Source organism: Crinia signifera, chromosome 12, assembly GCF_055691185.1.
Source record: "Crinia signifera chromosome 12, ASM5569118v1, whole genome shotgun sequence".
Lineage (NCBI taxonomy): Eukaryota > Metazoa > Chordata > Amphibia > Anura > Myobatrachidae > Crinia > Crinia signifera.
The window spans coordinates 51828590-51890854 of record NC_139228.1 but is presented as its reverse complement, the minus strand read 5'-3'; the positions used below and the strand labels follow the sequence as shown (position 1 = coordinate 51890854).

The window sequence follows — 62265 nt, the reverse complement described above, 5'->3', positions numbered from 1 at the left end:
TTTCACATTGGCAACCCAGGTTTAACCAGTGGTGGTTTTTACCACATTAGTGCTTCCCGATGCAGTCTGTGAGACTGCACTGGCTTCACTGTGACTGCCAGTTACTTCTTATTGGAAGTCCGACCTGCCAGTCACCAAAACCAGTCCCAGTTGGAAGTGTTCCCTCCCTCCAGGGCTGCCTTTTTGGCTTCTATGGTCCAGACTTATTTTGGCTTATATGGTCCTATAGAACTAGGAGTATGCGCATGCGCCGGTCCTGGGGCCTGTTATCAGGAGTCAAGACCATAATTTAACTTCTATGGGCTGCTGCCAAAACAGGAAGCTGGGAGCATGCACATGTGCAGTCCTGGTCCTGACCGGGTGGAGCAGCGGTGGTGAGAACTGGCCGGGAGGAGCAGCGGTGGTAGGGACTTCCCGGGAGGAGCAGGGGTGGCGGGGATTGGCCTGGAGGAGCAGCGGTGGCAGGGACTGACCTGGAGGAGCAGCGGTGGTGGGGACTGACCTGGAAGAGCAGCAGTGGTGGGGACTGTCCAGGAGGAGCAGCAGTGGTGGGGACTGGCTGGGAAGAGCAGCGGTGGTGGGGACTGCCTGGACGAGTGGTGGTGGGAACTGGCCGGGTTGGGGCAGTGGGTGTAGGAACTGGCCTGGAGGAGCAGCGGTGGCGGGGACTGGCCGGGTGGAGCATTGGTGGTGGGAACTAGCTGGGAGGAGCAGCGGTGGCGGGGACTTGCCAGGAGGAGCAGCGGTGATGGGGACTGGCCTGGAGGAGCAGAGTGGCAGGGACTGGCCTGGAGGAGCAGCGGTGGCAGGGACTGGCCTGGAGGAGCAGCAGCAGCCCCCCTCCTACTAAAAGGTAGCAGCAGACACTGAGTTTAACCCTTCTGTCAACCCGGGTTGAATTGCCCATATGGTCAACCCAAGTTATTCAGTTTGCTGCTTTCAAACTTCACCACGAAACAGGTTATAAGGGGCCCATTTATGAAGGATCGCATTTACAATGCAATCTGGGCGGAATATTACCACCCATGACTGCATTTTACAATGGGATACTATCACCGGAATGTATGATCTACCACATACAGGGACCGGGCTCCGAAAGGCACCCATCCCTGCTATGTGCTGGGCACCGGGGGGTTTGCGCATGTGCGGTTAGCACTGACCCCCTGCCGACCCCACTGACCACACTGCCAGTGCGTTATGTAGCCCATGGGCCATCTCAGAATGGCAGGCCAGGGATGCGAATCAGCTTCGCATCCCCCATAGTAACCTATGTGGGATGTGGCCGACGGCAGTGCAAGAGGGATCAGATTACTGTTGCGGTCCCTCCAGATACATTTCACTGATACCTAATATTTGTGGCTAACTAGGGATTTAGGCCCCCATTTATCATTGATCGCATTTACAATGCGATCTGGGCGGAATATTACCGCCCATTTCGCCCCCATGTATCATCTTCCAGGGTGCAGGGACAGGTGCAGGGACAGGGAAAGGAGCCCGTCCCTACGAAGCCCTGACCCGGAAGCCGGGAGGGGTCTGCGCATGTGCGGTTATGCGCTGCCCCCCCCCCGCTACCCCGCTGACCGCACTGCCGCTCGGGTAGTGCGATATGTAGCCATAGGCTACAACGGGCTATCGCCACATTAGAATGGCGATAGCCCAGGGCTGCGATGCCGGGCTGCCCGATGTTGATACATCGGGCAGCTTCGCAATCCCCCATAGAAACCTATGGGGGATGCGGCCGGCGGTGCTGCAGGTGGGGATCGCAGCAGGGATCGGAGATTCCTGCTGCGGTCCCCTTTAATTTATTTAGGTTATACTTAATATTTGCGGCTAAACCCCGAAAACATGTGTTTTCGGGGATTTAGCCGCAAATATTGCTTGATAAATGGGCCCCTTAGTCGCAAATATTGAATGATAAATGGGCCCCTAGATGCGGTGTGAAAGGGGAATTCATTAACTTCTTTACAGCACATTGGTGAAACGCCACCACCTTGTGGCCAAACAGGAATTACCAACAAACAAAAATACAATTGTGCTCATAAGTTTACATACCCTAGCAGAATTTGTGATTTTCTGGCCATTTGTCAGAGAATATGAATGATAACTCACAAACTTTTCTTTCACTCATGGTTAGTGGTTGGGTGAATTTATCATAAATTTTTTATCAGTAAGATTGGTTGACTCATTAAAATTTAGGAGCGCTGCAACTACCTCCCTTTTCTTTTTCCATAAGACTTGTGTTGTCCTGCTCCCAGAACTGGTTGGGGGAGTGGGCATCTCTTCAGTGCAGGATGGGAGGGAGTTTAAGGAAGGAACTGGGGGCTGCCAGATCACTAGGGGAATGCTGGGCATGCCCACGAAAAATGCTTAAAACGGGGGTCGCTAGGTCACGCTCAATATACCCGAGGTCACGCCCACTTGCCATTGACTCTGCCCCCTTTTTGAAGTGCCCGCAGCTTCTGCCCACCAGGTCCAGATTTCGATCTATAGAAAGCTGGGAGGTATGAGTATAGCTGATAATGGCAGAATATATGGGAGGTGAGCAGCAGGAGCACTGTTCGTTGCACCTAGTAATAAGTTAACTAGGCTAGCCAATGTCCGGGCATTTTTTGTGAGCAAGCTGGAATTAATACCCAGGGCTTATGGTGTGTACACACGTTGAGATTCCTTTGCTATTCAACTTAAGATCCGAGTGCTATGCAATCTTTGCTAACTCTGTACTATTTACATACAATTCATGCAATCTACATTCGATTTGCACTATATAGTCATTGCTTTCCTGTCTATCTGGGTTTCGATTTGTGCTGTCACGGGAGCGCGCATCGGGATCGCAAGGTAAAAAAACCTGTGAGATCTGCATACGATTTTGACTAAAGGCCCCCATACACTAGCCGATTTTGGTCAGATTTAGGCCAGATCAGTCGGATCTGGCCTAAATCGGACCAAAATCGGCTAGTTTTAATGTCCCCTCAGATCCGAAGCGCGGTCCCGTGCGCATCGGATCTGCGTCGGATGGTCGGACCTGCTGCACGTCCGACCACCCGACTTGGGACCTAGTGGGGCGGTGCGGCGGTGGAGGGAGCAGGGGGGGCTGGGGACGCTGCGAGGGACACAGGCGGCATAGAGCCGGGCGGAGGGAGCCGGGAGCTGTCAGCACTGAATAAAAAAAAAAAAGCCCATACAATGAATGGGCGGCCTGTGATTGGCTGAGCAATCAGCCAATCACAGGCTGCCCATTAATTGTATACAGTAGGCTTTTTTTTCTAGCACTGACAGCTCCCGGCTCCCTCTGCCCGGCTCTATGCCGCCTGTGTCCCCCGCAGCGTCTGTGTCCCCCGCAGCGTCTGTGTCCCCGCAGCGTCTGTGTCCCCGCAGCGTCCCCAGCCCCCCTGCTCCCACCAGCAGCCCCCCCCCCCCCTGCTCCCCGGGTTTTTTACATGTGATAAATCGAGACGATTTATCACATGTAAAAAATGGCACATCAAGTGCCAATCTAATCAAGCTCCCCGGGGAGCAGCCGGGGAAGCTCAGGGGGAAGTCGGGGGCGACTTGTCCTAAGGACAAGTCGCCCTAGTGTATGGGGGCCTTAATAGTCAAAATCTAATGGCTAATCTCACCGTGTGTACACAGCATTACCCAGAGCCAGCCAGCTAGCAGGGGAGCACCAGACTCTCCTACCCCCAGCAGCAGCAGGAACAACAACACCAGTGAGTTCTGCTGCTGGCACAGTGGGGGACATACCTGGCACAGTAGGGGACATACCTGGTACAGTGGGGGAAATGCCTGGCTCAGTGGGGGCATACCTGTTTCTGGCACAGTGGGGGCATATGTAGCACAGTGGGGGACATTCCTAGCACAGTGGGGGCATACCTGCTTCTGGCACAGTGGGGGCATATGTGGCACAGTGGGGGCATATGTACCATAGTGAGGGCATACCTGGCACAGTGGGGGACTTACCTGGCACAGTGTGGGCATACCTGTTTCTGGCACAGTGGTGGCATAACTGACACAGTGGGGACATATCTGTTTCTGGCACAGTGGGGGCATATCTGGCACCATGGGAGCATATGTGTATCTGGCACTATTTGGGCACATGTATATCTGGCACTGTACTATTGGGGGCATATGTGTATAACACCCCCATTTTCATTAGTCACCCCATGTGGCATGTGGCTACACCCATTTTTTGGTATGTGGCATAATGTGTCAGGGGCATTACACTGTGTGACATAATGTGTAAAGGGCATTATTTGGTTATTATTTTTTTATTATAGTAGCTCTTCGGGTGGTTTATTTTGCCGCGAATAGCTCACACCCCAAAAAAGGTTGGAGACCACTGCATTAGAACATGCAGGTCGTATAATCGATAGTATGATAAATGCTAAAAACACATACGATCTGCTAACGACCTCAAGCCATCCCGACTGGTTATACGTGCAGCATGTAAGATCATAGAAGCGACCTCGTGAACCACAGGACCCCACATCCCATTGCCATCTTACCGAAATACCTCACAATGTGCACAAGATCGATCACATGATCCATCGAAAACGTGCATTCGGGCCTAGAATTGTTCTGATTAATGGCCAGAATGTCTGTCTGGCCATGAACTGTGGCCTAGTAGGCCAGGAAAGCCTGAGAACTGTATAGTTATCATCATGAGCACTGGACGCTGACAGCTTGCCATGTAAGGAGCGGGAAGTGGCCCAGTGACCTTAGAGAAAGGACTGATTAGTGACATAGAATACCTACATAAAGTATGAAGTTCCTGTGTTTTCCTTCTTTTTTCCTTCCACCTGATGTCACATCAAGATCATACATACCTGAGCTATTCAATAATGAAAGCGGCATCCAAATGATCCTGCAGTTTTGTATGATGCGAGAAAGGCAGACAACAAAATGTACAACTTTATTATATATATAAATACTAGGTGATTCATCGCGCCCTACGGCATACTTGCCTACTTTTGAAAAGTAGTTTCAGGGAGATTATAGATTGCACCGTAAAGGCATCGCGCGGAGCACTCTTGAGGGGGTGTAGCACAATCTACCTAAGGGGTGTAGCACAATCTACCTAAGGGGTGTGTCTATCTCCACATATGGGCGTGTCTACTGTCACTCAGGGGTGTGTTCTGCAGTGGCAGGTAAAAACTAAAGTACAAAGCACAGTACTGGCTACACACTGATTTCTCAGCTACATTACACAGAAGGGCTACTCCCTGACATCACAGCTACATTACACAGCATGACATCACATAGCAGGGCTACACATTTACATAACACAGGAGGGCTACATACAGTACTGACATTACACAGCAGAGCATAATACTGACACATACATCATTATACACATAGAGTATATGTGACATATTATACATTTGACATACTTGAATCCGGCGCTGGTGGGAACTACAACTTTAAAGTATATATATTTTAAAGTTCTTAATTTTCTTTTTTAAATAGGGCACCTTGGGGGGTTTGAGGCCACCGCTGCCAACAAACAGCCTCTCCATGACATTCAGGGCCAGATGTACTAGCCTTCAAAAAAGTGATAAAATTAAAAGTGATAAAGTACCAGCCAATCAGCTCCTAACTGCTCTGCTACAGGTTTACATGCTTATAGTTGAAAAATGACAGTGAGCTGATTGGCTGGTACTTTATCTCATTGTGTTTTTATAATTTGTTTGAAGCTTAATACAGCTGTCCCGCAGTGTGTTAGCACATCTGCCAGTGACTGGGTTTCCTCTGCAGGTCCCATCCTTTTAGAATGAGAGAAAGGGACAAAGAGAGAGCAGTGAAAGAGAGAAAGTTTATGTGTGTGAGAGAATGTCAGGGGGGGGGGGGGGGGGGGAGGTAAATAGAGGAAATGCCAGGAGGAGAATGAGAGTGTCAGGGTGTGTGAGAGATAGAGAAAGAAAGTTGATGTAAGGAAAAGTGAGAGAATGACAGAAAGAGGGAGAAAGTGTCAAGGATAGGGTGAGAGAGAGTGCCCAGGATAGAGAGAGTTGCGGGAGATGAGCAATAGATGGGGTGAAAGAGAGAGAGTGTGTCACAGACAGGGTCTGAGAGAGAGAGGGTAGTGAGAAATGGGGAAACAAAGGGTGTCAGAGAGAGAGGGCATGAGAAAAAGAGGGTGACAGATGATGTCATGGATAGAGAGAGGGGCTGATTGAGAGGAAATAGAGAAATGGGGAGATAGAGGGTGTCAGAGAGAGGGCTTGAGAAAAAAGGGGGTGACAGATGATTTTATGTATAGAGAGAGGGGCTGTGAGAGAAAAGAAAGGGGGTGGGATAATGTCAGGGATTGAGAGAGGAGTGAGAGGTGTCACAGATAGAGAGTGGGTGAGAGAGAAGGTGTAACATATAGAGGGGTAAGAGAGAGAGAAGGGGTGAGAAAGAGAGGGTGTCATGGATAGAGAAATGGGGGAATTGAGAGAGAGAAAGGGACTAGAGAGAGGGTCTCAGGGATAGAGAGGGGGGGGGGTGAGAGTGAGAAGGGATATGGGGATAGAGAGGGGATGAAAAAGGGATGAGAGTAGGAGGCGAGAGAGAAAAGACAGAAAGGACTGAGAGAGGGTGTCAGGGATGGAGAGAGGGAAGATAAAAAAAGATGCCAGGGATAGAGAGAGAGAGAGAGGAAAGAGAAAGGGGGTGAGAGATGGTGTCGGGGATAGAGAGAGGCAGTAAGAAAGAGATGGTGTCTGGAAAAGAGAGGGGGGAGAGAGAATGGGTACAATATATAGAGAGAGGGTGTCATCAATAGAGAGAAGCACTGAGAGAAGGAGGTGAGAAAGACAGAAGGTGTCAGTGATAGTGGGAAGATAGAGAAGGGGTGAGAGAGAGGGTGTCAGAGAGAGAGAGAGAGGTATCAGAAAGCAGCTGCAGAAGAGAGCACTAACCAGGTATCATGCAGGTGACTGTGGGGGACCGGTCGATGTCAGATGTCAGCAGCCAGGTCTAGTTCATGCTGGATTCATGCCCTGGGAGAGGAGACAGCAATGAAGAATGTACATCTACAATACTCCAACCACAGGCTCTAACCTCAGTGCCTTTGGAAAAGGGGGATGTGAGGAGAGTGAGCAGGAGAGGGGTACATGAGTAGGGAGGTGGTCAGGGGTGCCATGGATGGGGGGGATGTGAGGAGAGTGAGCAGGAGAGGGGTACATGTGTGTGGTGGGGAGGTGGTCAGGGGTGCCATGGATGGGGGGATGTGAGGAGAAAGTGAGCAGGAGAGGGGTACATGTGTGTGTGGTGGGCGGGTGGTCAGGTGTGCCATGGATGGGGGGATGAGAGGAGAAAGTGAGCAGGAGAGGGGTATATGTGTGTGGTGGGGAGGTGGTCAGGTGTGCCATGGATGGGGGGATGTGAGGAGAAAGTGAGCAGGAGCGGGGTACATGTGTGTGGTGGGGAGGTGGTCAGGTGTGCCATGGATGGGGGGATGTGAGGAGAAAGTGAGCAGTAGAGGGGTATATGTGTGGGGTTGGGAGGTGGTCAGGTGTGCCATGGATGGGGGGATGTGAGGAGAAAGTGAGCAGGAGAGGGGTATATGTGTGGGGTTGGGAGGTGGTCAGGTGTGCCATGGATGGGGGGATGTGAGGAGAAAGTGAGCAGGAGCGGGGTACATGTGTGTGGTGGGGAGGTGGTTAGGTGTGCCATGGATGGGGGGATGTGAGGAGAAAGTGAGCAGGAGCGGGGTACATGTGTGTGGTGGGGAGGTGGTCAGGTGTGCCATGGATGGGGGGATGTGAGGAGAAAGTGAGCAGGAGAGGGGTATAAGTGTGGGGTTGGGAGGTGGTCAGGGGTGCCATGGATGGGGGGATGTGAGGAGAAAGTGAGCAGGAGAGGGGTATATGTGTGGGGTTGGGAGGTGGTCAGGTGTGCCATGGATGGGGGGATGTGAGGAGAAAGTGAGCAGGAGAGGGGTACATGTGTGTGGTGGGGAGGTGGTCAGGTGTGCCATGGATGGGGGGATGTGTGGAGAAAGTGAGCAGAAGAGGGGTATATGTGTGGGGTGGGGAGGTGGTCAGGTGTGCCATGGATGGGGGGATGTGAGGAGAGTGAGCAGAAGAGGGATACGTGTGAGGGAGGGGGGTCAGGGAAGCCTTGGATGGGGGAGGGGGATGTGAGCAAGAGAGGGCTGTCTGTAAGCATGGTGATCAACACACTACTTGGGGCGGGGTGACACACTGCTTGGGGCGGGGTGACACACTGCTTGGGGCGGGGTGACACACTGCTTGGGGCGGGGTGACACACTGCTTGGGGCGGGGTGACACACTGCTTGGGGCGAGGCCACATGCTGTGTTCTTCCCCCAGGACTACCAGCCATCCTTTCAAGCCTAATCCCTGTTTGGTCTAAACTTGAGCGTGCGCAATCACATTGTAAGAGGGGGCATCTTTGGGGAATACTGGTGCTGTGCTTCAAATTGCAAGGCGGGGGGGGGGGGACTTTGGCTAAAAGCAGGAGGGAAGGCAAGTCTGCCCCACATATTACACAACACCATAGTACATTATAATACACAGCACACAAAAGTAAATTATACAACCCCCCCCATATTGCACTGAGTACATTCACACACACACACACACACACACACACACACACACAACATAGTAGTTATACACAGCCCCCCCCCCCCCCATATTACACTCAATACACACAGCACAATAGTAAATTATACACAGACCCCCCCCCCCCATTATTACAACCAGTACACACAAAAACACACATTATACACAGATCCCATTCCCTCAGTACCCACAGCAGCACTCACCTGGCTGTGTTCTTCATCTCAGGCCAGGACTTGCAGGAAGTCAGCACACTGCATAGCACATGCAGAGGAGCTGTGAGAGCAGGGCTGAATCTGACACACGGAGCCTCAGTGTGGTGGGCGGGGCCAGCCTCAGTGAAGCCCCGGCAGCTGGCTCTCCTTCTCAGCTTCTCCCAATACACTTGGCATATATTCAATGCCGTGGGCGAGCGGTGACTGCGAGCAGGACTTTTTGCTCGCAGTCACCGCTCACCCTGTCAGTATTCAACTGACCCCCCCTCATTCGCAAATTCCCCCTCGCTCCGTTTTTTGAGGGAGGGGGAATTTGCGAATGTGCCTCCAAAAGCTGCGAGAGCCGAGGCTAATTACAGCGAGTTTGCTGCACTAGCCGCGGCTCTCGCAGTTTAGGGGAATCCTCGCAGTTCTGTGACTGCGAGGATTCCCCCGGAACGTTGCATAGTGCGAGCGGCCGGCGCGGGGGTTAAACTGCGAGGATCACTGGTTTTCTGTGATCCTCGCAGTTTAACCCCCTCGCCGGCCGCTCGCACCGGCATTGAATACTCAAAAACGGTTTAGTGTATAGAAACACAAAGTGGTCAGCGCAAAGAGATAGAGAAATATTACGTCCCTACCTTGACAAAGACCTCAGTGGAGGTTGAAACGCGTTGGAGGAAGCTGGGAGAGCGTGTGTGGACTGCAAGGTGGACATCCTGTATTACCATCCAGCCTTTGGGAGAAGGAAACCGGTACCTGCCTAAAAGACTGCTTGCCCTTTATACGAGTTTGAGAGCTGCCTAAAAACCAGTTCTCCATCTGAAAGGGTAATTGTCCACCTTTCTATCCCTACACTCACCTGGCTCAATCTTAAAAGAAAGTTTTATTCTACTTTATTGCATGGTTTATTGGAAAAAAATGTCTTGCTTATTAAAATTACTACACTATATTCGGTTCTACTTGTGCTTATATCCCTGTTTAACAACCACGGCTTGATACACCGGGGAAGTTGGCCCATATACAGGGAGAAGAGAGACAAAGACCCGAATACAGTCCTCAGGGAAAGTTTTTGATTATACCAAACCCTGGTTACGGAGGCGGAGAAGAGGAGACGCCACCTACACAGTAGGGACGTAATATTTCTCTATCTCTTTGCGCTGGTGGAGGGATCTGACCACTTTGTGTTTCTATACACTAAACCGTTTTTGCCTACTTATCCCGGGGTGTGGGGACACCTCAGGTTTTGATCCCTACCGCTAGCTGCAGTGCTACTACATTTGCGCAGATCTTGGGGAGATCTCAACTCACACTACTTTGCGGCATCGAATACTGCACAAAGTGTCGGTCTGCGCACACAGCAGCTCGGCCACCGCGGGGTTGTGCGCCGCAGACCACTGTACTGTGACTTCCCGTACAGGCCCCGCCCCCCGCCAATTCAGTATGCGCGCATGCGCAGTCCAAAATTTAATGGAGGATTATAAAAAAACGGGAGGAAGGAGGGGGATTGCGGGACAGCGGGAGGCAGATGCAAAAGTCGGGAGCCTCCCGCAAAATGCGGGAGGGTAGGCAAGTATGCCCTACGGGCACTCTTCACACCGTCATAAGGGGCTGCACCCCCTTAATTTGTGAATGTAGGTAGGGGTGCTTGGCGGGGCGGCGGCGGGGGGGGCGCCCAAAACGTTGCTACGCCACTGGGTGAAATGTGTTAAATAGAGAGCATATGATTTGGAAGGGTGTGTGTATTTTTTTGTTTAATTAAAAAGCGGTTACAGAGTAAGATGTACATTGATAGTGTGGATGGTACAGTGACATTTGTGGGGGGGGGGTGCGTGTTGCAATAGTATAGTAGGGTGTTTTTGAGTCAGCGGCTCCCCACTGGCGGAGGTCACGACACAGGAAAACAGGAGGCTGGGTAGTGATAGGGGTGTGTGGGCATAAGGGGGACTAAAGAGGAGGGTGGGAGACACTGTGCAGCTTCTGCCAGTGGGTGAGGGTCCAGCGTGGCAGCACAGGAGTACAGGACGGTGGCCCTGAGTCAGTGTCTCCTCCTACTGGGTGGGAGTTAGGGTGCATGAGAGCAGGAGGATGGGTGTTAAAGCATGGGCAACACAGGGTGAGCGGGTCCCCACTGGCGGAAGTTACGGGGCAGGAGAACAGGAGGCAGGGCAGTGATAGAGGTGTGTGGACATGAGGGGTAGTAAAGGGTTTTGGCTGTTGCAGAGTAGGTATGGGCATTGGTGCAGATGCCATCGATGGTTGGCATTGATAGCGATTTTGCACCCTGCCATCGATAGTAGTAACATATTACTTGAATAACCATCGATTGTTGTAGCTATCGATGGTCATCCATTATATGTGACTGAATAGGCCGTGGGTCAATCGTGGGTGTCCGGGGGGGGGGGGGGGGGGCTTTGCTGGCACAGGGGGGGGGGGTGCAGGAGTAATGGTGGATGGTGGCTGTGGAGTAATGGTGGATGGTGGGCGTGTACTGTAGCAGGGGGAGGTGATGTCAAGGCGGTAGTGGTGTGTAGAGCACTGGTCTTTTCTCTAGGGGGGGGCGGGTTTGTGTATCCCACTGGGCGGGAACGTTTAACACATAGAACACTGGTCTTTTCCCTAGGGGGGGGAGGGTTTGTGTATCCCGCTGGGCGGGAACGTTATATACACAGGGGATGAGTGACAGATCTGGCTAAATATATAAGAGATAAGAAATAATGTTGGTCTTGTTTGTTTTATCTCTGCACAACTTCATCAGGGATAACTCTAGCAGCAGATGGAAGCGAATCCTACTATTACAGACACCTATCTCACTAACCAATGGGGAAAGTATACTCTGTCCAGAAATACAGCAATAATGTTTAGGATATATCAAAAGCGCTGTCTGTGTCTGGTTTTCCTTCTTATCCCGTTCTCACAAGGGGTATATATGTGGAACAAAGAAAATAATTAAATGTGTAGGATTGTAAATTTCATCTGAATGACAATAAATGTGAAGCTGGGATAGTACATACCACACTCACAAGAAGTTTGTGTGTCAGAAGCTAAAGGCCCCCATACACTAGGGCGACTTGTCCTTAGGACATGTCGCCCCCGACTTCCCCCTGAGCTTCCCCGGCTGCTCCCCGGGGGAGCTTGATTAGATTGGCACTTGATGTGCCATTTTTTACATGTGATAAATCGTCTCGATTTATCACATGTAAAAAACCCGGGGAGCAGGGGGGGGCTACAGAGGTGGGAGCAGGGGGGCTGGGGACGCTGCGGGGGACACGTCTGTGTCCCCCGCTGCTGGGGACGCTGCGGGGGACAGCGTCTGTGCTGCGAGGCGGTAGAGGGAGCAGGGGGGGCTGGGGACGCTGCGGGGGACACGTCTGTGTCCCCCGCTGCTGGGGACGCTGCGGGGGACAGCGTCTGTGCTGCGAGGCGGTAGAGGGAGCAGGGGGGGCTGGGGACGCTGCGGGGGACACAGGCGGCATAGAGCCGGGCAGGGGGAGCCGGCCGGGAGCTGTCAGTAATGAATAAAAAAAAAAAGCCCATACAATGAATGGGCAGCCTGTGATTGGCTGCTGAGCGCTCTCTCAGCCAATTGCTGACTGGCTGAGAGAGCGCTCAGCCAATCACAGGCCGCCCATTCATTGTATGGGCTTTTTTTTTTTATTCATTACTGACAGCTCCCGGCCGGCTCCCCCTGCCCGGCTCTATGCCGCCTGTGTCCCCCGCAGCGTCCCCAGCCCCCCCTGCTCCCTCTACTGCCTCGCCGCACAGACGCTGTCCCCCGCAGCGTCCCCAGCAGCGGGGGACACAGACGTGTCCCCCGCAGCGTCCCCAGCCCCCCCTGCTCCCTCTACCGCCTCGCAGCACAGACGCTGTCCCCCGCAGCGTCCCCAGCAGCCCGGCTCTATGCCGCCTGTGTCCCCCGCAGCGTCCCCAGCCCACCCCCTCCCCACTTACAAATGTTTTGAAATTTACTTGTACTGTTGCGCATCCAGGTCATCGGTACCTCCGTGACCAAGACGCGAGTCTGGCGCCAGACTCAGCGTCATTAGAGCGAGGCGGCTGAACGAGGCAAGTGCAATCCTGCACACCTCTCATACCAGTTCACTGGGGGCATAGGAGACCGAGCAGTCTCCTAGACAGTCAGGCACGTTAGACGAAGCTGTCTGGGCTGGCTGCACACCTACCCAAGCCCACAATAGCCGATCCCTGTGATTTACGTTTACTGCATACTAAGCCCATTGGAGATATCAGTGTGTAGGAAAGATACAGTGTATACTAATTGAATCAAGCACTTATTTGTATCAAACCTTTAACAGACATCCAATTGTGCATCACAGGCTCTCCGGCTCATTTAAGAGCATTTATTCTGCTGTGTATGCCAAATAACAGTCAGGCACGTTAGACAAAGCTGTCTGGGCTGGCTGTACACCTACCCTAGCCCACAATAGCCGATCCCTGTGATTCACGTTTACTGCATACTAAGCCCATTGGAGATATCAGTGTTTAGGAAAGATACAGTGTATACTATTGAACCAAGCACCTATTTGTATCAAACCTTTAACAGACATCCAATTGTGCATCACAGGCTCTCCAGCTCATTTAAGAGCATTTATTCTCTTGTGGATGCCTAAAACACTTTGTATATTTTCACATTGGGTAGAGGGAAAGAGGGGTCACACTGAGTCAAGGGTAACATCTTCCCCTTTTTTATTAAATGTTGTCATTTCTTGTATGTGTGGTTTTATTTCGCTAAAATATTTTAAATAAATGAAATAAACGTTATATATTAAGAGTCTTACTTTATTCTTGGTGCACCAGCAACAGGCATTCTTTCTTTCTATTTCTTTTCCCCCTGCTCCCTCCACCGCCGCGCCGCCCCACTAGGTCCCAAGTCGGGTGGTCGGACGTGCAGCAGGTCCGACCACCCGACGCAGATCCGATGCGCACGGGACCGCGCATCGGATCTGAGGGGACATCAAAACTAGCCGATTTTGGTCCGATTTCGGCCAGATCCGACTGATCTGGCTGAAATCTGACCAAAATCGGCTAGTGTATGGGGGCCTTAAGGTATCTTTGTGGTGATGTTGATAGCCTTCACCAAAGTACACCAACGTGTCCACAGAACTTTTAGATGTACATTTCAACTCACTCAGAAATAGAGGATGTAACACATATAAAGGTTTCTTTATGGTAAGCTTACCAGCAACTCACAATTCATGGAGGATTTTAAAACACATCTGGGTTTATTTTGCTTGTACGATATTTTTGAGGCAACCAATGAATTTGGTTCTGAATACATTTTTCTAAAATACAACACAATTAGCAGCTCTCGGGAGGTTTTCTGGCAAAAGGGTCTAATTCCAAGATCTGAATAAATGGGATGCGGTCTACAGCATTATGGTTGACACCATTAGGTCGACATGGGAAAGGGTCGACATGGGGGAAAGGTCGACATGGTTCTAGGTCGAAAGGTCATTAGTTTGACAGGTCGTTAGTTCAACAGGTCAAAAGGTCGACATGGAGTTTTTGACTGTTTTTTAGCCAACATGTGCTGACAGGCGGTATTTCATGCCCTACCATCCACTAGGGCAGGGGTGGGCAACTATTTTGGCTGGGGGGCCGCTTATCAAAACCAGAAACTATTTGAGGGCCGCACACATAATATCTTGTATATACAATATAAAAAAAAAATATATATATATATATATATATATATATATTCCCAATATTCCCAATATTACAACATAGAAATGTTAGTAATGACTTGACTTATGGCAGCCTTTCCACTGAATTCCCTGAGGGAAGGGAATAAAACAACCAAGATACTACACAATAGTGGAGTGGCGCCTTTCACACAAATGTAAGATAGTCCTGATATAATATCCAATTTTCAGATCCAAAGAAGCAAGAAGGGAATTCTTCCAATATTCATTTATTATTCTTCAGTGGATAAGAGTATAAAACAACGAGTAGATAACATCCCAACGCGTTTCGTCTCACAGAGACTTCATCAGGGGAATATGTTGTATCAATCTACAAATGTACATGAAAAAGCTTTGTTTCAATAAAAAATAATTATTGAAATAAAATACACATTAATTATTATAAAAAAGGAAGATGAAAATAAATGAAATGAAAACAAGGAATAGAGAACAAGGTGGTGGACTGGAAGAGAACAGAAGAGTGGGTATAAAAATAGAAGTATAAAATAGGAACGGACTGTAAGAAGTACCTTCTATAGGTGAATTCTACTGCTTAACTGCGTAACTCCTATTAAAGTATATGATAACGATGGTTTTAAGAGATAATCTCCTTGATCCTAGGTATCAAAAAATGTAAATTAGTATTGCATGGGTCTTAATAGGCCTGGTATCTAATTTGTAGCTACATACCTGTTTAATTTAAGGATATAAACAGGTATGTAATACTGTGCGCGACAGGCACAGAAGGACATTAACGCGGCGTCGGCGGCATTAAAAAGTAAATGACAAGTGGCTATAGTCGGGCCGCTTGTCATATTAATATGTGTCAGAGTGGCGGGCCAGACCTAAGCGGCTCGCTGGCCGCCTGTTGCCCACCACTGCACTAGGGCGTGGGGGGAGAATAAAATAGTGTGCCTGACGCACCGCGAGTGCAGCGAGCACTGCGAGGGGATGCGGTGCACTTTAAACTGTGTCCATGTCGACTGTGTTGACATTCAGGTAAAAAAACAGTGAAAAACGTGATGCCAACCTTTTGACTGTCGACCTAGACAATGTCGAACTAACGACCTGTCGAACTAATGAACTTTTGACCTAGAACCATGTCGACATAGACCCATGTCGACCTTTCCCATGCCCACCGTATGGTGTCGACCTAATGACTGTCGACCATAATGCTGTAGACCAAATGATCCCAACCCGAATAAACACAGGTGGTTTCCATCTTCTGACTGATTAAAAAAGACAAACCCTTATTGGGAAGATAGTAAATAAATGAACAAACTCATATCTCTATTTCTAATAAGAGGATTTCTCAAGCTGGGTACACATATATACAATCGTCGGGCCGTTCTTCCGTTCTGGGTTGGACGGCCGTTCAATTGTATAGGTGTATACGCTGTCCCGACTCCCTCTGTACAATCGATAAATGGCCAAAAACGGTCTTGTCCATCCATACTCGGTCGGTCGAAGGTTCAGTGCTGTTTAATTTTCATCTGACCTGACGAGCCCATATCGGAACAAAAGTGCAGTGTGTACGCACGTTCGATCGATATGCTGGCCGTTCTTGCGACTATACTGCCAAAGCTGGAACGCCCATGTGGTTGTTCCATAGCTGCATGATCTCTCCTACAGCACATATAGACGGGTTATGCATCTAAATTTTAGTCAGCCAGCAGGGTGACTAAAGTTCTATATAGACGTGTTATGCGTCTAAATTTTAATCAGTCGGATAGGTAAGTGGGTGTGGTATAATACCCCGACAGTCGGGATTCCGACAGTCAGTACTTCGACGTCAGAATCCCGACTGCACAGCGTAGGGAGTGCAATGAAGCTGCTTACGGGCTCGCTGCGCTCGCCACGCTGCGGGCACGGTGGCTCGTCACCTATTTTATTCTCCCTCTATGGGGGTCGTGGCCCTTTAATGCCCCGCATGCTGGGACTTGTGGTTCTCCAAGTCCCAGTATGCGGGGGAGGCTTGCTGAGACTCATAGTTCCACAGTAAAAGACAATAGTTTATTCTATTTTTTTACACTCAATCAGCCCGGTGACCACCGCACAGGGTCACCGGGGACAGCACTAGGCTTCAGCCTGGTCAGGTAAGTCCTGGAGGGGGGGCCCTTTATTGGGGGGGTCCCCACTTCCCCAGGACAGGCTGACCGATCAGAGGGCTAAATGCTTTGGCTAGGGGGACTTGTATAAAAAGTCTCCCCCCGGCTGTGGCATTACCCTGCTGGCTGGTTTGGCCTGGGGCTGGTTCTTAAAATACGGGGGAACCCTAGTCATTTTGTCCCCCCTATTTTGGGAACCAGCCCCGGACTTGGAGCCTGGGGCTGTTTTTAAAAAATCAGCGAAGCCCTATTTGTCGGGTTTCCTGATTTTTTAATACCAGCCCGAGCCTGGTGCTGGTTACGGCAGTGGGGGGGGGGACCCCATGATGTTTTTTTAAATGGGTAAAAGGGTGACTAAAATTTAGACGCATAACCCGTCTATATAGAACTTTAGTCACCCTGCCGGCTGACTAAAATTTAGACGCATAACCCGTCTATATAGAAGTTCAGTCACAGTTTTTTTAGCCGACGCGCTGACAGGCGGTAGGTATTTCATGCCCTACCATCCACTATGGCGTGGTGGGAGAATATAATAGTGTGCTGAGCGCAGGGAGGCACCGTGCCCGAAGCATTGCGAGGGAACCAAGCGATTCGAGGGGATGCGGTGCCCTGGAAACTGTGTCCATGTCAACTGTGTCGACATGCGGGTAAAAAAACAGTGAAAAAACCCATGTCGACCTTTTGACTGTCGACCTAGACACTGTCAATCTAATGCTTGTGTCAACCTAATGAACTGTCGACCTAAATCCATGTCGACCTTATCCCATGTCGACCTAATGGCTGTCGATCAACTTGCTGTCGACTTAACGATCCCAACCCCCTGGATCTGGGCTGCAGGAAGGGACTGGCTGGGGCTAGGAAGATTGAGGCAAGGTCGCTGAATGATATTTCACTGTATCAAGCAACCAGTATAGATTTGTGAGAGAAAAGAGCACTTTATACAGTAGGTTACCTATAAGTACTTGCAATATATACTAGTACAAATAAGTGCTAATGAGTACTGGATGGAACACACTATGGAGGTTATTCTGATCGGTGCGGCCAAACGTGCGTACGTTCACTATTAACGTACGCTAGCCGTACGCGGCCGTTAGGGTTAAGTCCGCCCACAAATCAGCCGCTTGCGTACGGGCAGAAATAACGTAGAAGGGGAGTGGCGTACAAATGAGCGTACGGCAACGTACGCAGACGGCCCAGCCCTTGCACTCCGACAACAGGCGTACAACTGAGCGTACGGCGCCGTTTACGGACGTCTTCCGTCCGTCTTCCCACCGACTTCTTGCGGAGATCTGAGCGTACGCCAGCTTGCACGGACGGCTCCCTATTGTTTTCAATGGAAAACACAGCTTGTCACCGCTCGTGAGAGTGAGCGTACGTCCGTGTACGCTGCCATACCCTTCACATATATGGACCTGCACATCTTGCCTTTCAACTACAATTCTGACAATTGATTAATTAATCTATTTGTTAATCTATTATTGTTTTCTATTAACTCAATTGTCTACCTTAATAAAGACCTAATAAAACAACATTTGAACCCTCATTACATGTATATTTGTTATGTTCTAATGTGGCATTTTAATCACTATCTATGTGTCCCCATATTGCTGTTACTTTTAAATCAAGTTATGTTGGTGTTTCTGTATATGTACTAAATTATGTCCATAATTACTTTGTCCACAATGTGTAACATGTATACCTACCCTGATGTTATGTGTGATGTTTTAATCTAACAACATTAAACATTCATGCATTTTCACTGTGTTATTTGACTCAAAAACACACACATTCACACATCAATCATTACCCCTCACCTCAAATTACAAGTATAACTTACAGTACACATCTGTATGTACCTACCCTTACAAGCCCTCTAACATATTTCTGATTAAAAACACAGGCAATTTCGAACTGTACATAAACTTTTATTTAGAACAAAAATAATAAGGGGGGGGGATAAAAAAAAATTAAATGCGGGCCTCCAGAAGGCCAAACAGGATCTGGAGGTACAGGAGGGTGAGGACAATCTCCCGCATTAGGGCTGCCACCTCCTCCTGCTGCTGTTCAGTGTCTGTAATGAAGGGATAAAACAAAAAATTAATATAAAACATACACAAATGTTTGTTGTATTTGTACATAATAAAAAGTTCAGAGTTATGTGTGAAGGCCACATACATTTAGAAACTACATTGAAGATGGGTCTGCTGTAAACACAGTACTAAAAAATAATATGTTAACACACACATACTGTACATAGTAAATAACATTAATTCAATTACTCCTTCTTGAATGTATGTATGCTGAGACCCAATTGGTAGTTTGGTTTTGGGGGACTGTCCTCTAACCTCACAATTAGGCTGTGCTATTTAAGGGTTATGACTAGAGACAGGATTATATGCATTTGCATATTTGCATATGCATTCGCATATTTTGCCCATTCTCATTTGTTATTGCATATTTTACCTAAAATCTAGTGATGGCGCATATTTTAGGACCCACCACCTTTCCACCCACGAAGCACAGCACTGATTTGCCCTCCTGCTGGCCAGGTAGTGGTAGAGTGTGCAGGCCGGGCCAATATGTGCGCAGTGTGGGGGACATTGCTCTAGACTGCCAATCTATTTTAATAAAAGTAAGTCGGGGAGGGTTATGCCACAACCTCCTGAACCTTTGTCTGCCCCTGGCCTGGAACTTTGCACCAAGAGAGAGACTTCTGCAGCAGAGGAGGTGGGCGGAAGGATTTTGACATCACGCGGCGCGGAGGAAACTCCGGGTCACAGTGAGTATGCGGCGCAGGGAGAAAGCCTTCCACTGCGCCCCTTTCACATGCTATGCTGACATTTGATCCATCTGCGCTGGAGATGAGGGTCTGTGTAGTTGATAACAGAAGAGCCTAGGACGCTGCAGTCTGCTGTAGCAGCCAGGAAGGAAAAAAATCCTATGGACAGCACTAAACATCTGCAGGTGCTGTGGGAGTATTTTTGAGGTTTATTTGCAACTAATAGGATGCTGATTTTTAAATAAATAAGTTCAAAATTACTTTTTTTTATTATTTAATGTAGCATATTTTGATACTTTTCATGTATATTGTAAGAATTTTTATGCATATTTGCATGCATATTTCAAGCTTTTTATATTGCATATAATCCTGTCTCTAGTTATGACATTGTTGTGGCTTAAGCACTCCTTACTATTTTAAATTTAGGACATTGCTGTACAAATTATAGGCCTACAGCTATGTTTGTAAAGCATGCATCCGCATGGCCTCACACACTATTAACAAAACAATCTCTACATTTATGTTGCACATCATGCTGGGAACTGGAGTTACCCAACACCTGGAGCCACATTACTACCACACCACTAATGTCGGATATCTCATTGGATGTACTGTTATGTCAATTATTCAAGGGGTGAGGCATGGCCACACTCAAAAAAACCACCAAGGGGACCCTTGTTCCTGGAGAAGGACAGGACACACCTCATGGTCGCCCTGCAGTGATATGTTGCAACTAATGTTGATGTTGGATACACATATGTGGTTGTTGTGATTGTTTATGTGTAGAAATGTGTAGGTAAACATTAGACACATTATTTACTTACGGCTACTTGAGCCATCCTGGTCGCCGCTGGTTGGCTGTGCGGTGGTTGGGGGGATCAGGAGCAAGGGGGATGGGATGGAAATTTGGATAGAGGTAGTGGGTGTGAGTGGGGATTGGAGAGGTTTGGGGGTGGGTGGTGGAGAGGTGTAGGGGGGTAGGAAATGGGGTGGGGAGGGGGTGGGGGAGGGGGTTGGGGAGGGGGTGGGGGTAGGGGTGTGGGTGGGGGTTGGGGAGGGGGTGGGGGTTGGGGAGGGGGTGGGGGAGGGGGTGGGGGTTGGGGAGGGGGTGAGGGTTGGGGAGGGGGTGGGGGTGGGGGTTGGGGAGGGGGTGGGGGTTGGGGAGGGGGTGGGGGAAGGGGATGGGGAAATTGTGTGGGCCCCAGCTTCAGCCATTGTCTCGGCCTCCTCTTCCTCCTCCTCCTCTTCCTCCTTCTCCTCTTCCTCCTCCTCTTCTTCCTCCTCCTCCTCCTCTTCCTCCTCCTCTTCCTCCTTCTCCTCTTCTTCCTCCTCCTCCTCTTCCTCCTCCAGGGCTGCCTGGTCCCGGGCTGCCTGCTCCCGGGCTTCCATGCGTGCCCTTGCCTGTGCTGAAATGTTCATGTTGATGACATCGAAATCGAAGATTGGGTTGCATAAAAAAGGGGGAAAGAAAAATTCACATTAGTCATGCTCATAACCTTCCAAATTATCATTGCTGTTATATTTCAGACATTTATCATGCAAACTAATTGATATGCTACACCCAAAAACTGAGCAACTACTTAAACCCCCCCTATACACCCCCTATACACCCCCTATACACCCCCTATACAACCCCTATACACCCACATACTCAGGAACATATTTATAAAAAGTACAGAAAACATTTGCAAAAAAACGCAGGCATACTAGTAAATAAAAACTTACATCGGGCAATATGGCGGCGAAGTGAGCATAGCAACACTGGCTGCCGCCGGCGCAGGTCAGACCAGCGCCGCTCAAGTTGTCCCAGGTTCCTATCCACGCCGGTCCGGGCGAAAATTAGCCGGCGGGCAGCATTATATGCCCGCCGCTTGTCACGATTTGACACATAAGGGCCCCTGGGCCCCAGGCGGCGGTCCATGACCTCAACCAAGGCCAATAGCTCCTGGGTAGAAAACGCCCTAGCCCTGGTTGAAGTCATGGTGGCAATGGCGCAGTTATTAATTGCAGGTACATATATCACTTTTGCTGCTTGCTGATTGGTGTAAGAAATTGTTTGTTTGGTATTAACTTTATTAATCCTTCTTACATTAACAAACTGGATGCGAATAGAAACTTACGCGGACCGTTCCGATATACACAGACCAAAACCAACAGCATGCATTCAATGTATAGAGAGGAACTGTATATACAGTGTGCGAAAAATAATACACGCAAGCGTCTACTTACAAATACGCTGCTTAAAGGGGGGCACAATACACCGTTTTCCATGGAGAGACGTACTGTATATACAGTGTGCAGAAAATAATACACGCAAGCGTCTACTTACAAATACGCTGCTTAAAGGGGCACAATGCAACATGTTGGTGTATGACAATTTAAGACTCATTACATATGTAAGGAAAGCATTATAACGTGATGTTTTGAAATGTGACTCACAAAGCATACACGAACTCCAACAGATACCAGCTGACAACACTCATCATTGGAATGACAGGTGCACACATTTCACGATGCAGAACACAATGCTCCACAACCTGTGTATGTGCATATACAGGTGATTGATCAGGTGCGCGGAGACCTGCGTAATTTAAGCGGCAGTTATCGGCGGGAAATATCGGCGTAAATTAGCAAGTCCATTGCGGGAAAAAATATACGCCCCCTTGTTCATGGCGGGAGATTAACATATAAATATTCAGTCAGATGCAGGCCACAATTGCTGCAAACATGTCTAGTTCAGACGATTCCGCAGCTGAGGACGCTCTCCAGAGAGCCAGAGCAGAATCCTTGCTGGAAAGGTTGAGGCAGAGGGAGCAGGAGAGGACAAGGAGGACCCAAGGCCAAGTGGGCCCCTCAGTAACAGGCCCTGTTCAACCTCCACCAGCTCCACAAGGGCCAAGCAACCAGCCAGAACAAGAGGTTGCATCTCTCCAAACAGGTGTGACCCAGCAGGTGCATGGTGAGAGAACTGGGGCCACCAGAAAACAGGCTGCAACATCGAGGGTGAGGACTGAGCAGGATGCCACCACCAGAAAGAGAAACCCTGCATTTGTAGAGGCCGAATTAAGAATCTTAGTGCCCAGGGCACGCGAATGGATAGAATTGGCAACCAGGAAGCCGGGTGCCAGTGCAAGGAGAAAGCTTTGGGACAAGATCACAGAGGAAGTGAACCAGGTGTCACCAGTGGTCAGAGATTGGCTAGCGGTGAAGAAAAGGTTAGTGTGTTTGTCAGGGCTATTTTTCAGCAGGCTCCAGCAGGAACTGAGGCCCTTATTCTAGTTCACTCAGACAAAATATTTGTTAGATGGACAAAACCATGTGCACTGCAGGTGAGGCAGGTGTTACTTGTGCAGAGATAATCAGATTTGGGTGGGGTTTTACACCTGCCTCACCTGCAGTGCACATGGTTTTGACCATCTAAGAAATATGTGGTCAGAAAGAGTGACCTAGAATAAGGGCCTCAGTTGCTGCTGGAGCCTGCTGAAAAATAGCCCTGGTGTTTGTCCCCCTGATAATGTCATATGTGTGTACATATGTTACATGTATGTTTTGAGAATAATAGAAAGGTGTGTTTGTAGATAGTGCTACACTTCAATGTCACATGTGAACACAACCATGTCTAATAACCCACATTGATATATGAAACATGCACCATTGGTGTGATGTGAGGTTATGGGCACAGTTCTGCTCATGTGAAGTATGTGATGGGACAAGAGAAAGTGTGTTTTTGAAAGAGTTGTTGTAACATGTTCCATATGATGCTACTGAAACAAGAATGAGCAAACTGTGCACATGTAGCTGGTGAGAAACTACACATCCCAGTATGCCATCCCGTAGTTAAATTACTCCATAATAACCACATTGTCAAGCTATGGTGGAATGTGTAGTTTCACAACAGGTGGAGGTGCATAATTTGGCCATGGATGATGTCATTTCTGCATAGTGATGTATGTATGTGCATTTAGTGGCCTAATGAATGTGATGAGACACTGAAATGCCTCCTAATGGAGACATGAATGTGTGTGTGGGACACATATGGCTAAAAAACATAAGATCACCCACACTAGGAAATGTCACGTAGCTAGGGGTACCACCTAGTCCCTTTAATTCCGGACACATATTAATTACACAGGTTCTGTGGCTGGCTGACTTCAAGACTCCACTTCACCTAATTTTAAACTGCCACAGAACCTGTGTAAGTAACATGTGTCCGGAATTAAAGGGACTAGGTGGTAACCCTACACGTAGCACAGTGGTGCACATATCTCATGGTGATATTTGTATTTTTAAACTTGTAGGTGGACTGACTTCAAAACGGCAATGAAGAGGAAGATGACTGACCGGTACAACCACAGCATGTCCACCGGGAGAGGTCCTATGCCCGATCATTTGGAGTATACCCCCCTGGAGCAGGACACCTTGGACGTGATTGATGTGGGCGAGGTCAGGGGGATCTCCAATATGGACAGTGAGCTCCCGGCGGAGGTCTTTGATGCTCCTTTTGATGGTAAGTCACAGTAATGCATTGTATTTTGAAAGAGATTTTTTTGTGCGTATGTGATGGTGACATTTTTTTCAATTATTATCCTAGCAGAAGCAGAAACCCAGGATGTACCGGCAGCATCTTCCTCTGCAGAGCCACAGGTGGAGCGAGTGGTCCAGCCTCCACCAAGAAGACACCCCCAGCCCCAGCCACAGGAGACATGGGATGAGAGCGTGATGGTGATGCTGGAGAGGATCGAGCAGCAAGGGGTGGATGCCGCGCTCCGTCAGCAGCAGTTTGGGGAATTTTTTGATGAGTGGAAGGCCACAAACAGGCTGCAGTGTGAGGCCTTGAACCACATTAATGACACTCTGGCGGCTGGCATGCTAAGCATTGGCCAACACCTCAGCCGCCAGAATGAACTTCTTGCGGAGCAGCTGACCACCGCCAGGTCCCTAAGGGACAATCCCCCATCTGCTGGCCCACCCCAAGCTGCTCCCCAACCTTCCACCTCTGCTGACCCTCCTGTGTCCACTAGGGGAAGACGCCGCAAGCCAGCTGACCCAAAGGCCCCTGTCCCCAAGGCCCCATCTAAAAGGGGGAAAAAAGGGCCCAAATAATGAGACCTGGTTCACTTCCTCTGTGGTTGGACCCCAAATGTTTCAATTGCACTGGACATCCACTTCCTGAGTTGGCCATCTATCCATTTGCGTGCCATGGGCATTAAAGTTCTTATTTTGACCTCTACAAATGCAGGATAAATTTTTGGTGGTGTGTATCTTGCTTAGTATTCACCCTGGTTGTTGCAGTATGTATTCTGGTGTCCCCATTTCTTTCACCATTGCATTTGCAGGGTAACACATGTTTGGAGATATGCAACCTCTTGTTCTGGCTGTTTTTTTATTTTTGTGTCTATTTGATTTGTTTATTTGATTTCTGACATTAAAGTGTTCACACTTTAAGCTGTGATGCTGAACAGCAAATAAATTTCTTTTACCAATTTAATAAAAATTGTTGTATGTGTAATTTCTTGTGTGAAACAAATACTAGATTTATGTGTACTTACTGACCAGGGTATTTTTGAACATTTGTTGAAGTGTGGTCGAAGTTTCCCATGTGTAACCCTCTCCATGGCCATTCCCATGTTCCTATCCAACTTTTCCCTGCTAATTAGTTTGTGTCAGCACATGTGCAGAGCAACTTAATAGGTGAGAAAGCAGTTTGTGTGCAGGTGAGGTAGCTCCTACAGTAGTAGGTAAAAGCAGGTCCAGAACAATGCTTTCCTCATGGAGTGGGTGAGGCAGACAAACAAGGGTGAAAAGGTAAATTTGTGTAGGAATGCATATGTGTCCTCCCTAAAAAAAGATGTGTGAATGGGCCAAACATGATAAAATTGCTTGTGAACTAACATGTATACGTTTTTACATATATATGATTTGACAGTATCATAAGCAGATGTAGGAATCCTTTGTTAGAGAGATGTGAGTGCAATAATGTTATTGGTGGCATCTTACATCCAGAGTGTAGTCAAATCCAATTCATAGCAGATGAGATAGTGGTAGAGTTCTGTATTTTGGGTACTATACACAGATTGTGTGCAAAATAGTGGTCATGGGCTTCAAACATTGCTGAAACATCCTTTGTAGGTGTTAGATGTGGTTTATGTTATTGTATCCTAAATACAAAACCTATGTTTGTATTAGAGTGAACACGTTGACACATGTCGACTTGTGTAGATTGAGTGTGCTACTGTGTAAAGTCTATGAAAGCATGTAGTGAATGTGTCTAACTGTTTAGCAAATAGCTACCTTAGCATATATAAGCAGGTCTTCAAAAGATTCTTACCTTAAATTAAACAAACCTTTAAATGTCGAGAAGTATAGTAAGATAAGCTTCCAATGTGTTTGAGTGCTGTGTGTGGCTTGCAGGTAGTGAAATCATGGTTTGGACTTAATAGACTGCAGCATTGCTTATTACATTCAGGTGTATGTGTTTGAGTAGGAATCAGCGTTAATTAGCAAACTCAGGCGCACGCTGGCATGCGGTATCTGTAGGGGTGGTTTGAGCTGGCGGTTGGCGGCCGCCTGTTTTGTGTCCGAAATGAACGGTGCCTTAGTCGAGCGTGCGGTAGTAGCACCGCTCATTTTTGGTGCACACCCCCGTGTACGCCCATAATTACGCCCATTTTCCCTCATTATTTCGGCCGCTCCCCTCAACACGCCCCTATGCCGCCCCCAATACCGTACACTCGCGTACAGGTTTTTTCGCACGTAGAGACCCGTCCGTGAGCGTTGTGGAGTGTTCGCGCCTGCGCATTAGCGAATGTACGCATGCGCAGATCATAAAAAACCCCGGAACGTACGCGTACGGCCCGGCCGCACCAACCAGAATAAGGCCCTATATGTGGGTCATTCCATGTCCACGAATCAGCGCCTTGAGTGGCTCTTTGTAATCCAAGTATGATGCCTCATACCAAGAGCCACTGCTTGTCCAACATGCCTCCTTGACATTCCTAATCTGCACCCGACTTTTTTCTGAATGTACCCCCATTCCTGTGCCCAGGCGATTTGGCATAGATGGCAGCTACTACCTTCACCCAAATGCCATTTTTCCTCCTTGTGGAAACTTGTGCTGCCACCCAACCAAACAGCTGTCAGTGATAATTCATCACCTCCGTCACAGGACCAGATTTTCTGCAAAATGAACTGGATTGAACTATAAAGGAGGTCTGTGTGTCTCAGGTTAGAGTACATAATTCCTGTGACATCATGTAGCACTGAACTGCTGTGACATCTGTATGCTGATCCCCCTTGCAAAAGGGGAGTAGTATTTTGATAAGACTATTTCAGCAATAAACATCCTGCCTTTAAGAAAACTGCCTTTTCATCCTGCGACCAATAGGAATGCTATAACTGGAGTACCACACTTCACCTGTTCTGTTTTGAGCCCAGTGCCTCCAATCTCCGCCCTCTGCCAGCTATCCATACAGGGAATGGTCAGTGATCAGGGATGGGGTCAACCAATTCCAGTCAAGAGGTGTGTCATCTGTGTTTCCACACATACACAGTAGCATGCAGTAACAGATGCTGGTGGTAGGACTCGAGCCTGAGTAAAGGGCCATTGGTAGGACATGGTAGTGGCAGCGACATAACTGGCCACTGTGCAGTGGGTGGAGTCAGTAACAAGTGGCCATTGATGATAAAAGGGAATCCCCTTTTGGCCAAGGTCTAATGAGACCCATATCCAAATCTGTGATCGCTTGGTGTGGGCAGTGAGGCGCATCTGGTGACAGCTAGGCCTCAGCTTGTGCCACACACCATATTATAATAGATAGATATTGTATATAGTTATTAAATGCTAGGTGTCAGATACCATAGTATAAAACCTAGGCCAGTGGTTCCCAAACTGTGCACCTAGGCTCCCTGGGGTGCCTTGGGACACTTGCAGGGGTGCCTCGGGTTGGTCGTCCAGGATCAATTCAAATTATTTATGATCAATTATTTCTGGACAAAACCAGTGCTGATGGCTGCCAATCATAAAATGTGTATAATCAGAACCAAATCCTGCCCTTTACCACATAACTGAACCTAAGAAGCACATATAAACACAATCTTCTTAATTTTATATATTTTTTTGGGTTCTAGGGGTGCCTTGGAAAAATTTTGATATTCTAGGGTGCCGTGATTAGAAAAAGATTGGGAACCCCTGACCTAGGCATTACCCAATGCTGGATGCTGTTGTATAAAACCCAGGCATTATCTGGGGTCGGACGCCATTGTATAATACCTGGGGATTACCTGTTGTCGGATGCCATAGTGTAATACCTGGGGATTACCTGGTGTCGGACACTGTTGTATAATACCTGAGCATTACCTGGTGTTGGATGCCATTGTATAATACCTGGTGTTGTCAGGTGTTGGGCACCGTTGTATAATACCTGGGCATTACTTGATGCCAGATGCTGGGCGTTATCTGGTGTAGGGCACTGTCGTACAATACCTGGGTGATGCCAGACACTGTAGTATAATGCCCAGGTATTATATAACAGCATTCAACATAAGGTAAGGCCCAGGTATTATACAATCCCATCCGACACCAGGTAATGGATGCGGTTTTATAATACCTGGGAATTACCTGGTGTTGGATGCTGTCATATAATACCTGGGCATTACCTTATGTTGGATGCGGTTGTATAATACCTTGGCATTACCTTATGTTGGATGCTGTTGTATAATACCTGGGCATTACCTGGTGTTGGATGCGGTTGTATAATACCTGGGCATTACCTTATGTTGGATGCTGTTGTATAATACCTGGGCATTACCTGGTGTTGGATGCCGTTGTATAATACCTGGGCATTACCTGGTGTTGGATGCGGTTGTATTATACCTAGGCATTATCTGGTGTTGGATGCTGTCATATAATACCTGGACATTACCTTATGTTGGACGCGGTTGTATAATACCTGGGCATTACCTGGTGTTGGATGCTGTTGTATAATACCTGGGCATTACCTGGTGTTGGATGCCGTTGTATAATACCTGGGCATTACCTGGTGTTGGATGCGGTTGTATTATACCTAGGCATTATCTGGTGTTGGATGCTGTCATATAATACCTGGACATTACCTTATGTTGGACGCGGTTGTATAATACCTGGGCATTACCTGGTGTTGGATGCTGTTGTATAATACCTGGGCATTACTTGGTGTTGGATGCCATTGTATAATACCTGGTGCTGGGTCAGGGTGTCATAGTATAATACCTGGGCACTACCTGGTGTTGGATAACGTTGTATAATACATGGGTAGTACCTGGTGCCAGGCGCCGCAGTATAATATGATGGCATCCGACACCAAGTAATGCCCAGTTATTATACAACAGCATCCAACATAAGGTCATGCCCAGGTATTATACAACCGCATCCAACACCAGGTAATTCCCAGGCATTACCCGGTGTCAGATGCCTTTGTATAATACATGGTGCCAGGCCAGGGTGCTATAGTTTAATACCTGGGCATTAACTGGTGCCAGACGCCGCAGTATAATGCCTGGGCATTACCCGGTGTCAGATGCCATTGTATAATACAAGGTGCCAGGCTAGGGTGCCATAGTATAATACCTGGGCATTACCCGGTGCAGCACCTTCTACCACACGCAGTAAATGGCTGTGATGCCCATAGGAAGACCCGTGCCTCTGTAAGGGCATGCTGTAACTTGTAGTACCACTAGAGCTGGCGGACCCCTGCTTGAGCCGGTGCATGCGCGGGAGGGGGGAGAGGAGGAAGAGGCGGGAAGATGGCGGCGGCGGCGGAGCTGTGACTGACACACGGGGCGGGGACACCGGGAGACAGCGGAGAGCAGCGGCCGGGACACTGAGGCTCAGGGCCCGGGCTCCTCCTCCTCCCGCCGATTACAGAGGAGACCCCAGGTCTCCGGCCTCGCAGGGAGACTTCCCGCCGTGTTCCGGTCTGACCCGGGGATTTCTGTGAGGAGAGTCCGAGGATCGGGCCTGTGGTCCGGGCTGAGGACGGAAGAAGCAGTTACGGGTGTCAGGAAAGCCCGGGGATCTGGCCTGGCTGGCCGGGGCACCAGTGTGAGGAGAGCTGCCTCCTCCAGCCGTGTGCTGGGGGTCACAAAAGCCCGGAGAGGGGGCTGGGCCGCCAGGAAATCCCGGAGGTCGGGCCCAGTGCACCGGGTAACGGCAATCAGGAAAGCCCGGGGACCGGGCTCTGCACACCGGCTGCCGGGTGTCCGGAGAGGCCGGGGACCGGGGCCTGCTAACCGGCTGCCGGGTGTCAGGAGAGGACGTGGATCGGGGACTGCTCAGCGGCTGCAGGGTGTCAGGAGAGGCCGGGGACCGGGGCCTACTCAGCGGCTGCCGGGTGTCAGGAGAGGCCGGGGACCGGGGCCTGCTCAGCGGCTGCCGGGTGTCAGGAGAGGCCGGGGACCGGGCCTGCCGCAGCAGCAGGCCGCCAGGATGACTGACACCCGGAGACGGGTGAAGGTGTACACGCTGAATGAGGACCGGCAGTGGGACGACCGGGGCACTGGCCATGTGTCCTCCGGCTACGTGGAGAGGCTGAAGGGCATGTCGCTGCTGGTCAGGGCCGAGAGTGACGGTGAGTGAGGCGGCTTCTGCCCCGGGGATCGCCCCATGTGTTTCGCCATTATACAGGGTGTACTGTATATAGTGTGTGTACTGTATATAGGTGTATACTGTGCGTGTAGGTATACCTTTTACAGTGTGTGTAGGTATATACTGTATATAGGTGTATACAGTGTGTGTAGGTATATACTGTATATAGGTGTATACAGTGTGTGTAGGTATATACTGTATATAGGTGTATACAGTGTGTGTAGGTATATACTGTATATAGGGGTATACTGTGTGCGTGCGTACTGTATATAGCGGTATACTGTGTGCGTGCATACTGTATATAGGGGTATACTGTGTGCGTGCGTACTGTATATAGCGGTATACTGTGTGCGTGCGTACTGTATATAGCGATATACTGTGTGCGTGCGTACTGTATATAGCGGTATACTGTGTGCGTGCGTACTGTATATAGCGGTATACTGTGTGTGTGCGCGTGTACTGTATATAGCGGTATACTGTGTGCGCGCGCGTACTGTATATAGCGGTATACTGTGTGCGCGCGCGCGTACTGTATATAGCGGTATACTGTGTGCGCGCGCGCGTACTGTATATAGCGGTATACTGTGTGTGCGCGCGTGCGTACTGTATATAGCGGTATACTGTGTGTGCGCGCGTGCGTACTGTATATAGCGGTATACTGTGTGTGCGCGCGCGCGTACTGTATATAGCGGTATACTGTGTGTGTGCGCGCGCGCGTACTGTATATAGCGGTATACTGTGTGTGCGCGCGCGGGTACTGTATATAGCGGTATACTGTGTGTGTGTGTGCGCGCGCTGTATATAGCGGTATACTATGTCTGTGCGTACTGTATATATAGCGCTATACGGTGTGTGCGTACTGTATATATAGCGGTTTACTGTGTGCGTGTGCGCGTACTGTATATATAGCGGTATACTGTGTGTGCGCGTGTACTGTATACATAGCGGTATACTGTGTTTGTGCGTGCGTACTGTATATAGCGGTATACTGTGTGTGCGCACTGTGTATATATAGCGGTATACTGTGTGTGTGCACGTGCGTACTGTATATATAGCAGTATGCTGTGTATGTATGCGCGCGTACTGTATATAGCAGTATATTGTGTCTTTTCGCGCGTACTGTATATAATGGTATACTGTGTATACTGTGTGTGTGTGCTGTATATAGCAGTATACTGTGTGTGTATTGTATGTACTATATGTGTGGACTGTATACAGGGGTGGACTTGTATGTAGGTATACTGTATATAGGTGTATCATGTGTGTACTATATAAAGGTGTATGTATATGTGTGTGTGTGTGTGTGGGTATACTGTATTTAGGTGTGTGTGTAGGTATACTGTATATAGGTGCATACTGTGTGTGCCAGCATACTGTGTCTGTAGGCATACTGTATGTGTGTCTGTAGGCATACTGTATGTATTTATTACCGGTTATTTATATAGCGCGCACATATTCTGCAGCGCTGTAAAGAGAATATTAGAACACACATCAGTCCCTGCCAGTGTTGGGCCCCATACATCAGCAATTAATTGTGACAAACCTGAGATCTGTAGATGATTGCCACAATTAATTTGATTTTTGGCAATCCCAATCAAAAATTAATAGGGATCGCCAATCGATTGCTTAATCAGATTTTTAAACATGCTTAATAATCTGGTATTATCTGCGGATCTTTTTTATATGTGTGGGCATTCCCAATTAGTCTTCTTCATCTATGTACATTATGAACAGCTGAAATGACAATCAATTGGGCAATTTCCAGATATGAAGATGCAATCTTTAGATGGAAAAATCTGCCGATCACTGAAATAAATCTGTAATGTGTGGGCAAGTCAAATAGATTGTAGAATCCATTTATCTGGCCAAAAAATCCCTGGATCTGAAAATCCATTAATTGTGTGCCTCGGAACACATGCAGGGGTGCCTCAGTTTGGTTGTCCAGAAACGATTCAAATTATTTATGGTCAATGTAATAGGCAAAATCAGTGCTTGTGGCTTCCAGTTTTTAAATATGTGGATAAACAGAAGTGAATTCTGTCCCTCACCACCTAACTGGACCTGAGGATGACAGATAAGCACAACTTATTTAATTTAATATTGTTTTCTGAAATTCTCGGTAGCAAACTTTGCACCTAGGGGTGCCTTGACAAATATTCTGAAAAGCTAGTGTGCCGTGATGCAAAAAAGTTTGGGAACCACTGCATTACACTATATTCCCTACCACAGGTGTACACATACACACACACACACACACACACACGCGCATTCTAGGGTTAATTTTGTTAGGAGCCAATTAACCTACCATTATGGGGGGGGGGACCCACACAAGCATGGGGAGAATATACAAACTCCACACATTTAGGGCCATCGGGGTAATCAAACCCATGACCTCAGTGCTGTGAGGCAATAATGCTAATAATGTATGTGTGTGTAGGTATACTGTGTGTGTCTGCGCGCAGTAGTATACTGTGTGTGTGTGTGTGTGTGTGTGTGTGTGTGTGTGTGTAGAGGTATACTGTATGCGTGTGTGTGTACTGCAGGGCTCAACAATTTTTGTTTTACAATCTAGGAGCCAGGATGAAAGTGTAGGAACCAAACAAACTAAAAATAGGTACACCATACACGCCAAAAATGTACACCGTAATGTTTATTACACATGTCACGCACCGGTTACATCTTATAGCACATACCATAATGCCCATTACACGTTATGCCACACGCCGTAATGCCCATTACATATACCACATTATTATTATATTTTTATTTATAAAGCGCCACAAGTGGTATGCAGCGCCGTACATATAGAACACTACAAGGTATACAGAACTAGACATAACCGCAACACAATGGTACACAATATAGCTGAGATATAGGGAAGTGAGTGAGAAGAGATGCAGGTATAGATTTTAGGTGAGTAAGAGAGCTGTAATTGAAATACAAGAAGAGTGCTGTTCGGACAGAAGGGAAGAGTGCCCTGCTCTCAGGAGCTTACAATCTAGAGGGAGGGGGAGAAAGACAGGTGACATGAGGTGCCAGTAAGGAGACCTGACGCCCATTACACGTTATACCAAATGCCGTAATGCCCATTCCACATTTTACCACACGCCGTAATGCACATTACACGTTATACCACATAAGTCCTTTGCTATGGGTTTCTTGCTTGGTACCAGGGGTTGCATGCTCTACCAGGGGTTACATGCTCGTTGCCACAGGGGATTCCTCCCCCCTGTCCCAGCTCAGTGCTGCACGTTCAGTTTAAAACACATTTTAAACACGTCAAGTGCCTTCTTTTGTTTAAAGATTTTGCTACAGCACAGGGATAAACCCTGTCAATGCTATGGCGGCCATTTTGTTATTGTGGAACGGGGTCTCCGGCCACAATGGTCCGACAGCCAATCTGGACCTACCACTACCTTTCCGGATTGGCTGCCAAACAGCGACCTCCAATTGACTTGCGAGCTGCCTCGAGTTTTGAAATAGCCGCACCACAGACCTGCACTGATAGAGCAGCAGCCTGGTGAGTTGTCCACCGATTTGCCCACCTGCTGCTATTAACTCAAGCCGGGGAGATCTGCTTCCTGCCAAATTTGATTGCAAGGAAGCAGAATCTGGTCACCATGGCAACCTGGTTTTGTCGAGCCCTGGTATACTGTGTGTGTTTGTGTGTGCAGGTACACGGTTAGTGTTCCTGCTAGGCTGTATAATCAGTGCGCTGTGCCCTGCCCAATTTTTAAAGGGCAAAATGCGCCCTACTCTAGCACTGGCCCGCTAAAAGAGCCTGCTGCCTGTCCCCGCCGGTGTGCCCGGGGAAGCCCAATACAGTCATAGATGGCGATGTCCTTTAGTGGCGGCGGCGACCGGGCTAGCCCCCTTTAGTAATGTCGCAGTTCGGGCATGCCCCCTTTCGTGGCGTCGGCTGGCTCGTCCGCCCCCCTTACACTGCCCAGTGCAGCAGCGCCCTGCCCTGCTTAGTTCCTAGAAGGAAAACTATACACTATAGTGTGTGTGTGTGTGTATAGGTATACTGTGTGTTTGTGCAGGTTTAGTGTGTGTGTGTGTGTGTGTGTGTGTGTGTGCGCAGGTATGTATTGTGTGTGTATGTAGGTATACAGTATGTGTGCAGGTATACTGTGTGTGTATACTAGAGTATGTGTTTGTGCAGGTATAGTGTGTGTATGTAGGTATACAGTGTGTGTGTGTGTGTGTGTGTGTGTGTATATAGGTATAGTGTGTGTGTGTGTGTGTGTGTGCAGGTATGTATTGTGTGTGTATGTAGGTACACAGTATGTGTGCAGGTATACTGTGTGTTACTATAGTATGTGTTTGTGCAGGTATAGTGTGTGTGTGTGTGTGTGTGTGTGTGTATGTATGTAGGTATACAGTGTGTGTTCAGATATAGTGTGTGTATATAGGTATAGTGTGTGTGTGTATGTAGGTATACAGTATGTGTGCAGGTATACTGTGTGTGTATACTATAGTATGTGTTTGTGCAGGTATAGTGTGTGTGTGTGTGTGTGTGTGTGTAGGTATACAGTGTGTGTATACTATAGTATGTGTTTGTGCAGGTATAGTGTGTGTGTGTGTTTGTGTGTATGTAGGTATACAGTGTGTGTATACTATAGTATGTGTTAGTGCAGGTATAGAGTGTGTGTGTGTGTGTATATGTAGGTATACAGTGTGTGTATACTATAGTATGTGTTAGTGCAGGTATAGAGTGTGTGTGTGTGTGTGTGTGTGTGTAGGTAGGTATTCTGTCATCGGTGCGCAAAACACTTGAATCCTCCCAATATGAATGTCTTCACCTTTTATTATATATTATGATAATCCATTATTGTAGAACAATGCGTCCTTCCCGGTAAATACAAAAACTAGAATCGTCCCACGCTGCTGATTCTTCTTTGGTGGATCTACACCAAATTGCACTGGCTTCATTTGTTTTTCTATGATGTCAACATCTTCAGTCCCATTGTCCAGTGACTCGTGTCCACTGTAATGGGCGCAGCTTAAAGGCCCAAATGAAAAATTGCATTGATTTTAAATACAGCATATTAAGTGGTGGCTTTAAGTTGAGTTTAATATGAGAACACCCTTTGGAATGGGTGACCCCCGGTGTATAAGGGTGATTGGCCTGTACTTGTACCCATAGGGTCGGCAGCTAATGAGGTTTCAGTGATTATCTCCGCGTCATACAGTCCCTGCTGGATGTAATCAGTTTCTCTGTTCCTTCCAGGATCACTTCTGTTGGAATCAAAAATTAACCCGAATACAGCGTACCAGAAACAGCAGGTAAATGTGCAGCTCTCCAGCTTTAACCCCTTCAACACTATGAATCATTTTTATTCTTTTAATTTCATCATGTCAAATTTTAGTTGTGTCCTGTCCAGAGTTTTTGTACTTGTGGCGATCCCAGAAAATGATCCTGGTCAGTAGGTCTCCTTCGTAAATTATTATTATTATTTTTCCCAGATTATTCGCTGTAGGTGACTTCTCAGGCTGTGGCATAGTTATCTGTATTGAGTACTGATATATTTTCTTGCTGTATTCTCCGCAGGACACTTTGATAGTGTGGTCAGAAGCAGAGAACTATGACCTGGCTCTGAGTTTTCAGGAAAAAGCTGGTTGTGATGAGATCTGGGAGAAGATATGTCAGGTAATGGGTTTGTGTTCTGTGTTTCGGATGTAATGCGAGAATGGGGTGTGTTTTCAATATCCCAGTATTGGCATCTATTACAGCTCAGAAGTCTGTCTGTCTATCTATCTATCAATCTATCTATCTATCTATCGATCTAGTAAGTGTGAGATACCGCACTCAATAGACTCTTTGTTCAACTCGGCGGTGCTCCACTTTTAGAGGCAACTGAGTCCCATATATAACAATACTTTGAAGAAGCAGGGACTCACCATCGGCAACTTTCAAGGGTTGAAGCAAAATTTATTCAGTCATAGCTGTGGTCGACGTTTCGGTCCTCTACAGGGACCTTTGTCAAGACAACAATATCCAAAGGACTGGAGGCACCAGGCAGTGTGACCAGACAGTACCCCTACTGGCCATTTATAGCAAACCTGTGTTAATTAACAAACACTCCCACTTCCTGTTCAAACTGAATACAGGAAGTGGTCTAAAACAACATAAGTGTATATACAACCTAGTATTTTTGTATGTGCATCGCTAGTTATAATGGCGATTAGTAACATATTCAATTTGCAGCAATGTGTGGCAAACACACCAACAGAAAAATGGCAAACTATCCAGTTACGCGAAACCGGAAGTGCAGTGCGTTCCAGAGCCCTGGAACGCACGCAGATACCGGAAGTGAGGCGCACTAGAGGCGCTTCTATTGATGCATAGCTACACCGGAAGTGTCATGCGTTCCAGAGCCCTGGAACGCATGCACCCACCGGAAGGGGTCACAATAACTAAAAGTGCACAGAAGGTGCTCTTATGAGAACATTAAGAAAAAATAGGAGGTGTCATGCGCTCCAGAGCCCTGGACCGCATGCACCAACCAAAGGGGGCTTAGAACAGCGCACAGAGGCGCAGCTAAAGAGGCAAAAACCGTTAGACCGGAAGTGTCATGCGTTCCAGAGTCCTGGAACGCATGCACCCACCGGACCAGACTGTTTAAAAAACATGAAATTAGTATGAGCTGCCAAAAAATAAAAAAAGACTAAGGAAGTTATCTATCTATCTATCTATCTATCTATCTATCTATCTATCTATCTATCTATCTATCTATCTATCTATCTCTAATGAGGTACCATCTATCTACCTACCTACCCAACCCTCTATCTATCCATCTAACAATTGACCATTTATCTATCTATCACAAACCACAATGATTTGTCACATCTCCACTGCACACTCCCATCCCAACAGTTTTCATTGCAGCAATCACAGATCCTGAGCAGCCAGGGGTAGGTATAGCATGTGAGGGAAGGGGGAAAATCATGGGTCAGACATGCTGCGGGGCTTTCTCAGGTAACTGGATCACCTGTACTTATAGGAGGGGTCAGTGCTCCAGCTACCTGCCAGTAACTATTGCAGCAGCTACTTAGTGCATACACAGATCTCTATCGTTCAGATGACGGAGATGTGAGTGAGATCCTGATACTGACACGTTTGTGTAGAGGCATCTGTCAGACCAGCCCCACATGTAAAGCTAAATGATATCCCTTTTATAGCCCGTACTGGTGCCATCCTGTATATACGTGTCGTGTTTCTGCCATATAGATGTTTATAGCAGGGTTCAGATTTATTGGATAACAGCAGACGGGTAGTTACAGTGATAATGCTATACCTCCGGTCGCTAATGTGCCGCCATTTCCTCCAGGTTCAGGGGAAGGACCCATCGGTGGACATCACTCAGGACCTAGTTGATGAGTCGGAAGAGGAGCGATTTGAGGATATGTCATCCCCAGGCTTGGAACTGCCATCCTGTGAACTTGGCCGGCTAGAAGAAATCGCTGAGGTTGTGGCATCCTCTTTACCATCTCCGCTTCGGCGTGAGAAACTGGCCCTAGCCCTGGAGAACGAGGGGTACATCAAAAAACTCCTTGAACTTTTCCATGTGTGCGAAGACTTGGAGAACCTTGAAGGATTACACCACTTGTATGAAATTGTCAAGGGCATCTTCCTCTTAAACCGGACTGCGCTCTTTGAAGTCATGTTTTCAGAAGACTGCATCATGGACATCATTGGCTGCCTGGAGTACGACCCCACGATGTCCACGCAGCGCAAACACAGGGAGTTTCTAACAAAAACTGCCAAGTTCAAAGAGGTGATTCCAATATCGGACCCAGAACTGAAACAGAAAATCCACCAGACGTATAGGGTGCAGTACATACAGGACGTGGTGTTACCCACCCCCTCCGTCTTTGAGGAGAACATGTTGTCTACGCTCCACTCCTTCATATTTTTTAACAAAGTGGAGATAGTTGGGATGTTACAGGTGAGTGCGCTTTATTGGCTTACGTGTTGTGACCGTGTCTCTGTGCAATGTGACTCTTCCTGTATTGTCTTGTATATGGTGCGTGCAGAATGACCCTGCTCCTGATGCTTCAGAGCAGTGTTTTTCAACCACTGTGCCGTGGCACACTAGTGTGCCTTGAGCTGTTCTCAAGTGTGCCCCCAGATCTAGAGATGCCCAAACCAGTTTACAGCCACCACCAGTTCAAATGTTATTTACTGGTCTCTTCTTTTCATGTAAAGGGCCAATGTAATTTATTTGTGTTACCTGTGGGGACCAGTGTGATTGTTTTTTTTTAATATGGTGGCCAAAAGGTTTGTTTTTTTCCTGTGAGGGCCAATGTGTTTTGCCTTGTGGGGATATCATGGGGTGCCTTGGCAATTTTAAAATCTTATTTAGTGTGCCGCAAGGTATCAAGGTTGTAAATCACTGCTTTAGAGTGTCCATAGGGCATATGTATCCAAGCTTGGAAACCAACCAACCAATCATCTGTTACAGGCTATGATGGACAAAGGACAGTTAGGAGCAGATTGGCTGGTATATTATCTCTCTACACTTTGGGCCTGATTCAGGTTGGCTCGCTAGGCAGTTGGAGACATATTTAGCGCACTTCTGTCTGTGTTATTTTTTTTCTTGGGGGTGTATTCAATGCTTTTTGCGAGCTGTGACCATATTCAACTGACCCCTTGCACACGCCATTTCCCCCTCGCTAGGTTTTTGGAGCGAAGGGGGAACTGTGTATGCAGGCGCTAAAACAGCAAGGGTCACTGCTAAATGCAGCGGGCGCTCTACATTAGCCACGAGCCTCGCTGTTTGGGGGAATCTTTGCCGTCCTCTCGGACAGCTAGGATATCCCCGACATGTTGAATAGGGTGAGTGGCCGGTGCGGGGGTTAAACATCGAGGATCACTTGTTTTCGCCGCCATTTAACCCCCTCGCCGGCCACATTGAATACTGCCCATAGTCTCTGTAAAGCGCTGCGGAATATGTGTGCGCTATAGAAATAATTGTTAGTATATTAAAACAAGTTGTGTGCACATTAGACGTCTTGCAAACAATGCAATGTGGACAAAAATTTCCCTTGAATGCCTGGACACACGATGTACTGCACAAACTGTGAAATCTTGCAAAAGATATTGTCAGTGGCCACATCACATAATTACGCTGTAAATAACAATATAGACAGTTTTTCCTGCTTGTTCAAGGATCCGTAGAAGTGATAAATGACCATCAGGAACGTGCAATGTGATGGAGCGCACACACTGGACGATGTAAACGATCGGTCAATCAGAACCCATCATTACCGCCCGCATCATTAGGAATGTCGTCCAATGTGTATGCAGCTTTAGAATATGTTGGGTTGAAATCATTTTATATATTTTGTAAAAACATGCAGTGTTTCACCAATTTTCAATTGTTAAATGGACAAAACATGCCCTAGCTGGAACAGTGTGGTCTGTGCCATCGCCAATTGCTGACCAAAGTATGCCAAGGGTGGGAAAATGTATGGTTTCCAATCACCATGGGTGACGAGCATGGCATCTATTCACAGGAAGGGGAAGGCTTGAGGGAAGCCCAGTGTGCTGGGCTCACCCCAAGAGTGATAGCGACATGACCACGCCCCTCTAGCAAGCCACACCTCCTTCAGCGTGCACATAAGTGCCCAATTTCCCCATGATTGTGCCCTGAATGCCATCCACTCCAGAGTGACCACTAGTAACCTACTCCTGTACTATGCCCATTATTACACCGTATGTGTGTAGTGCCAACAATCCCTGCAGCTCTGTACACATGGCATTTATATTGGCAAACCATAGAAGTGCGTCTATAAGTGTAGGTGGGAGAGCTGGCCTGCTAGTACTATCACTGTAAAGTCTTCAACTACTTGAATTACTGTAAACCAGATATAGATATTTAAATGTTTCCTATTACTGTGCAAATAATGCTTCCTGCAGGATCCCAGGGAAGAGGTTCTTCCCACGATATCTCTGCATCTCACCTCTGCACATACAGGTCTATCAGTTAGCGGTTTACACAGTACTGGAATGTCACCAATACAGGATGTACAGCATGTAAACGGATTCTGAATGCCGTGAGTGGTGTGCAGTACCCTTGTAACCACTAGAGGCACTGTACGGCAGTCTGCTCCTCTAGCGCTCTCTCTGTAATGGGAATATAATATATAATGTATGCCTGTGTTTGCTGCATGGTTCATTACAATGCTGGAAATGACAGGTAACAAGAAGATACAATGACTTGACTATTTGGAATCATTATGTTGCCCCCTATGATTGTTGTAGCAACATCAGGCTTTATAAGGCTTGTGTGTCTAATTGGCTGCTGAAGAAGTGCGCGGTCGCTGCCATATCCCAGGTAGGTTGCAGAGTACTGGCTCTTGCTACAGATGTGTCCTCCTCCTACATCCTTGCTTCAGTCACAGTAAACAGCTTTCTAGTCGCATCTACGCAATTATGAACGCTGGGCATCTTTTTGTGCATTTTCTCTCAGGCTATGTGAATAAGACACACCTTGCTGATTAAAACAATAGGTACTTGTGTACTATCACGGCTCCCATCTCATCCCATCTCATTGCATACCATAAGGCTTAAGATGGTATGCAATGACATGAGATGTGCTGCGATGGGACCCGATCTTATACAATTTAAAATTGTATACCATTGTATATGGCATACGATGAGATGAGATTTTAAATTGTATAAGCACCCTAATGGGTGCTTTCAAGGTCAATTGGCCCCCCTATAAGATTTTTAATTGTATAAGGACCCTAATGGGAGCTTACAATGTTAAATGCACCCCCACGCCACACCCACTATCAACGCCAACCCGAAGCGTGGCGAGCGCAGCGGTACGCGTCCTCCGACCTTTTCATACCCCCACTATCCACGTCGGCGTGGAGTTGATTTTATATAGTGTGGCGAGCGCAGCGAGCCCGAAGTGTGGCGAGCGCAGCGAGCCCGAAGTGTGGCGAGCGGACGCGTAATACATGTAAAGTATTACGCGGGGCTCGCTGCGCTCGCCACACTATATAAAATCAGCTCCACGCCAACATGGATAGTGGGGGTATGAAAAGGTCGGAGGACGCGTACCGCTGCGCTCGCCACGCTTCGGGCTCGCTGCGCTCGCCACACTATATAAAATCAGCTCCACGCCGACATGGATAGTGGGGGTATGAAAAGGTCGGAGGACGCGTAACGCCGCCCCTGGCGGGCTCGCTGCGCTCGCCGCGCTTCGGGTTGGCGTTGATAGTGGGGGTGCATTTAACATTGTAAGCACCCATTGGGGTCCTTATACAATTAAAAATCTTATAGGGGGGCCAATTGACCTTGAAAGCACCCATTAGTGTGCTTATACAATTTAAAATCTCATCTCATCGTATGCCATTGTATGCCATATACAATGGTATACAATTTCAAATTGTATAAGATCCCATAAGATGGAAATCGTGGGAGCCATGATAATACACAAGTACCAAACAATATGCACCTATATTATCTGTATCTGCATACAAAAAGTTACATTGGTGTTTTCCAAGAAATTAGCCACTGACACCGTAACGTAGGATTTAAGATGTGCTGCATGCAGCTACTTTCTTGTCTGGTATCTTGGGCAGTGATGACTCCAATGTGGGACATGGATATGATACTATGGATGTGTCATGTGACATCAGCTCCTGTAACTTGTGAATGAACAGTTGTCATCCAATAAATCAGTCGTCAATATTTACTTGTCTCTATGCATGCAATGACATTAGCTGATTCACCTTTATTTTGTGTCCGGTGTACCCCAGTTATTTCTTACCGTCGTCCTTGTTGCTCTGCTTGTTCTCATTCAGTTCCCCCGGTTCTGTTGTTGGGGTGTTCTTGGGTAAATTGAAAAGTGAGAACTGCAGCGTTTCTAGGTCTCCCAGTGGACATGGCGGCTAGTGTAAGTGTTAGGTATACTTATGGTCAATGCGGCCTTTATTCCCGGATAGAGTACATGCTCACTGAGCCTCATCTGCTGTCTGTCCTGTATTTGATATCCTTGGGCTCCAGCTAGTATAGTTATATTATCAGGAGTACTAATGTAGTGTTCATTTCAGAACCCTGCACCTTTCCAAATCCGTGCAGTCCCTCTTTTCTGCCTGGGGTGTCACTGTCTGCTTCCAGTACAGTTTGGTCTGTATTGTGGTACATACTGCTGTTTACTCCTCAGCTGTCTGGCAGTGCTGCAGATGCCGAGTTCTACGTCACTACGTTCCTCAGTGAATTCCCATAGAGGTCCTAGTTCATGGCTGTAATGAGCATCAGATGGCATAGTTCCGGTCTCTGCCCTTACCTGTGTCTCCTATACCCTTTCTTCCATCTTTATAAGTGGACCGCATTAAACAATGAACCAACATATCATTATAAAGACCTCGGAGTCTTACCAGAGTGCAGCCCAGTACACCTGTGTCAGCATTATCCTTGCATTTTATCTAGTGCTGACTAAAAGTGTAAACTCTTGAAAGCACTGTGCACAGCACATGGGGACTTATGGCCTGCTAAATTATAATGGTATTACATATCTGTATATGATGTTCATTGTATGTCATTCTCTCGCCCGCTTTAGGAAGATGAAAAGTTTCTAACAGAATTATTTGCGCACCTCACAGATGAAGCGACAGATGATGGGAAGAGGCAGGAGCTGGTACGTGGGAGACTCCCAGACTCCATACCGCATGATTACAATGACTTTTTGCAGTATCTAATCTCTGTTTTTTGCATTTCAGGTGAATTTTTTGAAAGAATTCTGTGCTTTCTCCCAAACATTACAACCTCAAAACAGAGATGCATTCTTCAAGACGCTGTCCAATATGGGCATTCTGCCCGCCCTGGAAGTCATTCTTGTAAGTAACTTCCTGTTGTTAAGGTAATTTTAGGTTATACTGACTAGCGTGGTCAATCCCGGGATTGGGATCGGCGGGATCCCGGGATTTGGCCCCCAAAACGCTGGGACTTCAGGAGTAGACTACGCATGCCGGGCGGTGTCTGAGCGGGTGCTCAGATGCTGACTGGCTTTTCCCGTCCCCGGCAGTGTGACAAGGTCAGTGGTCATGCTGTGCAGGCCGAACAGCCCATCTCGTCCTAGGCGCGCTGCCCTCCTGTCTTCTGATCTCTGGCCCCTCCCACCAGTGTCAGTGATGCACAGAAGCATGTGAGGGGGGAATTAATAGACACAGTGGTGGGGGAAAGAGAAAAAGGTGGGAGGCGGGGAGAGGTTTGGAGACTGTGTCAGGTTGGTGGACAGCGGGACCACGCCAAGCAGTATTAGCATCATACATAGGTTAGCAGTATGAGCAGGTTTGTGCTCCAGAGACGGCCATCGTCCCTCACTTATACATTGTCTTTGTGCTTCCCTCAGGGTATGGACGACACGCAGGTCCGCAGTGCAGCCACTGATATATTTTCCTATTTGGTTGAGTACAACCCATCCATGGTCCGGGAATTTGTGATGCAGGAGTCTCAGCAGAACGATGATGTGAGTGTCTCTTCACCTTCATCCAGGAGGGGGGCAAAGACTTAATTATACGCCAGGATCCAGCCATAGGTAGCATGACGATTCATGGTGACAAACAGAAGACACCCAGGATCTCACCACCCTAATAACCCCTGTCTGTCATTTCCATGTCCCTGGGGGTTTAGAAGGGAAATGTGATATTACTGACGCTAATACTGTTTTTCCTCTCCTCGTTAGGACATCTTGCTGATTAATCTCATAATTGAGCACATGATTTGTGACACAGACCCCGAGCTGGGAGGCGCTGTGCAGCTCACTGGCCTGTTGCGGACCTTAGTGGATCCAGATAACATGCTTGCGACAACCAGTGTAAGAAGACGCTGCATCCAAGTGATGTGATTCCATGTGTTGCTCTATTTCTCTTCTTTCTTGCTGTCTGTCAGTGTACTGTCCTTTACCTGCCATGTTTCCTTCTGCCTTCCCACCTCTCTGATGTGCTGTACATGCCATAACCATGCAGTACATGTTACTGTGCTGTACATGTTACTGTGCGTGCCAGCCGGATCCCTAGTTCTTCTAGTTCTCCCTGTACACTCTGTGCACCCATGTCTATCTGCCTCTGCACTGTGCACCCATTGCTTCCTCTGCCCGACCCCTGCCGCCACCGCCCAGCTGCTGCTCCTGTCCTGTGCATTAATCTGCTCTGTATTGTGGCCTTTTGTTCTATGTACAGTAACCTGCTCTGTCCTGTGCCCACCTATCTTGTCCAGTTCCCTCCCTGTCCTATGTACAGTAACCTGCTCTGTCCTGTGCCCACCTATCTTGTCCAGTCCCCCCCCCCCCTGTCCTATGTACAGTAACCTGCTCTTTCCTGTGCCCACCTATCTTGTCCAGTTCCCCCCCTGTCCTATGTACAGTAACCTGCTCTTTCCTGTGCCCACCTATCTTGTCCAGTTCCCCCTCCTGTCCTATGTACAGTAACCTGCTCTTTCCTGTGCCCACCTATCTTGTCCAGTTCCCCCCCTTGTCCTATGTACAGTAACCTGCTCTTTCCTGTGCCCACCTATCTTGTCCAGTTCCCCCCCTTGTCCTATGTACAGTAACCTGCTCTTTCCTGTGCCCACCTATCTTGTCCAGTTCCCCCCCCCTGTCCTATGTACAGTAACCTGCTCTTTCCTGTGCCCACCTATCTTGTCCAGTTCCCCCCCCTGTCCTATGTACAGTAACCTGCTCTGTCCTGTGCCCACCTATCTTGTCCAGTCCCCCCCCCTGTCCTATGTACAGTAACCTGCTCTTTCCTGTGCCCGCCTATCATTTCCAGTTCCCCCTTGTCCTATGTACAGTAACCTGCTCTGTTCTTTTTTTTCCCCTGCCCTGTCCTGTGTCCCCCTGTTTTATGTACAGCAATCTGCTCTGTCCTGTGCCTTGCCCTCTGTCCTGTGCCCTGCGCCCCCTGTCCTTTGTACAGTAATCTGCTCTGTCCTATGCCCTCCTGCCCTGTACTGTGCCCAATTGTCCTAGTAGAGTAATCTAATCTGTACTGTGCTGCCCTTAACTGTCCTGTGTACAGTATCCTGCTCTGTCTTGTTCCCCCTGTCATGCACTGTGCCCCCCTGTTGTACACTATGCGCAGTAACCTGCTCTGTAGCATTTCTGTCCACGTATCCTCCCCATGCTTTCCTACGTGCATGGTGAGCCCAGTGCAGCTGCTGTTGATGTTTTCTGACCACCATTAATGAGCAGATTTACATTTATCAGGAACTAAAACCTTTTCATTTGTTTTCTTAGAAAACAGAGAAGACGGAATTCTTAGGTTTCTTCTACAAACATTGCATGCACGTCCTTACCGCCCCCTTACTGGCCAACACGACAGAGGAGCGGCCCAGCAAAGGTCAGCCAATCCTGCTCTCATATTGGGGTATGTCTTGTCCTATAACATGTCACTATAAGGAAGGATGCTTGTGGCGGTTCTAGGCATGACCCAGGGTTACCCAGCTAAGCTCCACTGGCCTACTCGGGAGGGGGTGGGATGAGAGAGCTGGTATCTAGTGTCACTGACCGGATACAGTTGTCACTTTATGTAGTGTTACAGAAGTGTTCTCAGCGCTCGCTCACTGCTGTCCTATGCAAGCTCAGGCAGCGTCACAAGACAGGTCATCTTAGCAGCGGATCAGTGCTGCATAGTCACATAAATCATTGTGTGTACAGTAATACAGGCTAAGGATGGGCTTTATTAAAAATCATGTAGTATATTTGTGTGGTCAGTTGTAGCCCCATACTAGTACTCAGAAGCGCTGAATCCAGATGAGTGTGTGACATTTGTCTCGTTCCCCCTCAGATGATTTCCAGACGGCCCAGCTGTTGGCCCTGATCCTGGAGCTGCTGACGTTTTGTGTTGAGCATCATACCTATCACATAAAGAATTACATCATCAACAAGGACATACTGCGGAGGGCGCTCGTGCTGATGTCATCTGTGCACTCCTTCCTGGCCCTGTGTGAGTTCCTGAGATGCCGCAGTATCATTGTGCGCCCCCTAAACACAGTGCATGCAGTCATTCCCTGGGCCCACCCGTGCTCTACCCCCCTGGCCAGCCACATGACCACTATCTACCTTTTACTTGCTGTTATGCAGGACGACTTTCCCTAAACAGCCAGAGCTCATGCTTACCACTACACCCCTTCTCCACCAAACCTTTAACCCAACTTATTTCCAGAGCATACAGATAGTGGTAGATGCTCTATTATCATGTAGTGTTCAAGATTGGTTACTAATACCACTCAGTGTGCTGGGGGAACCAATGTCTTATTTCCAGAGCAACCTGGGTCTAGGTTAAGTGTGAAACTGAAATTACCCAGGTTACCCTGGTAACTAGCTGTGAACTGCGCGGATCATCTGACCCTGGTCACCTTAAAAATATGCAAAGAGCCAGATCGCCAATGCTTGGAGTTGCTGCCATCTCCAGGCACTGACAGAACAAGCAGACTGCACAGGGGTGCAGTCTGATAGGGGTCTAGCTGCCCATATGTCAGGTCCCAGTCTGCTGTGTGAATGTGGGTCTGACCAGGCTGTACCGTGTTCCAAATCCTGGTTCAGACCTGGCAAGTAGGTGTAAAAGGAGTATCGCTGTACAACCTTTGGGGGATATGTATCAAGCCTGTACAAAAGTGGAGAATTTGCCCATAGCAACAAGTCAGCTTGTAGCTAGCATTTGTTAAGTACATTCTATAAATAATAGCTGGTTGCTATGGGAAACTTCGCCATGTGTCCAATTCTCTTTAGAGGGCTTGATACTGGGCCCTCTGTAGAGCTGCAACTGTACCAGACTTCTCCTCTTATAGCGACATCCATGTGCAGTATAATCACAGCGTGGGGCAGTAATAATACTGGGTATAAAATAATCATTGCTGTGTACCAGAACCTGATCCATGTGCAGTATAATCACAGTATGGTGCAGTAATAATACTGGGTATACAATAATCATTGCTGTGTACCAGAACCTGATCCATGTGCAGTATAATCACAGCGTGGGGCAGTAATAATACTGGGCATACAGTAATCATTGCTGTGTACCAGAACCTGGTCCATGCACAGTATAATCACAGTATGGTGCAGTAATAATACTGGGTATACAGTAATCATTGCTGTGTACCAGAACCTGGTCCATGTGCAGTATAATCACAGCGTGGTGCAGTAATAATACTGGGTATACAATAATCATTGCTGTGTACCAGAACCTGATCCATGTGCAGTATAATCACAGCGTGGGGCAGTAATAATACTGGGCATACAGTAATCATTGCTGTGTACCAGAACCTGGTCCATGTGCAGTATAATCACAGCGTGGGGCAGTAATAATACTGGGTATACAGTAATCATTGCTGTGTACCAGAACCTGGTCCATGTGCAGTATAATCACAGCGTGGTGCAGTAATAATACTGGGTATACACTAATCATTGCTGTGTACCAGAACCTGGTCCATGTGCAGTATAATCACAGCGTGGTGCAGTAATAATACTGGTCATACAATAATCATTGCTGTGTACCAGAACCTGATCCATGTGCACTGTAATCACAGTGTGGTGCAGTAATAATACTGGGTATACAATAATCATTGCTGTGTACCAGAACCTGGTCCATGTGCAGTATAATCACAGCATGGTGCAGTAATAATACTGGGTATACAATAATCATTGCTGTGTACCAGAACCTGGTCCATGTGCAGTATAATCACAGTGTGGTGCAGTAATAATACTGGGTATACAATAATCATTGCTGTGTACCAGAACCTGGTCCATGTGCAGTATAATCACAGCGTGGTGCAGTAATAATACTGGGCATACAGTAATCATTGCTGTGTACCAGAACCTGGTCCATGTGCAGTATAATCACAGCGTGGTGCAGTAATAATACTGGGTATACAATAATCATTGCTGTGTACCAGAACCTGGTCCATGTGCAGTATAATCACAGTATGGTGCAGTAATAATACTGGGTATACAGTAATCATTGCTGTGTACCAGAACCTGGTCCATGTGCAGTATAATCACAGCGTGGTGCAGTAATAATACTGGGTATACAATAATCATTGCTGTGTACCAGAACCTGATCCATGTGCAGTATAATCACAGTGTGGTGCAGTAATAATACTGGGTATACAATAATCATTGCTGTGTACCAGAACCTGATCCATGTGCAGTATAATCACAGCGTGGTGCAGTAATAATACTGGGTATACAATAATCATTGCTGTGTACCAGAACCTGATCCATGTGCACTGTAATCACAGTGTGGTGCAGTAATAATACTGGGTATACAATAATCATTGCTGTGTACCAGAACCTGGTCCATGTGCAGTATAATCACAGCGTGGTGCAGTAATAATACTGGGTATACAGTAATCATTGCTGTGTACCAGAACCTGGTCCATGTGCAGTATAATCACAGCGTGGTGCAGTAATAATACTGGGTATACAGTAATCATTGCTGTGTACCAGAACCTGATCCATGTGCAGTATAATCACAGTGTGGTGCAGTAATAATACTGGGTATACAATAATCATTGCTGTGTACCAGAACCTGATCCATGTGCACTGTAATCACAGCGTGGTGCAGTAATAATACTGGGCATACAGTAATCATTGCTGTGTACCAGAACCTGGTCCATGTGCAGTATAATCACAGCGTGGTGCAGTAATAATACTGGGTATACAGTAATCATTGCTGTGTACCAGAACCTGATCCATGTGCAGTATAATCACAGCGTGGTGCAGTAATAATACTGGGTATACAATAATCATTGCTGTGTACCAGAACCTGGTCCATGTGCAGTATAATCACAGCGTGGTGCAGTAATAATACTGGGTATACAGTAATCATTGCTGTGTACCAGAACCTGGTCCATGTGCAGTATAATCACAGCGTGGTGCAGCAATAATACTGGGTATACACTAATCATTGCAGTGTACCAGAACCTGGTAGCTGTTGGTCTCTGGCCATGATGCAGTGGTATAGCAGTGCTGTGACTGCACAGCTCAGCAATCAGTATTACAGTTGTGTCACTGCTAGTGTAACATTGTATAACGCCCTTCATGTTCCTCTCTTGCTGTGACAGGTGCACTGCGGTTCATGCGGAAGATAGTCGGCCTGAAGGATGAATTCTACAACAGATACATTGTGAAAAGCTTCCTCTTTGAGCCCGTGGTTAAATCCTTTCTCAACAATGGCTCCCGGTATAACCTACTGAACTCCGCAATCATTGAGATCTTCGAACACGTCAGAGTGGTGCGTGATCCATGTTACATGTATACCTTTATGCTTCTGTGAATGATTTTGGCTCAAAATATATATATATTTTCTATCACAAACAGAAATCTGTCTCTTGCATCCACTGTGTTGTCTTGTGGCACATGTAGGGGTTTACACCGATAAATACGGACACGCAGTAGGCCCATGCCCAGGCATTTATAACATTACAGGCTCACACTTAGCAGCGTCTTCGTATCTTCTAGCAGAGCTCTTTCTATCCGTTACCATGGGGCAGGCTGTGCTGTGCACTCTGCAGACCAGCTGGAAGCAGCAGCCAGGGGAGTGGGAGACGACAGCTCTGATTTTTGGGAACATTAGGGAAAATAAAAGTTGTGTGGTCTAAGTTGCAGGAGGGCTTGTATAAAGCAGTCATTGGCCCATTAGCTATAGCTGATAACAATAGGTACTGTCTCGGTAAATGATTTTAGAGGAACTGCTCTCAGATTGGTCAGTTAAAGGGACAGTAAAGTAAAGCACAGTCTGCTCACGTGTGCTCATCACAGGGGAAACAATGGAACTGTACTGATGGCTTAATACTGCAATCACACTTACTAGCACTATTGAGGTTAGGTTAAAGAATAAGGACATCTGAGACTATAATTGCTCTAATTTTTACATGAAGGAAAAATGAATTGTTCGCAAAGCCCCTCTGCTCCGTTACTCTAAGTTATTGCCCCTCCATTGTGTATTGTTTTCCTGCTGTGTCCACCACTTAGCCCAATACTTGTCTCTTACAGGAGGATATAAAATCATTAACTGCTCACATCATTGAGAATTACTGGAAAGCGCTGGAGGATGTGGATTATGTACAGACCTTCAAGGGACTTAAACTGCGATATGATCAGCAGCGCGAAAGACAAGACAACCCCAAGCTAGACAGGTGCCCATGTGCTGTGTAGTGGTATCACCCTCTGTATACCGCACACCCTTTGTGCTGTGTAGTGGTATCACCCAGTTGTAGGCAGAATGCAGCCAATGTAACTACTCGTACGCCCATCCGCTGGTGTATTCCCTGATCACTTCCTGCGGGGATCCTGTTCCTAGGAGGAACACCCTCGGTATACTGTGCACCCCATTTGCTGTGTAGTGGTATCGCCCTCTGTATACCGCGCACCCTTTGTGCTGTGTAGTGGTATCACCCAGTTGTAGGCAGAATGCAGCCAATGTAACTACTCGTACGCCCATCCGCTGGTGTATTCCCTGATCACTTCCTGCAGGGATCCTGTTCCTAGGAGGAACACCCTCGGTATACTGTGCACCCCATTTGCTGTGTAGTGGTATCACTCTCTGTATACTTTGCACCCTTTGTGCTGTGTAGTGGTATCACCCTGCTGTAGGTACAATGCAGTCAATGCAACTACTCGTACAACCAGCCGCTGGTGTATTCCCTGATTACTTCCTGCAGGGATCCTGTCCCTAGGAGGAACACACAGCTTCACTGTATACCGCGCACCTCTTGTGCTAGACTCTGGTATACACCTACAGTGTCTGCTCCTATATTGCTACCATTGTACATGTAACACTGTGATTGTAGTGTGCTGCTGTCACTAAGGGGGGATAAGGTTCTGCAAATCCTCCATCTGTCAGAGACTTGGTGGCACGGTGGCTACTTTTGTCCATTTAACACCCCCACCCATCCAGCCCCTATCATGCCCTATGGCTGTTCTCTCTTTTCCTTCACCCACCATGTCATATCTGATAAGCGGGGCACCAAAGCTTAGCCTGGGGACAAGAGATTTTTAGGGATTCGGACCTGGAGAATATGTTGTGATTTGCTAATAAGCAGTAAGGGGGTAGAATAGGCAACACCAGCTACACGTGCTGGATGGTGACTAGTCACAGATGCCGGCAATTTGCTGTTAAAGGAAAGAGCAAACACATTGGGTTCCTTCACGTTTGGAAGACTTGGGCAGAGCATAGGTCAAATTGGAAGGAGAGGTTCCAGATTGCAGACCCTTAATGCTCTCTGAAGATACTGACTGCTTCTTAGCTATGGAATAGCGCTGAACACAATCTGGAGCCATCTCTGTTAAATCCCGCCTCACCAACAGTGGAGAGGTGGTGCGCATCTTTGGGAGGGCTTGCCGTCCATTAAATCCAGCCTGATTCATGTTAGTAAGTAAAGGGGAAAAATGCGAATAACTTTGTTTCTGGAACAAACAATGTTGCAAGGGGGACAAATATATTTGTTTTCTGTGCAGGGTAAATACTGGTAGCTTTTGCATGTAGCCCACAAATATTAGACAGATTTTTTTCTTACATTCAGATTTTAGCTTGAAGACCCCACAAGCCAAAGCTAACCTTCTCTGTACATGTTACATATGCCCCCCCCCCTTGCAGTGCAGCATGGTTTGGCTCCTTTGCTTGCAAACTTGAACCTGTCTCCATATCTCATTTTTATGTAGAGAGAGATCTGTTCGCTAGATTTCCGTAGAACGTCAGATCTTCCTGTATTGTCCTGTGTCTCAATGATAACCAGCCTTCTGTGGGAAGGGCCTATTCCTGAGGATGTAGTGTTTCGTTCCTCTCCGTTATGTCATGTTGGGCTTGGCAGGCAACGGTATGTGGAGGGGAAGGTGTTTCATACCTTATCCAGAAAGATGCACCCGTGTTTGGGGGAGAATACCAAAATCCCAACCAAGAATTCAACAACCTGTAGCTGTACGATACATGTGTACTATTTATTCCATCCATTCCTGAATTGTCTGTATATGCAGCTGCCACCTGCATTCCTCACGTTCCTTCCCTCCCATTAGCCCATCATGTAGAATATTGTCACTGACCTGTTGCTGATGGGATAAATCCTCTCTCCGCAGCATGCGTTCCATCCTCCGCAATCACCGCTACAGGAGAGACGCCCGCTCCATAGAGGATGAGGAGGAAATGTGGTTTAACACAGACGAAGACGACATTGAGGACGGAGATCCCATGGTTCTTCCGTCTGACAAAATAAAGGGCAGCGATGATCTGATGGATCCAATCAGCAAGTTCATGGAGCGAAAGAAATGTAAGTATCTGCCAAAGTCCAGAACCTCAGCCATTTTCATATATCTATTTTAGAACTCCTGCTCCCCGGAATGTAATATCCTGAATAGCAGCTCATACATAAATACAGCAGTGTCTGTCTTACTTTATTTACCTTGTTCCCTGTTGCACAACTTACAGATACTTGGTTTAGAGCTACGTGTCATCAGGAACCGCTGTAGAAATAATCCTCAATTACATGTATTACTGTGTATGCCAGCCCCTGGTATTTTTAGCGGTAGAATAAATTGTCTGGTTCAGAGTCACAAGTGCCGCTACATCCAGCAATACAAACTCAATGCAACAATCCGCCTGTACCCATGGGATCGCACTGCCCCGTAGCCATTCACTTACGGGAATAGCCAGCACTAAATGCAGTGTACAGGAGAGCCGGCCTTGTTAGGATGCTACCCATGTGTCCAGCTGTCCTCCTCTGAGGTCCTGCTGCAGGGATAGGCTCTGTGCATTGGTTATTACTGCGCTTGTGGCTGGTATCCATGTCTCTGCATTCCCACCATCGTGTACAGGAGAGCCGGCTTTGTTAGGAAGATACCCATGTGTCCGGTTGTCCTCTGCTGAGATCCTGCTGCAGGGATAGGCTCTGTGCATGGGTTATTACTGTGCTAGTAGCCGGTATCCATGTCTCTATGCCCACCATCATGTACAGGAGAGCCGACTTTGTTAGGAAGCTACCCATGTGTCTGGTTGTACTCCGCTGAGGTCCTGCTGCAGGGATGCGCTCTGTGCATGGATTATTACTGTGCTAGTAGCCCGTATCCATGTCTCTTTGCCCACCATCATGTACAGGAGAGCCGGCCTTGTTAGGATGCTACCCATGTGTCCAGCTGTCCTCCTCTGAGGTCCTGCTGCAGGGATAGGCTCTGTGCATTGGTTATTACTGCGCTTGTGGCTGGTATCCATGTCTCTGCATTCCCACCATCGTGTACAGGAGAGACGGCTTTGTTAGGAAGATACCCATGTGTCCGGTTGTCCTCTGCTGAGATCCTGCTGCAGGGATAGGCTCTGTGCATGGGTTATTACTGTGCTAGTAGCCGGTATCCATGTCTCTATGCCCACCATCATGTACAGGAGAGCCGGCTTTGTTAGGAAGCTACCCATGTGTCTGGTTGTACTCCGCTGAGGTCCTGCTGCAGGGATGCGCTCTGTGCATGGATTATTACTGTGCTAGTAGCCGGTATCCATGTCTCTATGCCCACCATCATGTACAGGAGAGCCGGCTTTGTTAGGAAGCTACCCATGTGTCTGGTTGTACTCCGCTGAGGTCCTGCTGCAGGGATACGCTCTGTGCATGGATTATTACTGTGCTAGTAGCCGGTATCCATGTCTCGATTCCCACCATCGTGTTCAGGAGAGCCGGCCTTGTTGGGAAGCTACCCATGTGTCCGGTTGTCCTTCGCTGAGGTCCTGCTGCAGGGATAGGCTCTGTGCATGGGTTATTACTGCGCATGTGGCCGGTATTCATGTCTCTGTATTCCCACCATCATGTACAGGAGAGCCGGCCTTGTTAGGAAGCTACCCATGTGTAAGGGTTATTACTGCGCATGTAGCTGGTATTCATGTGTAATCTACATGTAGCGGTGCCATCCTTGTCACCTATTGCTGAGGGTTTCATAATACACGTAATGAGTGACAACATCACTGACCTCTTGTGCCCATGTTTTCCAGTGAAGGAGACTGAGGAGAAGGAGGTTCTGTTGAAAACAAATCTCACCGCCCGGCAGAGCTCCAGTTTTAAGCTTTCCTTCTCTGGTGTGACAAAGACAAACCTCACCAGCCAATCCACAGCAAGCAGCTTACCGTTGTCGCCTGGTTCCCCCGGATCCCCTGGTTCCCCTGAATCCCCCGGATCAGTTTCTAAAAGCACACCCCCGATGGCAGCTATTACTACAAAGGTGATTACTCCAGCTAGCTGGGAGAGAGATGGTAACCAGCTGTATATAGAGAGAGGCCACAAGGACCCTGGGAAAACGAACAGAGGTGTCACCCATAGCAACCAATTAGATTCTCTCATTTCTCTTTTGCATCCTACAAAAAGATAGTATCGGATTGGTTGCTATAAGCAACATCACCTCTTTATTTCGTAGAACTTTTAGTACATTTACCTCCAAGTCTTGACCTTACTGTTCAGTGGAAGGCATCTCCTTATTTCTGGGTTCCTTCTGTCTTTTGCACCCAGGGAAGGTCATATTGATCTGATTTAGGGGCTGATTCAGCACTTAAAGCAGATGAAGCCTCCGGGTACACAGGATCCATTCTGTGCAGGTGTTAGGAAAGGATGAAATGTTTTAGGCTGAATAAGTGAATGCAATGGTAAATGAGGGCAGATCCTATGTATGTAGCATGATGGATTTCCGTGTGTGTACCAATGCCACTACTACTACTATTACTTTCCCTGTGCTTAAAGGACATTGGGGGTAATCGGTAATGATCAGAGGAGAAGGGGAGAATTCGGCCCTGTTACGATGGTGTGCATATTTACGCATGTGCAGACCCGGGAGCGAACGGCTTCGGTGAGAGGAGGGAGGACAGTTGGCGTGTACGGGGCAGCAGCAGGGGGGACGCCCAACATTTTATGGGCATCCCCCATATGTCTGGAGTCCGATGGAGATAAAAGTCAATTTAGACTGACTATTATTACTGAAGGGGAGGGAAATCCTTCCATGGTTGTGACCATGAAATGATTTCTCTCCCCTTCGGCGGCATGCCCTCGAATGGTACCAAGGGGAGAGAAATCCCTCTCGGCCAACAATACCCATTATGTCATGAGGAATTAGAGTAATACGAAAGTCTTGGATGACACGGGCTCCTCTTTCAGACGGTCTGAAAGACTGCTAGACATGGAGGAGCCCCGCTTATCCACCATAGGAAAGAAGTCCGATGCGCAGAAGGAATGTGCCTGGGTGCGGTTGGGGGGACTTTAATCCCAATGCCTAGAAAGATGGGGTACTCTGTCTTGTTGGGGGGGGTTGTCTTCTCTTTCAACTGATGTTCCCCCTTAGTTAGTACCTGTATGAGGACTACCACACAATAACCGGGGGGAAAGTATTTAATTGCGCATGGTAAAAATTGTGTTTATCAAAACAAGAGGTACACTTTGAATTGTGCATTGGAATGAGATGAGCACAGACATACAGAATGTCTTGAGCACAGGGGTGAAAGCGAGCGCAGGCGGTATTTGTTGTCCTGCTGAGCTTGGGATTGTGCTTGTGGATGATATTTATTATTTGATTTTCAGGGAGGCCTGGTTGGACTGGTGGATTATCCAGATGATGACGAGGAGGAGGACGAGGAAGAAGAAGAGGAGAAGGAAGAGACTTTGCCAGCCTCTAAGAAAGCAAGGCTTGGCTCTTAATACCAGCATCTGTTTGGGTAACTCCCATGTAACTAGTGATCTCCCACAGCAACAGAACACTCACCACAGCTGCACACACAGCGCTGTGAGCAACTCCGACACAATCCAACATGTAGATACCTGCTCGTAAGTGCCAATTCCCAGGAGCACCAGGAGAGGGACGACGGCAATTGTCAGACAGGACTACAGATGCCTCGTACCTCCCACAGACCACACATTGCCCTTTTCTCAGGGAAGGAAAATATACGTCAAATAAAAAGCCAACAGGGCAGGAGTTTCTTGTGTAACTCTGGATTGGCTGGTCAGATGCTCCTTAGCTCAAAGCGAGAGGAGGACGGAGTCGGCGAAACGCGCCGTTTAGGAGAGGAGAGCCTGCAGCTACACGATGGATGCCAGCACTTCTGTTTGGGCAGAATGTTTCTGCCTATTATAGGATTCCCACATCCTGAACATTTCTCTCATTACATTTGCCACAACAGGTTTTAAATCCCGCGGTGGGGTGAGCCGATTATAACCTTTTTCCTCCATTATTTTCTTTTTCTTCAATTTTGTTTTTTCAACTCCATCCCCCCCCCCCCCTCCCCCCATATGCCCTTAAACTGCAGCTTTCTTTTGGAGGTGTAGGGGAAGAAAATCTCCACCCCATCTTGATTAAAATTTGATTGCAATTCTAGATGTGGTCATTGTGTGTCCTGATTTGTATCATTCTCTCCCCCCTGGGCTATGCCGAGTTGTTCAATCAATATTTGGGACCATTAAATTTTTTTTCATGGAGTATTGTGATGGTTACCTGCGTTTCATTGTGGATCACTTCCAGGGTGCTGTTACGTACTGAGAACACGTTGTATCTACTGCCTGTACCCTGGGAATTGAGGACGGCACAATGGGTGCTCCCACATTGCGTGTGCTGAAATAAAGGTGTATACCTCTGTGTGGTGTCTGCCCTGTCCGTATGCTTAGGAAGGTGCTCATCACTGTCATTGGTACTTGTCCTGATGCAGAAGCTTGAATAAAACGCTTCGAAACGTCGACCCATTAGAGGCCACCTGTAAGAGAGTTGTACAGAGTGCCTCCACCCCTTGTATGTATGTTTTGCCCCGGCATCAGGAACTAGTGGGAGGCACCGTCTTAAGCACCGACCATTAAGACGGACTGAGTGCTGCTCTAACATATGTGTGTGAGTGTGTGTGTGATCGAAATGAAAAAAGGTAAGATATAGAAGTGCGCGCTAAAACTTTCACCAGAAAAATACACATTAGTAAAATCAAATGTGTTTATTCAGAACATAGGTACAAAAGTTTTTTCTTCAGATTGGTGATTCTCATAAGATCTTGATCCAACACCTGACTTAAATCAGCAGAAATGCCCCTATGCGTTTCGTCCTATGAGGACTTCTTCAGGGGTGATCAGGAACAAATTTGAATAATGTAAAAGGACTAGTTCTCCTCATGGTTAAAAACGAGGTATGGGATATACCGACATCAAACTATGGAGTATAGTATTTTGTCATACAGCTCCATTAGCAACCAGATATCAAGACAGGCTTTAGATACTGATTAAAAAGCTGATCGACTGATGTTTCTTGACAGCACTAGTACTTAATGGTACATTAATCAGCAAATCATGTAATAAGTCAGAGACTAATTTACTTCTAAGGACACTCTCCTCTCCTCCAAGGACACAGGTTAAAGGGTTTTATGCTCTGGTCAGCCATAGCTGCAAAAAGAGCTGAGGGAGTTTTTTTATTTGCATTGCCTGCCAGTGTATGCATGCTGTGTAATGTGTACTGTTTTAACACTATCACCGCCTGTCAGAAGTATATTTTGTTAACTGTGTCCATTTAAGCTGCCTGTCTCAGCAAAAAGAATTGGATGTCTTCCAGGGATAACAGTATTAGTGACACTGGGGCCCCAGCATTGATGTCATGTACATCCTGAAATGCGGGCCATTCTCCTTCCTCCAGCAGGTGTCACTGGAGCGTAGACAGTGGGGAGAGAAGGGCGACCACAGGGAGCATGGGCACTCTAAGAAAATTAGTTTGGCGAACTCCTCCCCTTCTACCCCCCCCTGGCAGTCTTAGATAGTGCTCGAGGGAGCTGGGCATATTCTGTACTGCTCCCGGGCAGTGTTATTAGTAGGGACATTTTTATCAGGCAGCCAGGCTGAAGGAACCCACCGTTCCTGGGAAGCACCGCACAAGCAGGTGACTGGTGGCATTTCACGAGCCTCACCGCCGACCGGCCAGCATCGGCAGCGGTGAGTATTGCCCGACATCTCCAGTTAGTGGAGATGATGGGGGACGGCGGTGGTAGCGGGACTTTAGACCAATTATTATTTTTGGGGTGTAAGAGAGATCAAAAACTACGGAAAGACATTCCAATTGCTGCTTAATCCTTTTGATGTTGCGTCCACCGGCAGCAGTGGGAACCAGAACTGGCGGACGGCTCCAGCTACACCCGCACGACAGCCGTCGCCTGTTGATGAGCTGCCGCTGTTGGAATCAGGAGCGAGCCATTCCTCACTCGATTGCAGGACACAGCAGCAGTGGGCACAAGCTCATTCCGGATCTCGGTATAGGCAGCAAACCAGATTGCCTCAATCAGGGTTTGAACGGAGGGCTCCAATATAAAAACCAGCAGGCTGTATTGGCAAGGGAATTGGAAATAAAAATCCCAGATACTTGACGCATTTCTCCACTGTTAACACGGTTTCTTCAGAAGGAGATTATTTTTGTTTTTTGCAGAGGTGGGCTTGATGGCATCACACCACAGCCACAAGATCACCCTGTACGGGTCCAGATCCCGAGACCCGTGGGCTTACATGGTAGGCGCCCTGTCAGCCCCATGGGAGTTTGCACTGATGTACGCCTTTCCCCCTATCTTGCTCCTCCTCAGAGTAATCTGCAAGTTGAAGGCAAAAGGGGGCACATTGATCCTGATGGCTCCACATTGGCCCAAACAGATCTGGTTCTCTGATCTGCAGGCGCTATCAGTGGCCCCTCCGATCCATCTGCTTCAAAGTCCAGACCTGCTCAATCAAGGTCCGTGTCCACATCCGATCCTGCAGTGTCTGGCTTTGACAGGGTGCTTGTTGTGACCTCCTTGTTGAGGGCTAAAGTCTTTAACTCAAGCGTCATCTCAACTATACTTAGAACCCGCAAGCCTTACTTGGCTGGTGCTCACCACCGCATCTGGTTGGCTTACTTTTCCTGGTGTCACACTCGCCGTTTCAATCCCAGGATGCACCATTTGGCCAGGATTCTGTCATTCTTGCAGAAGGGTTTGGAGGCTGGATTGCGCTTTTCTTTAAAAGTACAAGTTTCAGCTCTATCCATCCTGTTCCACAGGAGGTTGGCATTATTGCAGGATGTCCACACTTTTATGCAGGGTGTCCTACGTATCCAACCTCCCTTTGATCACCCGGTGGCTCCTTGGGATCTTTCCCTGGTCTGTGGGGCTCTTCAGGGCCCCCCATTTGAACCATTAAACTAGGTCTTTGTTGGCTTACCTGGAAAAGTTTTCCTGTTGGTAATTGCTTTGGCCCAGAGGGTGTCTGACCTGTCCTGTCAGTCATCTTTCCTAATCTTCCATCCTGACAGGGCAGTTCTTCAAACCATTCCTTCACACCTCCCCAAATTTCATGTCAACTAGGAGATTTTGATCCTTGCCTTTTGGTGACCGGTCGCTGAACAGTCTTGCCTAGATGTGGTCCGTGCTTTGAGCATCTATGTGCGTCACACTAAGGCTCACTTATCGGACTCTTTGTCCTCTACAGATTTCAAAAGAGACGTTGGCCTCTGGCATAGATCTGTTATCAAGCAGGCATACTTGGATGCCTCCCTCCCGGTTCCTGCGGGGGTCTGGGCTCAGATCTAGTGGAATGAGCCCAGACCCCCGCAGGAACCGGGAGGGAGGCATCCAAGTATGCCTGCTTGATAACAGATCTATGCCAGTGGGCAATGGCCTGCTTAGTAGCAGGCCAACCTCTCTTTTGAAATCTGTAGAGGACAAAGAGTCTGATAAGTGAGCCTTAGTGTGACGCACATAGATGGGTGGTGCAACAGCAGAGCAACTTTGCAAGGCGGAAACTTGGTCGTCCGCCAATACCTTTTTTCGCATTTTAAACATTTGCCTCCCAGGACTCAACTTTTGGCCAGAGTGTACTTGCTGTGGCACAGGTGCATCCCCACCCTTAGGTGGCTGCTTTAGAACATCCCAGGATTAGCCCTGTGGCCCATGGCATGTCCCGAAGAATGAAACAAGATGGATCCTGGGTTTTTTTGAGCCGACGTGCTGACAGGTGGTATTTCATGACCTACCATCCACTGTAGCGTGGTGGGAGAATAAAATAGTGCAGCGAGCCATGCAAGGGGACAGTGTCCATTTAAACTATGTTGACATTCGGGACAAAAAAAAGATAAACTCATGTTAACCTTTTTACTGTCGACCGCCCCCCATATATTGTGTGACATGAGACATTCAGCAGATTCAGAACCCTGCACTGTAACCAGGTGCACTAGTGCCTCTGTCCCGGATGTGACGTAGTTAGTGGTGGGGAAGCATGTGGGCATACATGGTCAGCTCTAGCTTTCTCCCTGTGGATGGAGTCATTAGGGGAGGGGGGGGGGTTATCCCCCTTATAGCTGAACACCCTCAGAAGGGACTTTGTTAATGGCAGTGTTGCTAGGATGCTGCTGAGAGAGGTGAATTATGTGCATACCACATCTACACAGCACTTGGAAACCCCGTCTTCCCTCCTCCTCCTCCAGACTTTGGGTTATTTGTAAAACTTTCCTAACTTTGTACCAATATAGCAACTGCCTCACAGGGGATGGATATGTGGGACCTACATGTTCCCTTCACATAAGTTATATTTCTGCTATTACAATAACAATACCATAACATTACAATAACTTTACTATAACATTACAAAATTACCACAACATTACCATAACATTACCAGAACCTTGCTGTAGCATTACCATATCATTACCATAACATAACTATAAAAATAAAACTGTTTAAAAATACAAAATGCACTCATGGCATCCATCCCATCCCGAGTGGAGATATGTTGGCATCCGCAAGAAAAACAGAAAGAATAGCTGCACTACTACTCAAATAAGTGTGAATTAATATTAAAGACAGTAATTAACTTCACATTAAACATGAACAATAAAAAACACCACAAACATTTGAAGAATAAAATATAAATGCTACACTCTCAGGTATAATTATGATGGAGCATCCAATATTAGAGTGGAAAAGTCAGATGAATAGAGGTAAGTACACTTTACCATAACTTACTTTTGGCTACCTCACTGTTGTGCAGAGTGGAATAGACCCTCAGATGGGTACCAGAGTCCTCACTATTGATACGGTGTCCTGCTGTAAAACCACTGGAGGAAGTATGAAGCTGCCAAACCCAAACACTGGAACCTCTGTGTCCTCTCTCAAAGAGCGACGGGAGAGGAAGATGAGCCTAGCAGCAGCGTTAAGAATGGATTGGAGAGGTGCGAGGTGGGTGAGAGGTAGCCCAGAGAGAAGGATGTTGCAGTAGTCAAGGCGGGAGATGACAAGAGAGTGAATGAGAATTTTGGTCGCGTCAGAGGAGAGGAATGGTCTGATGCGTGAGATGTTGCGTAGGTGAAAGCGGCAAGACTGTGAGAGAGCATGAATGTGGGGGGTGAAAGAGAGGGAGGAGTCAATGATGACACAGAGGCAGCGCGTTTGGTCGGTGGAGGTGATCTCTGTTTCACCAATGCTGATGGAGATAGTAAGAGAAGAGGGGATGTTTGGGGGATGGAAGATTAGAAGTTCAGTTTTAGCCATGTTTAGTTTCAGGAAGCGTTGGGTCATCCAGGCTGAGATGGCTGTGAGGCATTCGGTGACCTTGGACAGGAGTGATGGGGATAGGTCGGGGGAGGAGAGATAGATTAGGGTATCATCAGCATAAAGGTGGTAATGAAAACCATAGGAGCTGATGAGGGTGCCCAGAGAGGTGGTGTAGAGGGAGAAGAGGAGAGGGCCAAGGACTGACCCTTGGGGAACACCGACTGGCTGCGGGGTAGTAGGAGAGGAAGAGCTCGGAGTGGAGACGGAGAAGGAGCGATCGGAGAGGTATGGAGCGGAGGGTGTTGAGCAGGAGAGGGTGGTCAACAGGGATTCAGTATTGAATCCCGGCGTTCAGAATCCCGACGCCGGAATCCCGACAGCCGAAATGCCGACAAGGGGGGTACGTGGATCGCCCCCCCTTGCGGGCTCGCTGCGCTCGCCACGCAGCGGGCCCGGTGCCTCGCTACGCTCGGCACACTAATTTATTCTCCCTCCAGGGGTGTCGTGGACACCCCAGGAGGGAGAATGTGTCGGCATTTCGGCGGTCGGGATTCCGGCGTCGGGATTCTGAACGCCGGGATCCCGACCGCCGGGATTTTAACTGCATCCCGGTCAACAGTGTCAAAGGCAGCCGACAGATCAAGCTGGATGAGGATAGAGAAGAGGCCTTTGGATTTAGCCGATAGTAGCTCGTTAGGGACTTTGGTCAGGGCAGTTTCAGTGGAATGTAAAGGGCGGAACCCAGATTGGATGGGGTCTTGAATGGAGTTGACAGTAAGGTGGCTTAGGA

General features: G+C 47.8%; 1 protein-coding gene across 2 annotated transcripts; it reads left to right on the top strand.

Annotated features, from left to right (window-relative positions):
- The first annotated feature begins 29044 nt into the window (after positions 1–29044).
- On the top strand, positions 29045–56314 carry PPP4R3A (protein phosphatase 4 regulatory subunit 3A). 2 transcript variants are annotated; one of them, XM_083167075.1, is made up of 15 exons: positions 29045–29949; positions 35200–35255; positions 35521–35619; positions 37301–37918; positions 42548–42625; positions 42708–42824; positions 43340–43456; positions 43673–43804; positions 45224–45353; positions 45774–45932; positions 49051–49220; positions 49982–50124; positions 52061–52251; positions 53955–54181; positions 55525–56314. In XM_083167075.1, exons 1-15 carry the CDS (start codon positions 29808–29810, stop codon positions 55639–55641), a joined length of 2496 nt encoding a protein of 831 aa, XP_083023201.1. In that variant the 5' UTR covers positions 29045–29807; the 3' UTR covers positions 55642–56314. The 2 variants fall into 2 exon arrangements, with proteins under 2 accessions (XP_083023201.1, XP_083023200.1); XM_083167074.1 differs by having other exon boundaries at positions 29165–29949; positions 45224–45326.
- The last annotated feature ends 5951 nt before the right edge of the window (positions 56315–62265 follow it).

Excerpts from the sequence above, each read along its gene's own strand:
- PPP4R3A (XM_083167075.1), top strand. The coding sequence starts at position 29,808 with ATGACTGACACCCGGAGACGGGTGAAGGTGTACACGCTGAATGAGGAC. Across the intron at positions 42,626-42,707 it reads ATGGGAAGAGGCAGGAGCTG|GTGAATTTTTTGAAAGAATT; the intron begins GTACGTGGGAGA and ends TTTGCATTTCAG. Across the intron at positions 49,221-49,981 it reads TCTTCGAACACGTCAGAGTG|GAGGATATAAAATCATTAAC; the intron begins GTGCGTGATCCA and ends TGTCTCTTACAG.